This window comes from Melopsittacus undulatus, chromosome 3 (assembly GCF_012275295.1).
Source record: "Melopsittacus undulatus isolate bMelUnd1 chromosome 3, bMelUnd1.mat.Z, whole genome shotgun sequence".
Taxonomy (NCBI): Eukaryota; Metazoa; Chordata; class Aves; order Psittaciformes; family Psittaculidae; genus Melopsittacus; species Melopsittacus undulatus.
In genome coordinates, this window is record NC_047529.1 from 16,218,029 (window position 1) to 16,271,356 (window position 53,328).

General features: G+C 46.8%; 1 protein-coding gene across 1 annotated transcript; it reads left to right on the forward strand.

The window, feature by feature from the left end:
- Positions 1-1,585: 1,585 nt before the first annotated feature.
- Positions 1,586-35,966, forward strand: BLK (BLK proto-oncogene, Src family tyrosine kinase). Its single transcript, XM_005146403.4, has 13 exons — positions 1,586-1,665; positions 9,680-9,779; positions 11,868-11,916; positions 17,971-18,064; positions 19,003-19,101; positions 20,279-20,382; positions 26,195-26,344; positions 26,821-26,973; positions 27,877-28,056; positions 28,634-28,710; positions 32,285-32,435; positions 35,229-35,360; positions 35,710-35,966. Exons 1-13 carry the CDS (start codon positions 1,586-1,588, stop codon positions 35,916-35,918), a joined length of 1,578 nt encoding a protein of 525 aa, XP_005146460.3. The 3' UTR covers positions 35,919-35,966.
- Positions 35,967-53,328: the final 17,362 nt, after the last annotated feature.

Here is a 53,328-nt window from a genome sequence, read left to right on the forward strand (position 1 = left end):
CAGGTACCTCAGATGTGCTCTTCACCAATGGATGAGCCACTGCTCTAAAGCTCAAAGCACTCAGCTAACCTCTCCTTCCCCAGCCCCAACCTGACCACCTACATGCCTCTCCACTGCCCTTCGCTGGAGGACAGCTGAGCAGGTGAAATGCAAGTTTGATGAATCTTCAAGGGCTTCCTCATTTCTGTATCTCTCTGGTATGCAAAAGGAGGCCAGCACACCTGGCTGAGGGGTGATGGGGTGGGTGTCTGCCCTGGTTGTCTTCACAGTCACCCTCTGCTGACCCACTGGGGTAAGAGGCATGGTGTGACCCCCAGCACTTGCAGACCCCTGCTTATGGCCCAGAGAATCTTTCATCCCTCCGTGGAGCTTTCTTCCTTTGCCTGGAGCACAGCTGCAGAGCCAAGGCTGATTTCCATGCCATGTGTATGGTAGCAGTTTACCAGGGAAGACACTTCATGGCCCCATGAGCAGCACTGAGGCACTAGGCACATACACCCTGGTGCTCCCATCCCACACAGCATCATGGCCTCAGCCAACCTCATCTCGTCCTTTGTAAAGGTCCTCTGCCTTGACCTCAGCTTAGATGTGCTCTGCAAAGCCTTTCTTCCTGTAAACAACATGACCAGCGTGTGGGCAAACTTTAGGCTGTGCATGCATCACACTCTGTGGATGATGGTTTGTGTTTGTCCTCCTCAGTGCGAGGTCACTGCAGCCTGGAGCTGGCTGGGACCAGGCATCCCTTCCCTCCTGCTACCACATATAATGCAAATATGATGTCATGTAGTTACCCACAGATGTTTATACCGTGTTTTTTTGGGGCCTCGTCTCTGCAGCAGCCAAAGGAAATACATTGAAAACACCCAAGAGAAGACAGCTTTTCATGCACCCTATGGGAAACCTCAGGAATCTATAGAATCAAATCCCACTTCTTTTACAATATTCATCTCCTAAGACAGAGGCATTTCAGTTTTCCTATTGAACACACTGAGGCAGAGTGAGAAAGTGACTTCCTCAGAGTCACCCACAAGTCCCTATCCAGGCCTTCATTCATTAGACCACACTGCTTTGGTTGAATAGAGGGTTGGGGCTCACTAGAATGAGATGCATTTAATCTGAAAAGGGTCTTTTTCTAATAACAGAAAGGAAGGAGCATTGCAAAGCCAGTTTGTTCAGCTGTTCCCTAAAATTTGGTGGTTTGCATAGTGGAAACACAATCCATTCACAGTCATTGTAGCTGTTTTTAATGACGGCTGTTAATAGCTTGTGGGTTTTGCTGGTTTTCATGTCTGGGTGCTCTTTGGGTTTCTCTCTTTCCTCACTGCTATTTTCATTGGCGAGGTTGTCTGGGAAGTGCAATTCCCACCCCCTCCTGCATGATCAGTTTTATATTCAAAATAGAGCAAGGAATCCTTGGGGGGGGAGAAAAGAGCCGGTTCTGACACAAAGACCTGATTAAAAAAAGAAAGCCCATTAAACGCATTGGCAAAATCAGGCTGCTCCTGCAGTCATTCCCATGGATGGTGTGGATGTGGTGGGAGCCAGAGGTCTTTAACTGGGAAATACTGCAAGGGCCCTCAGCCCCATGGAGCATCTGTCATGGGTCGGACCGGTGGCTCGTCCATCCTTGGATCGCGTCTCCCGGAGCAGCAGCGTAGGAAGCAGGCAAGTAGGGAACATCCCACCCAGATCCACATCCCCCTGAGGGTGGGGAGAAGCCCAGGAGGTTTTTCTCTGTCCTCCTCCCTTCTCTTATGCCTCCTTCACATAATGTCCTCCTTCTGCTTCCTTTCCATAAGATCTGTGGGGTAGAGAGATAATGGGGGCACTACCCAATGGCTGCTAAGATCCAGCCCCGAGGGATGGTTTGCAAGAATGACATTCCCTTGGTTTACTGAGAATGGAGAGTAGGACAAGTAAGTGCCAGGCATGAACACCCTGATACCTCCATCCTCTCCCGTCCCCCCAGGGCCTTGGGGAAAGAGAAGGCATATGTGTGGGGAAGGCTGGCTGGAGCTGGGCACAGTGATGAGTAGGGGAAGCGCTCTGGCATCCAGCAGCTATTTCTGACATGTATTTGGAGGTGCTCAGGTGGGGAATTGGAGATGTACATCTTTCCTTACAGCCCTTTGCCTCATATGAGGATGGTGGGAGGGAACATCATTCCCTCTGAGACCTGATCCAAGGAGGAGGTCCCTGACAGCACCGAATGCCTGACCACAAGCCTGCTGCCAGCTTGACTGCTCCTCTTGGGACATGGCTAATGTGTCCAATGAAATGATGTCCTCTTGCTATGAAGAGGCAGCCTCTGGGAATCAGGGCCTTCAGGAAGGGCCTTTACCAGGGGCAGAGATGTGTAGAGATGTGGAGGAACATCCCATCCACCTCCTCAATGTCGCCAGGGCTGTGAGGGCCAGGACCTTCCCACACCCCTACAGAGCCCTCGAAGTGCCATGAAACAAAGCATCGGGGATTCAGGCCAAGCAAACACGGCCTGTGCCCACTTCCATAGGACTTAGATGTCATGTAGGGGTGGCCTGCAGAGGGGATTTTTCCCTACTGTGCTTCAACTCACCCATAGCCTGCTCTACAAGTGTGGTCCACAGTGCCACGTCTGGCAGCAGGTAGGTTTGAGGTCAAATTTGGGTTGAAATTCCAGCCACTGCAGACATTTCTGTTGATCAATGCAGTTTTGTGATAAAACCTCTCACACCTGAAGAACCCCAGAGATGCTCCATGTACACTAATAGATATGCCTGCTCCTCTTGGCCCCATCCTTCTCTTTCCCTGCTTCCCAGGTCATCCTGCCTCCCTGCAGAACCATCCCCATCAGACATCCCACCAGACTGATGCATCACCTGGGGTGAGCTCATGAGGAAAGCATGTTAAAGGGGGGTGGGATAAGCAGTCTTCCCCCCTGCTCTTCCTCCCTCTGGGACCCTGAGCTCTTCTTCTGCTTCCTGGCCAGTATCCTGTAGCTCAGTAGAGCATCTGCCAGGTTCCAGCAGGGCGAAGTGCTCAATGTAAGCAGCCATTTTTCCTCCAGACAGATGTTTTGGTTAGTGAACGACCATTCTGGCAACAGGAAGCTGTATTCTGCTTCTGGAGAGAGCAAGAAGCTTTTACTATCTTTTATTTCTTCTTTTTTTTTCCCCTCTTGTCAATAAACCTTTTGCATCTGCTTAAATTCAGGATCTTGTAAATCTGTGCGCTTCCACCCCCCAGCCTCACACACAGCCTTCTCCCATGGGGTGTCCCAGCTCTTTAGAAAGTCCTGAAAGAGGCAGATGTTCTGCTTAGTTTGTGTGGGCCAGGTTCACCTGCAAAGCATGGTCTAAGACAGGTGGTGCTTCAGGGCAGAAAGGGCAAGCTGGCTAGAGCTGCAGGAAAAGATCCCAAAATAAGCCAATGGGCTCCAATCTCATTTGCCAAGGAGAAGGGGGTAGATTTGTTCTCCATCTGCCTTTGATTGACAGAGAACAGATCCATTTGGCCACACTGGCTGTGCTAAAGGCTGCAGCAGGACAGCACTGACATTAACACCTCACCATCATTAGCTGAGGAGCCAGGATGATCCTGGGATTGCCCTTTATGCTCCCTTAGTGATGATTTAGACAGGCTAGTGTGTTTTAATGAGGCTTCAATGCAAGCACAAATACAACTTGATGTATTTATCCAATGAGGACCAAGACTGGATGGGATCTGAATGTTGCCTGTAGGGTATTGCCCATTCTCCAGCAAGGATGCAACATGCAAAGCAGATATCTGCTTCACTCCTCAGCATAAACCATGACATTTCTTGCTCTGGGCTCTCCAGCTCTTCACAGGGACTTTCTGCATTGCTATAATTGCTCCTCCACAGCCTGGTCCTAATGAGCAGCACCTTTTAGCTATGAAAACCACCCTGACATTAGCTGCAGACCCAGTGCTGTGTGTACAGTCACAGGAGGTCCGCTGTTCTCCTGCATGAAGGGAGAGATCCTCAACAAGACTTTGGCCAATGTGTCCTAGAGGATGGTAGCTGTAGCCTCTGCAGAAGACCTTCTGCATGGTCAGTGCTGTTTATGGAATAGCACACTTGTTTTAGCTGTCTTCTAACAACCTCCTACCAACAAAGCGGCTAAACACTAAAAAGATTTAAAAGAACTTGACCAGAACCCAGCAAAAGCAGAAAACAGCCACAATAGAAAATACTTTGGTAGCAAATCTTCTTTCCTATGTAAGTAGTTGATCTCACCAAGATCTTCAGTAATTCTCCTCTTCTGTATCTTGCAAAGTAATCCAAAGTTTCCAGGCCAGGAGATGTATTGAAGAGCTATTTTGTTGAGGAAAAAGAGAATTAAATGCATCTGGAATGTGCCTAGAACTGGGGGTTTCTTTTTCTATTGAATTTGTTTGCTCCTCATTGATGCAGAAATGTAAATCTGGAATAGTTTTATTATTGTATCCAAAGTGAGTTGATTTCAGCAATTCTTTCTGGAAGGGGGCAGATTTACAAAGAAAAATCCAGCAATTAAAACTCTTCATAATTGGCTATATCTGCATTTTCAAAGTATTTCCTTTAGGGTTTTTAATGCCACTTCCTTCTAAAAAAGATTTTTCTTAAAAAAATGTCATTCTGAAGTTTTATGATGAAGTGAGATATCTAATCTTGGTGAACTATGAAAATGCTTTATTGGACCCACCCTGAAATCTGAATGGAAAGGGGGCTCATTTCGTGATTTCGGTGGGCTTGGGGGTGGTTTTGGAGAGGCCCTCACAGTGAAATACTATTGGCTTGCTTGGGTCTTAACCTATTTTTCCATGGCACAGTTTCATGAGGGTGAGGCAAATGATGAGCCGAGACTTCTGCTTTTCTGCTAGGTTCTGTCTTGTTTTTCCCCCACATCCGCCCATGCAATCCCAAGGCTGTTTGTCCATGTCATCCACGTCCTTTTTGCAGAAGATGGTGCCGCATGCACATCAGAAACACCTTTTGAGCTCTCTTGCTCTGGCAGTGGAAACCAGCCAGCCACAGGAGATGGTGCGCTTATGATGCAGGGCTGCTTACTGTAAAGATGCGATTGCAAATGCTTGCAGTGCTTGGCTTAGTCCAAGTACCTACACCCTAATCTCTGATGTGCTGCAACAAAAAAGAGTAAGTGCAATTTGACACTGCCCTGTTGGTTTAGACCACCCTGGCATTCAAAACATGCCAAGCACAGGGGCAAGTCAGGTCTCCAAACTCTGGTCAACAAAGACTTGTGTCTGCCTCTCTTGACCTTGGTCCCCTGGAGTTCCAAGTTAAGCTTGATGGGTTGCTCCTGTAGGGTATGTTCTCCAGCTCTCTTTGAAGGCAGCTGTGTGATAGGACATTTAGTCATATCCTCTCCTATTCACTATGAAGATGCTGCCCAAATACCAGTGGAAGTGTTTCTGGAGCAGGGCATTGTGGTGGGATCTTCAGAAAACCTCCCTTGGGGCTGTTGCTGCAGCAACATCTGTACCCGCATCCAGCTCTCTCTAGCTGAAATGTCCCTCAAACTGCCCCTCTGAAGGTTACTGAGATTAACGTGCTTTCATCTTGTGACATGGAGCACACAGCTTGTGTTAGAGGTCCTATGCAAGCATTCAGTGTTGCTGTGACATGCATGTCTGTCCCGCACACGTTCAGAGCTGGATTATACACTGAGCTCACTGTCCTGGTGCTTATTGCCTTCTTCACAGAGGCTTGCTTGAGTCTCCCAGGAAGACTTCTGCATAAAATACCTTTAAGCAAAACTTAATGGCCATAAACTAAAACAAGAAGTTTCACCTCAACATACGGAAGAACATCTTTTCATTGAGGCTGACAGCACTGGAACAGGAGGTTGTGGAGTCTCCCTCTCTGGAGATACTCAAAACCTTCCTGAACACATTCCTGTGTAACCTGCTCTAGGCAGTCCTGCTTTGACAGGGCGGTTGGACTTGATGATCTCCAGAGGTTTCTTCCAACCCTGATGATTCTGTGGCTCTGTAACTTACCAGCAGCTAAGCTGGACTGTTTTTTGCTAAAACATTTTAAGTGTATGGAAAAACTTTGTGTTGCCTTGAATCCTTTTTTGTTCTATTTTGTTTTTTTTTTAACCTGAGTAAAGTTGAGGACACAAGCTTCCCCACTCCCCGTTATTACGTATAAACCAACATTTTTAGATGTGAAGAACTGCAAGCTCGCAACAGCAAATTTTAATGCTTTTCTGAGTTACTTTTCTTCCCTCAGTGCTCTTTTCCACTGGAAAAAAGAAAACGACAAAAGCTGGGAGAACTACTATCAGCTTTCTCTTTTTTATTGTGAAGCTAATTTTAAAAAGCATTAATCAGAAGCAGAAACACCGTGGAACAATTTACTCTCAACTCAACCATATACATTCAACTCAGCCATATACATTCAACTCAGCAATATACATTCAACTCAGCCACATACGTTCAACTGAGCCACCTTTTTTGGGAAGAAAAATATTACTTTAAAAGAAAACAGAAAGCTCCATTGGCTGCAGGCTGGGAGCTCGGCAGCAGCTCTCCACATCTGACAACGTTTGTCTGCAGTACTGTTTGGGGAGTTTGTAAACCAGCTGCCGGCATGAAGGATAGATGCGTTGGCTGGCAAAGGCTGCAGAGGCAACCTGGAGAGTGTGACCAGCAGATTTCACAGGGACTGTGAATAGCCAGAGCTGTGCTAACAACTTCTGTGTGTGTGTGGGAGCAAGTGACCTCTGTGGGAACCAGAGAACTGGTTCCATTTCCCACCCATGCTGGGACTTGTCGTTCATGTTTCTGTGCTGCTTTGTACGGATGTGTCTTAGACACAAGTGTGTGGGGTGAAAGCTCAGCTTGTGTAAGCATGCAGAGAGGTGTTTCCAGCCTCAGCACAGTGCAGAAAGGGTTGCAGTGTCCTCATGAACACAGGAGCGCTGCAGGGACAGTGGTGAAGCAGGGACAGTGGTGAAGCACTGGAACAGGTTGCCCAAGGAAGTTACGAATGCCCCATTCCTGGCAGTGTTCAAGGCCAGGTTGGACAGGGCTTGGAGCAACCTGGTCCAGTGGAAGGTGTCCCTGCCTGTGGCAGGGGTTGGAACTGGATGATCTCGAAGTCCTTGCCAACCTAACAGTTCTATGATTCTATGAGATGCCTAGGTTAGGGCATGGTCCCCACTCCTCTCAAACCCTGTCAGGGGAGTTGGGATGGCCACAGACCCCTGGTGGGACTTGCTGAGGTTGACCTTCCTCCATGTCCTTTTCCATTCTGCTCCACCAGGGCTGTCACTGGGAGCAACACAAAACCCCAAAACATGCATCCACCATCATGTAGGTGGTCCATCTGTCCTCTCATAAAATCATCCTCATGACATGACTGACGATCAAAACATATTACTGACTCGTGCTATATGTCATATCTTCTAACTCTGCCAAAAAGACAGCAATTGCCAAATCTGTATCTCTTTTGCCTTGACTTAAAATGATACCTTTCAGTTCCCTGGATGAAAAAGGAACTCCAAATACTATCACTATCCTGGCAAATAACAACATTCAGAATCAGAAATCCTGGCACAAGGATATCTTCTACCAATTTGCAAGTGGAAGAGTGGGAAAAGCTCACTTACTTAATAAATCACATATCATCGCATGACAACCAGGTTTTCTAAGCAAAGCAAACGCTGGTTGAACCTGTAAGGCACGCTGCCAAATTAAAATGAACTTGCTGCAGGAAACGCTGTGGCTGATTCAGTGGGGGAAACTTCCTCTCTGACTGTTAGTGCCCAGAGTGGTGCTGAAACCTGGGTATACAGGGATGGGTCATCCATAAAATCAGTTTAAAGAAAAGCTCAGAAAAGTTTGGATGCTGAAAACATTTTTACTGGGAGTGGGGGAAACGTGTACTGGGTTATCCTGAAATATTTCATGGAATCACAGAATCAGAATACTTAGGGTTGGAAAGGACCTTACGATCATCCAGTACCACCCCCCCGCCATAGGCACTGACACCTCACACTAAACCATATCACCCAATGCTCTGTCCATTCCAGCCTTGAACACCGCCAGGGGTGGAGCATTCACAACTTCCCTGGGCAGAAATATTTCACCAATTCCTTCCAGTTTGCTCACTTTGCCAGTGAAAGTGAAAACAAGACAGAAGGGAGAAGATAATTTAAAAAAAAAACCTCTAATATATATATATATAGAAACCTAATTTCAGAGTCCCAGTTTTTGAAATATTAGATAATGTGCTAGAAAGGAAAAAAGTTGCTTTTATGGGAATATTTTTTCCCACAAGTCTGGTTTGCTGGAAGCTTTTCTGAACACATCTGTTGGAGTTTGACTATCACAACACAGTGCCAGGCTGACTTTTGGGGGAACTGACTAACCATATTGATCCCTGGACCTCCAGTCCTGGATTCTCCATGTTCATTGCAGACCTCCAGGTAATTTGGCAAGAATAGGAGCCAACATGTCTTTGTTCAGCTACAAGTACTCAGGTTTCAGACATGTAGCCCACACCTTTCAATGCCTTTGGTTCAAAGAAGGGTCTGATGCAGACTTTGCTGCTCGATGGTGTAGATAACTCATATACTCATGGCAACAGCACTTAAGTAGTGCTGGCTTCAACTGTTCCCTGCTTTTTCAGGGGGCAGAGTAGGCTGGTTTGCCATGGTTTGGCTGTCTATCTTGACTATCCAGAGCCAGTATTATGTTAGAATTATTGACCAGAGCTGAAATTACATTTCTGAGCTGCAATTTAAATGATCCCTCAAGCATGAGTGTGGAAACCTTAGTGCAGACCAGAGGATCATCCATGGAAAGGGTTTGATACATCTGTGCCTGGTGATCCTTGAAGTGTCCAGCAGGCCTGAAACACTCACATAGGGTTGGGAAACATAATCCATGATGTATGGAGACCTACACGTTATGAGAACCCAGGGCACATCAAAAGGTACTAGAACGTTGCGTGTGGATGACTGAGTCAAGCCCTAGGCCCACACTTTGCAGGCGGGATGGATGCAAGTTACACCACATTTGACTCCCTAAGCTTCTTGCAGTCCTCCAAAGTATTGCATAAAGTCCCATGCCTTCATAGACAAGTTGAGTATGCATCTGTGCTGCTTAAGCATGAGGAACGGTAGATGCAGATAGCTACCACATCTGCATGCTGCTCTTGCTGTATGGGAAGGACATGACCCAGGGAATGCACTGAGCAGCATGAGTATGACTTGTTCCAGGGTCTGTGTGACTCTCCTGAAGAACTGGTACACATGAAGTGCACAGGGATATGCTCCAGGTTCTCCAGCACCACCTCTTCAACCCTCCAGCAGGGCCTGTATGTGGCATCACCCAGCTGCTCAATGACAGCTGGAGATCTCTGCATTGGAGAGGGGCCATACCCAAAGCAGTCATTTGCTCCAGTTTCTTTCTGGTGACCTGTAGTGTCTGTCTGAGTCTTACCTGCGAAGTGTGAAACACCAGAGTTGCACAGGAACACAAACGCAAGTTCCAAGGTAGTAGGAGGACTGTAGAACAGGATGATTTTAGACTCTTCTCTGCCTGATTTCCTGAATTCTCATCTCCAACTTGTTCTTCATGAATGAGAATACAGTTTTGCCCCTTAATGCCTGCCTCTTTCCCAGAAACAGTCTAATTGAAAAGCATTTTCTGGTCTTCCTTCCAGGATGGGGTTGCTTGGGAGCAAAAGTCAGTTGATGTCCAATGAAAAACATGCCTCTGGAAGCAACCCCAAAAGCAAGAGTAAACTTTCTGCGCCACTCAAGGTAAGCCTGCAGTTTTGTGTCCTTTTTGATCCTCTACAGGTTCACTTAGTGTCTGGAGTGATGCAGGCAGTATTTGTGTGTGCCAGCAGGAACTTGAGTATTTCTACATCCTAAAATTTGGTCACCAATTGGGAAATACTGTCCAAAGGGCAGAAAACAGATATTCATTCGTGGTTTCCTCCTAAGAGCTTCTTAATATGGGGTGAACTATCCAGCCGAGCCTTTCTCATTCTGAGCTTTTACTCTGTCAAAGAGGATGCCATTTTCTCTTTGGGGATATGCTGTTGCTGTGAGTTGTCTGCATGAGCTAGGGATGGTGGTGGTCTGAAAGAGCATGTCATGTTGAACCTGGCACGACTCTTTGTGTGGGCTGGACAGGGGTGCAGGGCAGGACACAGGGAGAGAAGGTGCAGTGTGTTCTGCATCTCTTGGTCACAAGCCCATCAAGTTGAGCCCATATCTTTTAGACAGTGCCCTCAGCAGTCTGCAGCCCTAGCTGATGTTGCTGACTTGCAAACGGCACAAAGATAGGTCAGATTCAGGCTGAGATACAAAGCTGCAAACCATGATGGAGACTTTACCATCAGGGGGACAACAGGTGCTCTAAAGAGGTTCTACAGCTAACCTGTGTTAGGGTGGGCTGAGAATGAGGAATGCTAAGGATCTGCTGCTCCCTTTGAATTCATGTGACCTGTGCTTGCATGGACACAGATCAGGAAGACAGTGGGTCAGTATTTAGGAGATTTCAAACTCTTTGTTTAAACTTCAGAAATCATTTTATCTATGTGTGTTGCTGTACAGAAGACATTAAGTTGTTCTCAGTTGCCCTTGTCAGCAGTGCATCCAGCAGCCAGCATAAAAGGTGATAGTGTCATGTGAAAACGTTCTTGGGTCTTGAGCTCTGAGAGGCGGAGGAATTGCCTATAATTTCTTTTGAAGGCAGGTGGAGATGTTTTTCACTCCTTTAGCTTAGTTCCCAAGTTCTCCCATGGTTATGAAGTCCAGTTTTCATGGATGTTGGATTGAACAAGATTGAACAAGAAGATGTTCTTTTCCTTCATTTCCTTCTCTCCAGCTCACTGGAGAGAGGAGCTGCTCTCAGTGTAGATACAGTATCATCAATCACCTTCTGACACTCATTTTTTTTTGCCACAGGCACTAAGTTCTCACATGTCAGGGGAAGTCCATATTTCTTTCAGTTAAATTAGAAAGGGCAGTGGGTGAGAAGCTCTCCCCACACACTGCTGTTAAATAGGAGTCCAGCAGTGGTGTGGACAGGAAATACTTGATGCTTCTAACTCAGCATCTGTAGTTCACTCCTTTGCAAGTGTATAAAAATACTGTTAGTGGTCAAACACCCACTCTAGTCACTAGGTCCTGTTCCCAGGACTGGTGTTTGAAGCTGAGTAGAGAGGCAAATGGAGCTCAGCGAGTCATTTACACAATAAATCTCTTAGCCCATGAAACAAGGTGGTTGTATCCCAACTGTTGATTAGGAGTGGTTTATGGTCAACTGGCCACTATCAGGTTCTAAGGCAAGCCAGACTAAGGATCATGTCAGCATTTTAAGGGTGTGCCTAGGTGAGTTGCAGTACCTTGCTGCTGTTTAATTTGCCAATATGGTCACTGCCTCCATTTTCTGAACATATTCCTGAGCAAAGGATATTCCACAATCCCAGGGATAATTATGGCAAAGAATATCCCTGGTTTTCTGCTTCAAATAATATTACAATTGTAATTTCTCAACAAGATCACTCATGTCTCATGGCACATCAATCTGAAATCTGGCATGAGGGAATAAGAAGAGTTAGATAGACCATGGTCCAAATGAGTGTATAGCAGATTCATTCCTTTATTTGGAGGGAAGCCAAGGATTATTCAAGCTGACAGTCAAGACATCAAAGAATATGTCAAGGTAAAATATGCTAAAGCCATCACGACACGTACACAGCCAGGAGCAGGAGCTGTTAATTGACTACAGAATGCTCAGTTCAGACTCCTGCTCATCTCTGAAGCAGAGAGCAGGTCCCCCTGCAAACACAGCAAAGTAACAAATGTCTTCTTTTTTTCTTTCTATTTCTACCTAAGGGCAGACAATTTGTCAGCATCTCCCATCTAAGCCAAGCATCTGTACAAGGTAAGACTCTTAGCTCTGTTACTGTTTTCTTTGCCTTCCCGTGGGGGTTTGCAAGGTGGTGGTCCCCCAGCAGCAAGTCTTGAGAGCAAGCCGTCATGTCTCAGGCGTGTGGTTTCTGTATCTGTAGCACTGGCAGGCGGGGAGTTTATCAGTGTGCCTTGGAAGGTTTAGTTTACATCACTGACTGTAGCTGCCAGTTTCCCCTGCTCATCAAAGAAATTAAGAGGGAAAAGCACTCCTTCACTGGTTGAGCAAAGTGAGATCTGAGACATCAACTGTGTGAGATTTCTCTGTCTGCTGCCCTGTCTGTAGCGCGACAACTTCTGGATGATGTATCCAGCCAGCTGAAAATTTCAGAGGAAATAGCAGGCATCAGAAAACCCAGAGAGACAACAGAGAGAGCAAGAAGAAAGGAAAGAGTATAAAATAAGGATGCGCAGAGCCCCTGCTTGGAGACTGTTTGCTGGCTTCATCTACCTCTGCAATTATCTGCAGGTCGCAGATGGTGGTTGGTAAATTATTTCCTTTTAGCAGGAAAACCTCGGCTACCTCTGCCCAGCTCCTGACAACAACTTGTATATGTTTCTGTTTAAAGACATTTTGCAGATTAAGGACAGAAAGAGAGAATTAGAAGAAGGCAAAAAATAGTGGAAGCTTGGAAGAAAGCAGTTAGCAACACACAGAAGTTCCCAATGTGACAAAAGTGTAGTTTAGTGGAGACAGGGTATGAGTAAAGGATGATGAGGGAGTTTCTGCCATGGGGCAGACATAGGAACTCCTGCAAAGTCGGAATGCTTTTCAGAACTGACATTTGTTACGGGCCAAATTTCTGGGACGTGTAGCTCCTCAACCATGTGAATCAGGTGTGTTTCCATGGGAATTCCTTCTTTTTCAAGAAACCATGTTTTCTTTGGCAAAATTGTTTTCACGACATGCCGACACATTCCTAAGCGGCTGTGCTCTCCTGCCTCCACAACTGAGCCCGCACTGCCAGTTTCACAGGGTTTTTATCAACCTCCTCACTGTGGTGGGAAGCACAACAGAAGGTGGCTTTTACTTCTGCTTCATGCCAGAAGGCAGAAGTGGAAAGATGCTATAAAACACATAAAGCACCGTGTTAGCCATTTTCAGCTCTCAAAAATACTTTGGCTTGTAAGGTTCAGTTCCAGTTTTGGAGGAATATTCACACTGACAGGCTGGGGCACTTCTTATTTTTCTCTGCCAATGCCTGAGCTTACAGAAATGATGCTTGCTATATCTGATTCTGTCCTCTGTGGCAAAATGGGCTGATAGGAGCCATGCAAGATATTTGAGATATCTACTGTATTGTCAAGAAAGAAGGAAATCCAATTGAGTAGATAGAGAAAGCACAAAATCCAGACAATTCAATCATACAAAAAAGTCAAAAAGCTGAATTAAATTTTGTGGGAGCAGTTCAAATTCAATGAGGCAAAATTATTGACTACGGAAGTGTGGCATGGAATCTAAAATGAATACCTTCTTTTTCCCTTGTTTTCTTGTGTTGTTAGGCGGTGGTGGGTTGCTTTTCTTTTTTCTCTGAATTCTTGGCATTTTGATTTTTTTTGTCTGATCTCAGTGTCACGGAACTTGTTTCACAGTTTCAAGTTTTCACACCACTGTATCAGAAATCATGTATTTCTTTTATATTAGCCCAACAAAAGCCTAATTCTTCCTGATGTTATTTATCTTAATAGAAATAACACAAAGGCAAGCAAGGAGTGCCAAGCTCTGGACTCAACTGAAGTGCTGGCAGCATTGCCAATTAACTTTCCACTTGGGGTGGGTTCTTCCATCCTGTGAGTCTCTCATTCATCTTAACATGGTTCCCTAAGCACTTGTGATGTGTTTACAGTCAGTTCTATATCTGTATAGCGTCAAAACTTATGTTTAATTCTGCACCTCTAAGGCCCCCAGTACAGCAAAATCCTGTCCCAGGATGGTGGTCCCCAAACCCAACAGCTCCAGTGCTACAGCTGCTGCTGTTCGATTGCATTGGGTAGATAAGACGTAGCAGATAGGAAGAATAACCCTGCCCTTGCTCTGCAACTGCTCACAGCTGGATTTCAGTACTGCTGATAGAGGGAGTTGGCTGGTTTGGGTGCTTGTCCTCAGGTATTATAATAAGCTGTAACAGCAAAAAGAGTTGGTCTCTTTGCAATGTCATTTCTTCTAATTGAGAAACTGCAGCTTCTACCTCTTCCCTTGATTTTGGCTAACCATAATATGAATAGGACTGATTTTCAGGGGGTGGGAGCTTAGCATGCTCTTGAAATTGAAGTCTTTTGAGACATCTGAAGATTATCATCGAATCTCTTAGTCTTTTCTATTGCTGCTCTCTGAATATGGATTTGAGTTTGAAAGGAATGTTGTCAGAAATGTGGCCTTGAGCTTCATTGGGAAAAGGAGGGATTGTTTCTACTGAAAAGGCTGATTTATCAGCAAGAAATTAAAACTTCATTAAAAATGGGCACTTCTAATCAAAAACAAGAAAGGGAAGAAAATAAGAGGGAATTACCCAAAATATTCAGATTTTCTAACAAAATGTTATGAGTTTTGGTCTGATACAATCGGCTGTTGGCATAATCTACCCCAGGGAATTGGTGGACTCTCCAGCATTGGACACTGTTAAGATTCAGCTGGACAGGGTGCTGGGACATCTAGTCTAGGTCATGCATTGCCCAGAAAGGTTGGACCAGATGATCCTTGAAGTTCCCTCCAACTTGGGATTCTGGGATTCAGTGATTTTATATCAAAACTAGAAATTATCTACAAAAAAAAAAAAATCAGTGTCAAAACACAAGGCAGAAGAACCTTCTGCAGTGCAAGTCTGGATGTCCCAGGAGACATCTCCTATGCTGTCACCCCTGGGCTTGTAGACCATCTGGGAGATGCAACATTTGTTGTCATTTACCCCATGACCATCATAGCATGCCTATAAACCAGCTAGTGGCCCTTTGGGGAACTCCAGCACAGTCTCAGCCTGCTCCATAGCCATGAGACATTGCAAAGACCCTCCATTCACAACAGGGCAGAAGACTGGTTGAATCATTTCTATTAAGCCATCAAACTGGCACTCAGCCTATGCAAACCGGGCTAGTATCTAACTTTCTTGACAGCAGCTCTGAGCCAAGAGGTATTTGGCTCACAATCAAAGCCTCTGGGCTGCTAGCATTATCTGCAAAGCAGTCACTCCTTGCAGCCCCGACGGCTTCTCTACTGTAGAGTCACTCATGACCTAACTTGATCAAATAGGCCAAGAAAGTATTATCGATGCTGTTTCTTAGCAGGGTGACAGGCTCTGAGACAGGAAGAGTTACTTTCATCATGAGACGGCAAATCTTGCTGGCTTGAGCAGAGAGAGCTTTTCTTCTGGCTCACTTAAGTGCACACTGTTTCTCAGCATGCATTTTGAGTAGGGGATAAGAGGTGATCACAGTATGTTTTCAACATATAAAACCTTTTCATCCTTAGTGTATTTGCTTTGTTTTTTTACATGTACTTTTGTCAGTTGCTTCAAGATCAAACCTACATTTTTCATTTCATCTCTTGGGATACGCAGCCATTCTGTGCTTGAAGATATTTACCCATTTGCTTCTGTTTTTCAAAGCAAAAGTGTGACCACTGCATTAGGTTACTTCCAAGAGGAGCAGGAAGGTGCACATGGATGAGCATGTTTGTTGTGGACGCTTTGCAGAAGGCACATGTCCAAAACCCGTTCACGTCAGAGAAGCTGTGTGATAAGAACTTTCTCCAGGAAGCAACTAGAGTTTGGGTCCATCACTAATGTCAAACTCTCTGAGATCCCTTAAAGGGAAACCCCCAGCTGTGCAACCTATTTTAAGGCTGCAAAGCACTCTCCCTTGTGACTGATCATCCTATTCCCCGTACACAGGGGAGAGTGAGGCTCTGCTCACGGGGAGAGTGAGGCTCTGCTCAAACCTCTCAAGGATCTCCAAGTTCATACTAAAGGGAACCGCTCAGAGCTTCAGTTTACAAAGCTACATCTCCTCTCACACTGACCCTTTCTCCTCCCTCCCAGTGGAGGCCTTGCACAGACACAAACCCCAAGCTGCCCCAGAGACATGTTATCTCGCAATGACAAAGGGCCAGTCTGGCGCTCTTGCTGGTGGCATTATTTGTAAAGGTCACACAGAGACTGTGGCTTGACAGTCGGTTTTGAAAAATGCTAATAATTCATTGCTCTCACTGCATTAATCAGGCTCTGTAAGAGCTAAAGCCTTTCTGCAGCAAATGGCCTCCTTTTCTTACCTTTTTACTTTTCTTTCTACTTTTTCTTTTCCTTTTGTTTTTTTTTTCCTCTTTTCACCTTTTTTCTTTTTTTTTTCTTTTTTCTCTAGTTCTATTTTTTTAATTTTATATTTATATCTTTTTTCCTCCTTTTTCTTTTTTCTTTGCCTTTTTCTTTTTCCTTTTCTTTCCTTTTTCCTGTTTTCCTTTTTCTTTTTCTTATTCTTTTTCTTCTTTCTTTTTCTTTCTCCTTTTTCTTTTTTTTGTTTTTTCTTTTTCATTTTTCTTTTTCTTTTCTTTTCCTTTTTCTTTTTTGTTTTTCTTTTTCCTTTTCCTTTTTATTTTCCCTTTCTTTTTCTTTTTTCTTTTTCTTTTTCTTTTTCTTTTTCTTTTTCTTTTTCTTTTTCTTTTTCTTTTTCTTTTTCTTTTTCTTTTTCTTTTTCTTTTTCTTTTTCTTTTTCTTTTTCTTTTTCTTTTTCTTTTTCTTTTTCTTTTTCTTTTTCTTTTTCTTTTTCTTTTTCTTTTTCTTTTTCTTTTTCTTTTTCTTTTTCTTTTTCTTTTTCTTTTTCTTTCTTTTCCTTTTCCTTTTCCTTTTTCTTTTATTTTTCTTTTAATCTTCCTTTTCTCCTTTTTCTCCTCTTCCTCCTTCTTTTTTACCATTGCTTTTGGCTTGATTTCTGTGCTCATGTGCACGTGCCGATCCTCTTATAAAGTCTGATCTGTCCCAAAATAGCTGCTCATTTCTGCTTCAGTAGCTGTGAGCATGCAGAGCACATGTGAACAGTTGCACAACGTCTCCAAGAGCAGCACTGGCACAACCCTGGCATGCAAATGCCGCGATGCAGCTCCATCCCACAGAGATCTGCCCTGGGGTGGGTTTGCACATACCAGGCAGCAGCTTTGCCACACACAGCAAGGCTCACATGCACCAGAGAGACAAAATCCATTTTGCTATGCCCAGATCACCCAGTATGGCTGGAATAAAAGCAACATGATAGGGCAGGGGATGGAGATGCACACTTGCTCACAAGCCTCGGTCCAGGTGGGTTACAAGTGAAATGGGAGACACAGAGCACTGGTTTTGTGGTCTGGAGCACCTCAAGCGCTTTGGGGCCAGGGAGGGGGAAAGGGATCCTGGAGTATCCGCCACCCCTGTGGGAATTTCAGCTGAGCAGAATGGCTACGTGTGATAGAGGTGCTGGGTCAAAAGCAGCAGCATGACTTAAATGTGGTGGCACACCTGCAAGGGATGTAAAGGGATGGCAGGATACTGGCATAGTCTAGAGTAGCTGAAAGGAGAGTTAAATCCCAGCAATGGGCTCAAATAACAGAGGTTGAGATGACTTTATACCTTTTTCAATCAAGAAAGCCTCATCTTTTTGAGTCAAATCCCAGAGCCACTCTGGGGAATGCTACTACAGCAGTTTTCATTTACAGCCATGTAAAACTCAAGCCAAACACTGACAGGTTATTTATGATCCTTCTTATTCTACAAAAACCTTTTTTTCTTGTTGACACACTGGGTTCTGTGGATAGGGGTATCTGGAGTGCTTTAAAAACACATGCACAGGAAACACTTCAGTGAATCAGTGTTAGTCCCTGGGCAGAGGTTGTGGCTGGCAGGAAAGGTGGGCTGGTGGAAAGCTTGGCTTTTGAGGGGACAGGGCAGGGGACAGCCCCTGTGTGTGTGTGGGTGAAATGCTCTTCCATACACCTGGGTGTGCATCACCCATCTGGCAGGGAATTCAATAGTGCTAGGTTTGAGGATGCTTCTGCTTCTTTCAGATAACGTGATTGTGATCGCACTGTATGATTTTCCTGCCTCAAGTGACCGTGACCTGCAGCTGGTCAAAGGGGAGAAACTCCAAGTCCTGTCTAAGTAAGTGATCTACTGCCAGAGGGAGGTTCAAACATGGGCATGGTGAGGCTAGGGAAGGGGGTATCTTGGGGTCAGACATCAGTTTGAGCTCACCAAAGCTGAGCATGAGTCATATCTTTGCTCCAGAGTGTGACTATGGGTACCCTTTTCTCCCTGCAAAGTGGGGAAGGTGACACTTCCATGGGTTACAGATACTATGGGGTTGGGCAGTGTCCCTGGCTGGGACTTTGGGACCTTCTTCACTGCTGGTGTCCATGAGCGCAGAAGTAGCGTAAATTACAACAATAACCGAGCTCCTGTTTCATGTTTCGTGCTGATGGTGCTTTTGCAAAGGATGTGGGTTGGGTGTAGTCAGAGGAAAGGACAGAATTGAGCCAGAGAGGCGTGTGGTTTCATTTCAGCTTCTTCTCGACTGAGAAGGGGGACAGACAGTCTATCTGGCTGGAATATAACAGGGCAGAGGTGGGCTTGGGTCTCCCCGTCAACAGATCCTGTAGGGCTGCTCCATCCTTGACTGCTTTGCGAGGTGGCCTCCAGAGGGATAGCTCTCAAACAGATGCTGTATGCAGCACAGTATCCAGCAGAAAAAGGAAGAAGCAAAAAAACAATCCCCCTATGCAAGAGACAAAATAACCCCATGGTGACCCAGATTTCTCTCCTCTCACATGGGGCACGTAGCAGAGGTTTGAATCTGTGATCACACTTCGTTCACTCTGCATTCATGGAAAGAGTCTCTCACCTCCAGAAGTCCCTGAGAGACCAACAGTCTTCAGCCTGGTGTTGGTCATAGGAAATTGAGGGAGACCTGTACTGTGGATTAAGGAGCCCTAGTCTGTTTGTAGTGCTCGAAACCCCATAAACCATGCTGTCACCACAGCCTTAGCTTGTCGTGAAACCTCCTCTGGGCACTCAAGCTTTTTCTCCTGCTTGCTTTGCAGGGAAGGGGACTGGTGGCTGGCAAAATCCCTCAGCAGCGGCAGGAAAGGCTACATCCCCAGTAACTTCGTTGCACAAGTGGACAGCTTAGAAGAGGAAAAGTAAGTGCAAAAGCTTGTGAATGGCTAACAGTGGTGCAGTGCCCTGTCTCTCAGCAAGAAATGGGAACAGCTTTATTTGATGTTGGGAAGGTGTCACTCCTGAGCTGGATTGCAGGATGCTGCTCAGGAGAAGCTTTAAGCACCATATGGGTGCAGGGCAGGAGGGAAATGAAGTCACTATGGGGGAAGTGAGCAAAGACTCCTGTCCCATTAATTGCACCCACCACAGAAAACAAGGGTTTGGAGGAAGAACATAAAGGTATGTTTGCACTGTCAAATTAGCAGTGTCAGGAAACATCCTCTGGTCCCATACACAGTGTTAAACTTCTCAGCCTCTAAAAGGGCATCTGCATGTAAATTAGAAATCCCTTGTGAGAAGGTGCATTGTTCCAGGTCTTGGATATGCCAGGGAGCACGCCAACTGTTTAACAGGGCAGACAGCTAAGTGCCAGTGCCCAGACTCATAGCCTGGTGCTATTTGTTTCACTAGCCCAGATGCAGCCTGCCTGTTTGGCTTCCTGCAAGGAGGATGGTAAGAAAGACTGAACCAGAAGGGTTTATTATGCCTATAACACAAGCAGCAGAAGAAATTGTTTCCATGACTTATTCTCCTCTGTGGCATTCAGCTATAAATGATCAGTCCTACTTACAAGCTCTGCTTGGAGGGACCCAACTACCACTGAATTCAGCATTTAGCAGCACATAGAAATGTGGTTGGGACATAAATGCTCTTTGTACCCAAAGGGTATATTTAAACGGCTGTGGGCACCCTGTGCTCAGCCTACAGCACATGTGTCTGCTTTATACATAGCCTGCCAGGGCACAGCTCAAGGTTCACCCACTTTCCAGATGAGCTCTGGGCCCTTGTGTGCCTCAGAGCTGTTCTCTGGATTAGCTTGCACCGCTCTCACATATGGGGCACTGCATGTACAATCTACTCTCTGCTCTGGCTGAATTGCTAGGCTATGAAACAAGCCCAGAGTCACCAAAATCGGACATTAATCTACTGAAAACAGCCTATTGCTGCCACTTTCCAGCAGATAAAAAACTATTTGCTGATAAAAATAACCCTCAGAGTGTAATGGTAAAAAAAGAAAAATGAAGTAACTAGAAAGAATTTTATTAAGATCTTTTCCTCTTCAAGCAATGATTTTGCCTTTGTTTTTCTGTTTCCCAGGTGGTATTTTAAAGCTCTGAGCAGAAAAGATGCTGAACGGCTGTTGTTGTCTTCTGGTAACAAAGTTGGCTCTTTCCTTGTCCGAGAGAGTGAAACCAGCAAAGGTGAGATCTGCAGAGCAAGGATAACTCCTCATTATTGCTATGGCTGGGAAGATCCTTCAGACCTGAGCTGTGAGTTCAGCTGTGTCAGTGGTTCTTAGATCTGGCTCAGCAGAACATTGCTTGCAAGGCTCAGGAGGGCTGGAGAAGTGTGCTGAGGGTTTGGAGGACAAAGATTTGCTCATGGTGCCACTTGTGTGTGTAGTTCAGGCTGTGGTAAGGGTGGCTCTTGCCACCACAGGTTGTGGGACAGATGCAGTAGCACAGATAAGCAGGAAACTGAAGAAATTGTAGTTTTTGGCAAATAGAGATACTTTAATGCACTCTGGAAGAAGCTTTTTTCCTGTTTGCAGTGGAAGCTTGCAGGATTTTGGAAAAGCTCTTTTGGTAGAACATTTTCCCAGTGGAAACATATTTTTCCTGATAGTCTGTAGCCAGGAGAATTGATGCAAACCAGAACTTTCAGAAGCAGACTGGCTGAAGCAGAAAAGGTGGAATTCATCCACTTTCCTTCCATACGAAGACATAACTCAATGAGGATGGAGAGGACAGAGCATTGTGGTCACTTCTCTTGGACAGTGGACATAGCTATTAACCATAATAATTAACTGTGTAACTGCAATTACTTTGTTCTGTGCTGTTAATCTGAGGACAGTCTGGAAGCTAGTTTAGGTTGTCCGTCCAGTGCATGCAGCACTGCCAAGTCCACCACTAAGCCATGTCCCTAAATGCCACATCTACATGTCTTTTAAATAACCCTATGGATGGTGACTCAACCACCATGCTTAGAAACAAGCCTCTTCAATGTTTCCTGACTGAATGTTCCCTAAAAATTTTGAAAGCTGCAAATCCTCATGGAAAGCATCCCTCCTACTTGGCAGCAGTGTTAGGTTTACAGTTGGACTTGATGATCTTAAAGGTCTTTCACAACTTAAATGTAACACATGCTATGCACAATCCCAGCAGACACTCATGCACACTATCTGAGGGTCTGGGAAGGAGTGAGGCCCTCTTGTCCGCACATGATCCATGTCTTTGTGGCATCTCTAGAGGCCACACATCAATGGGATCTGACTGTTCCCTTTCACCCCTACACTTGCTCAGGACAATTGTCCCCTACTTCTGCTGGCCCCAAGCTGCACACAGAGGATGAAATCATTCCCTGCAGTTCTCTGGAGTGTGGATAGGTCTAGGGCACACAGGGCTTGGACAGAGGTGGTGGAGTCTGGAGATTCAAGGAGAAACAACCAAGCTGGACCCAATCTTTAATTCCTGATCTCTGCTGTCCAGAAGCAGACTTGGCTGGAGGTGTGTGATACTCTGCATTAGCAGATGTGGCCTGTTCCACTCCATGAAAATCCAGTGTTAGTCCTAAATGTTCAGAGATCATCTCTGCTCTGAAATGTGAGTCTCACCTGTGTCTTGTCTGATATTTAGTATTCTGTCTTAAAATACAGCTGTTATTCCTTCAAACACCTCATCCTTTGAATCCTCCTATGTGACTAGCTATTACCTGAATACCCTGTGCTTTAGACTGCCTGAATGGCCGTGGTGACATCATTTGATCTGCCTTAACCACAGCTTCCTCCTTTCTAAAGAGAAGGGGCAAAAGAGACACCCCTCTTTTCCAAACGCGCCATGAAGTTGAGGTCACTAATGATGCATCTGTGACCCACCATGAGATGTCCAGAGCAATGCTATGCCTGCCCTTCCAGCTCCACAGGTTCTTCCTGTTTTCATGCTCCACCATCTATATTTTCATTCACTTTGCACCAGCAACACTTGACCTTCAAGGCTGAGCACCGAGTTGAGCTAAGGGCATTACCCCTACAGCTGTATGCATCGCAGGGTGGTTGCCTCATATTGGTTTGTCTCAGCCACCATGGGATGCATTCTGCACCCTGCCTAAGAGCAGCACCTATTCATAACCCATCCCAAGCAATGTCTCATTTTGCTAAAGATTAAAGACACACAAATTCTGCAACCCAGGGGCATTGTAATCATGGGTGGGAAGCTAGCCTTGCTGAAGGAAAGGCTTGTGAAGGAAATACACAAATCTTCCCCTCAAGTAATACTCGTTCTGAAACCTGCAGGAGTACAGTCCTGGCTTGCAGCAAGACTGCTGTGTCCATGCTCCCAGCAGGAGAGATCTCAGAGCTCAGCTGCTGTATTCAGCTGAGCTCCTGTGTTTCCCATAGGGAAGGAGTTAAGACCCTGATGAGACCTATACGAGCAGGACATACCCCATGTGCTGAGACTTGGCCTGAGATGCAGACATCAAAATGCAGATACTTCACATGGCAGTTGCCTGAACTCCCGCCATAGCCAGTGGGGCTTGATTTGGTTGCCAAAACCTGAACATCTTAGGGTCATCTTCAGCTTCTCCACCACGAGATGTGGTTTTGCACCATATCTGCCAAGCCCATGCAGATGTCCCAGAATACAGTGCCTGACTCACATGTTTAGGTGACTGAGTCAACCCTCAGTAGGATGCAAAGCTGAATCTCACCCTTTACATCTTCTGTTGCTCTATTCCACACAAAACCTGCCATGCTTTGAAAGCAAAGAACCTGAGACCCCTTGCAGGATGGTTCAGGGATCCCAGACCCGGAAGAGGAGGGTCTGACACCGAGAACTGCCCAGGGCAAGATTTGTTTGTGCTCTGAGCTGGTGTGGAGCCCAGGTCTGTGTCAGGATGCGATGCAGGGCTGTGGGACACATGAATGACCCTTGTGGCTGAGGAGCTAGAGCTCCTTCTGGCTATCACTGGGGGATATTAGTCCTGCCATGTGTCTGGCTCCACTTAACATCATTCTTTTGCAGCTGCTCCTGGGAGAAGAGAGAATTGAAGCTTTTCAGCCACAGTGCTTTGGCTTTAGATTGCAGCTCCCAAGGGAACTGTAGCGGTCCATGGTGAATGACAAGGAAAGCTTTACCACACTCACTCCAGCAAACTAAACTCTGACTTGGGGTAAAATACAGTCATTAACTCTAATGACAGAATAAGTATTCACTTTGAGAGTAGACAGCTGATAGATTGGGCTGGAAGGTGTCTGGAGCTCCTGTCACTGCTGCATGCTGTGCATCACTGGGGTCTGAAAAGGAGGAGAGCAAGCGTTTGGGTGCAACCACACTACCAGACAGACCAGGTCTCATCTTCTCCTGACTCTCAGCCCACATGCACTCCCTTGTACATGTGTTAGTGCTTAATTCCTGCCCTCCCTTCTGCAGTGCTGTCTGGTGTCAGCGCAGCTGGGTTCACACCACGTTTGTCTCTTTCCTCTACCAGACCTTGCCTTGTAAAAATCAAACACATACCCTAAGCCACATCCCAGTCATGCAAATCACCCTCCTGGGCTTGGGCCATAGAAGCTCAGATCTGATGGGCTGCGCATTATTTCAATCATTTTGAAATCAAAATAATGTCAGCATCCTCAGCAACAATCTTCTCCAGGCTGTTCAGCTGTCCAGCCTGGAGAAGAGAAGGCTGCATGGAGACCTCATAGCAGTCTTTCATTATCTGAAGAGGGCCTATAGGGATGCTGAGGAGGGACTATTCATTAGGGACTGTAGTGATAGGACAAGAGGTAAGAGGTGAAAACTTAAACAGGGGAAGTTTAGATTGGACCAAAGGAGGAAGTTCTTTACTGTTAGGGTGGTGAGGCACTGGAATGGGTTGCCCAGGGAAGTTGTGAATGCTCCATCCCTGGCAGTGTTCAATGCCAGGTTGGATGAAGCCTTGGGTGATATGGTTTAGTGTGAGGTGTCCCTGCCCATGGCAGGGGGGTTGGAACTAGATGATCTTTCCAACCCTAACTATTCTATGATTCTATGAATAATAAACATTAATAACAAAAATAGTTTTGCACACATAGGTACCACAGATGAGCCGGAGGGGCTCTGGGACCTAGTGCTAGGGAGTGTGAATGTGGCTGATCAACTCTAGCAGGACTTGTGCTGAGCACTGTGGACAGAAGCCCTAGCAGCATCTCTCTGCACCCACCAGGGACCAACGATCACTCCTCGGGAAAGATATCCTTAGCTCAGTAGTGAACTTTGGTCACTGAGACATAGGCTGCAAAAATGAGCCATACTTTTACCCTTCCCTTGAATTTGTTCTTTCCCATTGAAGATTCTTCAGGGCTGCATCTGGGACATCGAGCTACAGGACTGATAGAGCCAACTGGGTTTGTCTTCTGCCTGACACTCATGGTGAAAGAAAGAATTTCATCCTCTGCTGAGAAGGCCCCCACCACACTGAGGCTGTGTGCTTCCAGTCTTCAGGTTCCCTGGATCTGCATTTAATCCAGCAGATCTTCCTTGAACATTATGCCACCTTATCTCCCAGTCTGGTATCTGTCCTCCAAAATGACTCCTAGTGCTTGGAAAAATTTTAGACCATCCCAAATTCTGCTTGTAAAGATTTTTAATCATAGAATCTTAGAATAGTTAGGGTTGGAAAGGACCCTAAGATCATCTAGTCCCACCCCCCCTGCCATGGGCAGGGACACCTCACACATGTCACCCAAGGTTCTGTCCGACCTGGCCTTGAACACAACCAGGGATGGAGCATTCACAACCTCCCTGGGCAGCCCATTCCAGGGACTCACCACTGCAACAAAGCAAATATCCACAGAGGTGATTTTCTTCTGTTACATTTAAAACAGAGGTTTGCAGCCCCAGTGTAAGGAACTGCTGGTGCTGCTATGGAGAAACAGCAGCAAGTGAGAGTTATGTCTTAGTAGATTTTCTCCTCAAGGTCAGGATTATGGTTTCAGAGTCCCTGTGGAAGGCCCCGCTTCTGCTTATGATCCTACATGACAGATACATACTTTTTAACATAAAAAGCCTTGCCTTTTCAAGCATTAGAAAGGCAGCCTATCTACCCGGGTGACGTATTAGACTTCTAATAGCCCAGCAGGCTTGTAACAGCTTACTCCGGAAATATGATCCAGACAAAGGGAAAAAAAAGAATCTCTGCTAAACTGCACTGAAATTGACACTGACATAGGCTGGAAGTTGCTGCTCTGTAGCAACACCTAGTGATGTTTTTGTGTACAAAAACCCCAATCTTATGGTTCAGATTATAAACCCATTACAAGGAGAGAACAGCAGGTTGCAGTTGCAGATCATTAAGCAGCTCCCTTGAGGTCAAAAGGCACATAAATCTAGATGTGAATCTCTGTATGTGGTTTACCCACAGTCACAAGTTTATGGCTGAGCAAGACAATTCTCCTGAGTCTCCCTTCTGTACTTCCCAGGTAAACCCCTGACCTTGGCATAAGGGTTACAGTGGATAATAGGATTACAGGGACCTTGGATGATGCTGAGAGGGAACACATATCTCTTGACCTTACCTCTCCCACCAACTGAAACCCTGTTTGTGCTGGCAGGGTGGTTCAGCTCCTCGTTTCTACAGGCTGGTGAGACTACAGTCACTTGTTTCACCCAGATGAGGTGATGCTGTTGACAGAGCTCAGATGGGAGATACGGAGCTGTGGCAGAACTATCACAACCGAAGAAATATCTGATTGCTCTGGCTGGAGATGTGCTGTTGATCGATATTGATTCCTTGGGGCTGCTGGCCAAGGATTAGGCAGGTTTTATGCAATGAAGCCTCTACAGGACCAGTTAAGCTCTGATGAACCTTTATCTTCCCCACCTGTCTTGGAGAGAGGGAAGATTGTTGCTTTGCAGCCTGGGAAGGCAACAGCAAGGGCTGAAAGAGGTATCTGTAGCTGTAGGCTGGGAGGTAGCTGGTCCCTGGGTAGGGTTCTGCGTGTCCTTACAGTTCTTTCTTCTGCTTATTCTCCAGGTGCTTATTCCTTGTCTGTGAGAGATAGCGACTCTGCTCATGGGGACATCATCAAACACTACAGGATCCGCTCCTTAGATGGTGGGGGGTATTATATCTCCCCCAGGACAACTTTCTCCAGCCTGCCAGAGCTAATCCATCATTACAGCCGTAAGTTGGGTTTGTCTCTTAGCAGAACATGGCCATGTGGGTAGAGGGAGAACAGGCTTAGTAGCCAGCACCACCACTCCATTGACTCCCATGGGACAGGTGTCTTTCTGCAGCAGAACTTGGGCTCCCATGTCTTGTTTTTCATCCTAGAGCATTGTGAGGGTGAGCTCTATCCCCAGACCTATAGCCAGAGAGTGTTTTCCATCAGGAAAGAGATGAATGCTGAAGGGATATGCAGGAGGGATATGCAGGAGGGATGCTTGGAAAGTAGGGTTTGGAGAATTTACCCCTCTGAGGCTCCCTTTGAGCTTTCTCCTTTCTCTGGGTCCATTCTGCATCCCTTGATCCCTGTGGCTGAAACATTTGTGTGTTTGTGGAGATTTCCCATGGGTTGACTTCTTCCTGGCATGTGTAGATGGAGGAGGAGGTTAGCTCTGCCTTCCCATTGAAATACCCTCTGCTTTGTCCTCACACAGAGAAAGGGGATGGCCTGTGCCAGCGCCTCACAACTCCCTGCATATCCCTGGTTCCCCAGAGACCCTGGGCACAGGATGAATGGGAGATCCCACGGGAGTCTCTGAAGCTTGTGAAGAAACTTGGCAGTGGGCAGTTTGGGGAAGTATGGATGGGTAAGTATAATTCCCCCCATTCTAGGAAAAAAAATATATAAACAGAGAAGGTGGGAAGCCCTCTTTCCCTAAGACAAAACTAGTTTGGGCATGGGGATCCTAAAGTACGAACACAATTTTATGGGTACACACACAACAACAGATGCTGTATCCATGGGAAGGAACAGAGAGACTGTGTTTGCATGGATCAGTGGTCGAGCAAGGGTCTTTCAGGCTAGATACATGTGATTGGTGTTGAAATAACTATATACTCATCTCCTGAGACATGATCTCATTATTCCTGGGAATCCTGGGCTCGGCTGTAGCATCCTCAGTTACACACAGCAGGGTAGCTTGGTGACATTATCCCACTTTTTCTGCTTCCCTGTCCCACTTTATAACCTAGATCTGAATCCCTTATGCCTTCCTGCCCACTGCTAATCAGTGGCAGAGGAAGTGGGGTGAGGTCAGCTTCCTTTGCTGTTCTCTTTGTGGTTGTCTGTCACCGTGGCAATTGAGATTTTGGACAGGGCGAGGCTAAGTCTACTGGTGGACTGCAAAGTCCTGGCTTTTCTATGGCATTTGGATTATGAGAACACAGATAGTGGGGAGCCCCAGGGGTTTTGTCCAGAGTCTTGCAAGGCTGGGAGGACTGTGTGAGGATGGGCTCATTGCATGGGTGTCTGCAACCCAGAGCAGGGATGGTCCCCAATGAAGCCACACAGATCGATGGTTGTGCTGTGTTTGTCCATTCTCCTTTCATGCCTGCTGTCTGAGCCCACTGGCACTGAGTTTTACCATGTGTTTCTTTATGAGAGATTGAATGCTGTTGCTGTGTTTTTCTGCTGCCTGTTCCTTGTTGCGCAGCCTGATAGAGCCAGTAGAGAGGCCAAAATTCCTCAATGCATCATTATCTCTCTGCAGGCTATTACAAGAACAACATCAAGGTGGCTGTGAAGACCATGAAGGAGGGTAGCATGGATCCTGATGCCTTCTTGGCAGAGGCAAACTTGATGAAGAGGCTCCAGCATAACAAACTGGTCCGGCTATATGCGGTAGTCACGAAGCAGCCAATCTACATTGTGACAGAGTACATGGCCAATGGTAAAGAGGCTCATTGAGGTTTCTGTTGGGTTTCTGTAAAATCAGGTCAACGAGTTAGCTGATACCCTCATGCATAATAGGGGTGGGAGGAGGGCATTGTACCCTGTCTGTAAGCAAAAGGACTAAGTGATCCATAAGTCTGCTTCTAGTGCTGGAAGGGACTTTCTGGGTAATGAAATCCTGCTTCTTGAGGTCTTATATTTCAAAAGCTACTTCACAAGATGATGATGCTCCATTTGAAGAGGAAAGTTCTCCTCTCCACTGCTCCTCCAGGGAGTTTGTTTCGTATTTTCACTCCCCTCATGGTGAAATTGTCCTTTCTTTTGCTACTCTTTTCTATAAGGCTTTGAGTGATGAATGCCCAGCAGTCTGCAAAAAGTCTGTGCAAAATAAAGGGGGAAAATCACCTGTGTTTGCGAACTTTCCTAATGGAAGTTGTTCCAGCGACACCACTGTGATTCCTTGTATTTTCTCTAGGATGCAGGCAGATTTGCTGCATATATTCTGAGAAGCACCAGAGAAAGCAAATGTATAGGCTTAACTCTGAAGAGTTACAGCAGCCTCTCCTCTTTTGCAGGGTGTTTGCTGGATTACTTGAAGACGGAAGAAGGAAGCCAACTGAACCTCCCCAAACTCATTGATATGTCTGCTCAGGTCAGTGAACAGTCTCTGGGAAACAGGCTCAAGGCCACGATTTGTTATTGAAATGCTCCCAAGTCTGACAGAACGTCTATTTCACGGAGGAAAACAGCACCTCCTGGTGTGCTCTCTTAGGGTTTCTCTCTCAGCCCTCTTGTGTTGATGTGCGTGTCAGCTCAGCAATGCTCTGCTGGTCCTTAGGACAGACTCAGGGGAACTTAATGCAGTGCTACACAACTGGGGCTTGGTTTTTAGGTTTTGGGTTTGGTTTTGGTTTGTTTTTCTGGTTTGCTGAGCAGGAACTAAGTTTGCTTCTCTTTTTACCGAAAAGAGAGAAAAAGCTCAAGGGAGAGACTTTCAGGGTAGAGACATGATGGCTTTCATCAGTTTTTCCCTCCTGATGATTAGGCATAAGGGATGTTCTGATGCTCTGATCTGTGGATATTGCTTCTTATGAGAACAAACTTTGACTTTGTAGGGTTTATTCACTCTGAGCATACCCAGCCTGTAAATGTTAAAAGCTGCACCTGTGCTGTAACATTTTAGTCTAAAAGTGCATCTGAACTCAAACAGGTCAAAATCAGAGAAACCACAGAATGGCAGCATCTTGGCAACAAGTTGTACATGAAGGCTGAGATGGGCAAAATCACTCCACTTTGGTCCTAGTGGACAGAGTTTGGCTCCCCTCCTGTTGACAGAGTTTGGTTCACCCAAAGCAGAGATAGGCTAATTTTGGAAATACTGGAAAAAGGCCATGAAGCATCAGCATCACGGTTGAATGCAGCTATTCTGATGTGCAGGTCTGGCAGCAAACAATGTGTAAAGGCTGGCCACTTGGCTCCAGCAATCATACAGACCTATTTCATAGTGTATTAAAAAATGGAGAGTCTTAAGATTTGAGCGAACATTATATGGCAGCAAAAGATTTCACTTCTTGCTTTAACCCAGATGAAAATAATTAAATGCATTAAAGCAATGGCCCCATCTGCCATTTTTGTTTTCCTCTGCACCCATATGAAGTGAGCACAGGAAGATGTTTCAGTACCTTATCTGTACTGATAAATCTTCCTTATCTGCAGCTTTATCTTTGTGAGAGATTATGGGGCCAGCTGCATCCTCACTCTTTAGTATCTTTCCCTTAATTATTTCCTTCCTTCCTCTTTCTTTCTTTACCTCCCTACTTCCCTTCTCCCTTTTTCACTCTTTCATTCCTACTCTTTGTTTTAAACTCCTGATGCTAAGCAGAATGGTTCAAATCCATTTGTATTACAGACCCCTTGGTTTTAGTGAGATCATTACCACAGAGATTGGTTTGATGCATTTTGATGCAACGGGAAAGCGCCATAGCCAGAGCAACCTGCGCTCAGCTGTGGTCACAGGGGTGATGCAGAGCAAAGCTGTTGGCCAACATTATACCAAGCTTTGAGGCAGCGGCAGCAGAAGTTTGAGTACCCATGCTTTTGTATAACTCAACACTGAGAGTTGCATTGAGCATGTGGAGTAATGAAGCATTTCCAGGTAGGAGTGTGGAAGTGTCTGGGGAGAGGTCAGTGATCTTCCGTGTATCAGGCATGAGGTAGTAGAAGTCTGGTAACACACTGGCTGCAGGAACCCCTGGGAGAAACCTGTCCCAGGGCAAACTTGTGCACCCAAACCTCCTCTCTTAATTCAGGGCTGAAGCCTTGGATGTGACTACATGGCATGGCTTGAGCTGGCCAGAAACCCACTACAGTTGCCAAATAGTCCCCACAGGGGGCATCATCACTAGGGTTGAGCAGTTGCACATGTTCATCACCCCTCCATGGTCACCTGGGTACACTCACCCTGCACACCCCTTTCACATCCCTCTGTGCTCTTTGCAGCACCCTGGCCTGTGGTAGCTGAATGAGGACCAAACCCACACACCCCAGCAATGCAATAACCCACAGATCAGTCACAGATCATGGGATAGGAAGGATTTTGCCCATCCCTCAAGGCATGGGTGTCCATCAGAAGGACATCTTTCACCATTCCCCCTCCCACCAGCACCAACTCTGCAGGGCAGGGATTCCAACACTCACTGAGTAACTCCCAGGGGAGGAAGAGGAAAAGGGCAAGTTTGGGGCTATTTTGCAATCAGTTCATCTGTGGTGCTGGGCTGACATCACAGCCCAACAGACACGCAACCCTCTTGAGTGCAGTTTTGGATCCAATAGCATCTATCAGAGTTAAAATTAGACATCTCTGGGCTGATGCACTAGATCCTGTGGCCAGTCTCAAGGGTGCATACTCAAAAGCATCCTGGGCTGGAACGGGCCCATTGAAGGGTACTATCTCATTAACATCAGGACAGGAAATTACATCAATTCTTCCATTTTCCACTGAAGCAAACAGCACTGCACTGAAGGGGTGTTGACACAGGTTAGAAACACAGCACTGGAAAGTATGTGTTAGTATCCTGTTTAAAACCACATGTAAGTCTAGATGCTGATGTGAATCTGTATGGAGCGGAAAATAGCACTGCCCTCACCCACAGACACATAAAATCTTCAATAAGTATTAACTATTTTAGGAGAGGTTGCAAACATCCACTCACATAACCCAAATCTGAGACTCGACTGATAGAGCAACTTTGCAATCTCTGTTTTCTATATGTCCCAGCACCCAGCAATAAAGGATTGCTGTCATCATTTACAGAGGCCCATCACACGCCAGGCACCTCACCAGGGCTGCTCCCTGCTCCAAGGAGCTAAACACTGCAAGATGAGTTTGGGAGCAAGAATACCCCAAAGCAAAGTTTGGAGATGGTTAAAGAAGGCAGCGCATGCCCAAGACAGCAGATTTGTATTGGAATACTGTCTATCCGAGTCAGATTTTGATGGATATCTGGGTGTTCTGCTCTAATGTAGATCATGTAGGTATCAGTGGGGGGAATTGTTTTGTGTTCTGCGTCCTAGTCTGGATCCAGCACAGGAAAGAAAAACATCAGTTTCAGTTTTATTGTGGAGGAATCCCCAGGGGTTTCCTCCCCATCCCAAAGCAGAACAGTGAGGAAGAACAGAGAAGGCTACTGAAAAGCATCTAGTTGTCCTCCTAGACCTGGACTTTGCTGCTGTAGCTGAGGGATGGATGAGTTCTTTGAGAGTTTTTTTTTTAATTGGCATATTTAATCTGGGCTGTTTGTGATGAAAATACCAACTGGAGAGGAGAGTATTGTGGCAGAAACCAGGAATCCAGTGATGTGGTTTCAGATTTGCTTCAACTTTCTGTGTCTCATTGCAGACACAACTCAGGGCCATAACTTCTGAGCAAAAGAGGGAGTGATGCTTCTGTTCTGCTTGGCTTGTCTGCTTAAAGCTTTTGGTTGCCAGGTGTATGCTGGTAGAGCTGAGCATATTCACACATACATGGGTATACCTATTTATGTATGAATGTATCTGTCTGCCTGTTTATCTATCTGTCTGCTGATCCATCCATCCATCCATCCATGGAGCATGTATGTCTATGCCCATGGAGGCATATGAGCAACCCTACACACATGCTCTGCTTTTGTAAAGGTGGGTACCTTATCATGGGGAGGTGACTGATTAAGGCAGCCTCTTTCTTCTAGGTGGCAGAGGGAATGGCGTACATCGAACGCATGAACTCCATCCACCGTGACTTGAGAGCCGCCAACATCCTTGTCTCAGAAACACTTTGCTGCAAAATTGCTGATTTTGGCCTTGCCAGGATCATTGAGAATGAATACTTGGCACAAGAAGGTGGGTGTCGTTCCCAGCATTGCTTCACCAGCACATTGCCCCTATCTCTAATCCTGCTGCCATTAACACATGCCAGGATACAGGGTATCCAAGGGCTGGAACTAGGCACAGGGCACCCATCACTGCCAGTGAATGGCATGAGACCCAAGCCCCCATTGTTGCCATTGTCAGCACCCAGGCAGCAGGAACAGCAAGATAGAGAGCCAAATAATTGAGCCCTAGGAGAGGCAGCAGTACTTAGGGACAATAAAGAGCAAGTGAGGTTTGCAGATGGAAATGGGAAAAAAACCTTTTGGCAGTGTTTGGGGGAGTCCTGTTGAATCTCAGGTTGTGTCACTGCAGAAATTTGACCTCCACTAATGAAACCTGCTGCGTGTGCCTATGTGTTCTCAGTGAGTCAGTCCAAAGGGAAGGAAATAGCAGTGTAACTCAGTCACTGCACTGCAGAGGGAAGCTGGAGCCACAAGTCGGGACCTAATGGCAACTTCCAGATGTTCCAGGCAAACCCAGCCCAGACCAGTCCCTTCCATAACAGAGGGACAACTTACAAAACAGAGGAGAAGGTTGGCAGCTGGGCAAGTATTTCTCATCAGAACAAATACCTTGAGCATCTAAAGCAAACCGAACAAAAGGCACACAAAACCAGGCGTTCCCCATGTTAATGTGAAATCTCCTTATGACTCCACCTGTGAGGCCAAGCCACTTGCTTGGGAGGTGGACAGGAGAGCATGGCCATGATAAATGGCAGCTGGTTTGGCTGGTGCAGAGGTCCCGCTACAGCCATTTGACAACAGGGTTAAGTCTAATTCTTCTGCAGCAGCTTTTTCTCGGTGCTTACCTCTGATTCTAAGGTCAGTTAGGAGATCACGTAATTCAGACTGCAAAGAGATGTTATAGATCACCAGGGAAACAAGCAGAAATGACTGTAATAAAACGATTCAGGCTGGCTTAAGTGGCAGCTACTAGAAGATTTTCAACTTTTGGAAATCTGTCCTCCTCTAGAGTCGGGATGAAGATAAATCTTCCTATAAAAAAATACTCTGGGGTAAGGAAATTGAATAGATTATTTTTTCTTATAAGATAGGAAACTTTCCATTTGCTGTCCCAAAATACTTTATGATACGTGCATTTCAACATGTAAAACTATTTCAAAGTGGCAAAAGCTTGAAAATGTAACCTGTGTAATGGCATGAAGGAGTACTGTGAGATTACTGTGATGTTTTTAAGGCAGTTTTTATCCTTCAGAGGAGTTTTGGTGAAATCAGTACAATTCTGTTAACATACCCAAAGGAACTACATTTCCAGTGGAAAACATTCCTATCAGCATTTTTCCAGCTAGCTTTAATCTGAAAAAACAACTGCCCCTCTATCTACTTTGAACAATTTTCACTTCCTAGATTGCATTTCCGAGCCTCGTCAGTCTACTTGTCAGAGAATGATGTGCAAGAACAAAGGCACTCATTTCACACACTGCATTTAGGCCTGCAGTCCTGAAAGGGTATATACAAATAAAAATGTGATTTCCCCTGCAGCCTTTAACACATTCAGTTCCTACTTATCAAAGGCATTTGGGTTTTGGGGATTCTTTGGCCTTAGCTGAACTGAAATAGCTATTGCAAAATGGTCATTGGTGTCCGCAGTGTGCATAACAAGAACTTAGTGGACGAAACAAAATGGGGCTTCTTTTGTTTTTGATAGATGCATGCAGCTTTAAGAATTGGAGAATTTATATTTGTTGTATTGTTTATGCACTTTTCCTAAAAGCAGACTCCTTCCTTTATACAGAGTAAAGTCCTGTCATCCTTCTAATAAAGCTGCTTGAGGCACTGGCTTTGAATAGCACAGACAAATAGTTAGGGCTACAGAAACCGACTGATTCCTCATGGCATCATTTTACATAAAGAATGATGGGTCTGTCATAAATGCTGATGGATGCTCAAGGGCTGTTGCAAGCCTGGCTCCCTCCAGCATCATACCCTCAGTAAGCATGAGCCGGCCATCCTTCCATGCTACCATTCCTGGCTCTATTCCTGAGATCTTATAACATCTTTACATCCACAAGAGATGTAAAGTTGTTATAAGAATGCAGATTCCTCTAACATCATAAGCAAAATAGTATACCTGGAGTTTTTTAGTATTCACATTATCAGTTACCTAAGGCACTAAGTTTTTTCATTATTTGGCCTCTGTGTATTGGTATTGAGGAATGTTTATAAGCATATACATGTGAAAAAGTATTTTAAGATTAAATACCCTTGATTACAATGGAAAAAGAAACAAGAAAGGCAAAGAGATGCTAAGTAGAAATGACATCTTAGTAAAAACAGGAGACAGGCAACAATTACCTCCTTCTGGCCCTAACATAGAATCGTAGAACCACAGAATGGTTTGGTTTGGAAGGGACCTTAAAGCTCCACAGGCAGGGACACCTTCCACTAGACCAGGTTGCTCCAACCTGGACCAGGCCCCGTCCAACCTGGCCTTGAACACTGCCAGGGATGGGGCAGCCACAGCTTCTCTGGGCACCCTGTGCCAGGGCCTCAGCACCCTCACAGGGAACAGCTTCTGCCTAAGAGCTCACCTAAATACTAGAAGGAAAATAAACAGAAGGAACTGTGATGTTATCTCCATAATGCCACAGTTCCTTCAGTAAGTCCCACCACAGCCCCCAGATGCAGTCAACAACCTGCAGGACCCAGGGCTCAGTTTTGGGGAACAGCTTGCCCATGCCTGTGGGAGCAGAAGGAGATGCTGTACCTCCACTTGCTATTTCCCTTTGCTTCCCCTGGACAGGTGCGAAATTCCCAATCAAATGGACAGCACCAGAAGCCATTAACTTTGGAGTTTTCACCATCAAATCTGACGTGTGGTCCTTCGGGATCCTTCTGACAGAAATCATAACCTACGGCAGGATCCCTTACCCAGGTATAGTGCATGGCAAACATGGGAGGAGTGTGCGTTGTCTTCAAAGTATCTACCACTGCCTTATGCTTGAAGGCACACACCCAAGTGTAGACATGTGTGCCTCTTCATGATGGGATTCCTTTCCTAAGCTCCATCAACCTATGGTAGGTACTACTTAGAGAAGGGAGTCAGGGAGGGGACTGGGGTATGGAGGGGGAATTGCAGCCCTGAAGAAGAGATGGTTCCCAACTATGGCCCAACATCACAGTCCCTCATACCCCCCATCTCTGCCTGGATGTGAGCCTCTGGGAGCACTGAGCTTCACCCTCAGGGTGATGAATAACTCCTATTCGGCTGTGTTCTTCTCCAGGGATGACCAACCCCGAGGTGATTCGTAACTTGGAACGGGGCTACCGCATGCCCTGCCCAGACATGTGCCCCGGGGAGCTCTACAACATCATCCTGAAGTGCTGGCGAAACAAGCCTGAGGAGCGCCCAACCTTCGAGTACCTGCAGTCGGTCCTTGAGGACTTTTATACCTCCACAGAGCAGCAATACGAAGCAGAGCCTCAGCAGTAACCCACTGTCCTGCCAGCACCAGGAGGAAAGCCAGCACCCTGCAATGGCTCAGTTCAGGCTTTTCCCTTTCTCCTGTGTGCAACCACAATGCATTTGGAGATAGGGAATGAGGAGGGACATGAGGGAGGTGGATGCTGTGGTTATCATGGGGACGAAAGAGGAGGCTGAGAGCTGTCACAGCTCCTTCTTCATCCGCCCTGGAGGCCTCTACTCACTTTTCAGACACTGCTTCTGTCACAGAAGGCAGCAAACTCCTTTGTGACACACCTGGATACAGAAAAGACCCTCAGCCCTGCAGCTGCAGCCCTGGGAAGAGGGAAACAAGGCTGGGGTGGTGGTACAGGGGGTGCACAACCTCTCCCCTCCTTCTGATGCCACTGGTGGCAATTCTACAGCCTATTTCACACCATGGGCAGGGATGGGATCATGTCCTGTCTGCACCTCCTTGGGCCACACCAGGTCCTCAAGCTCTGGAGCAATCTCTCCAGCTGGTGCCACCCCTCTGCCCTAAGTCAATAATAAACAACTGGATACGACCATTTCCCATTTCTTCATTCAGGCTGCAGGGTGCTCCCCGTGCCCATCCCAGCCCATGGATGAGAAGGGGAGAGGCCATGGGGCTCCACCAGCAGCGCTGGAGGATGCTGGGAGTGGTACCCTGGGGCGGGAGCGGGGGATGCCCGGGTGCGTGGCCCTGGAGGCCGGAGGCAGGAGGCAGGAGAGATGTTCGTGGTGTGGCCACGAGATGTCCCTCCTTCCCCGCAATCCGGATGGCAGCTGCACCCAACTGCTGCGAGGGAATGCAAAATACACCTATTCAAATACATCGAAACAGAAAAACACCCTCCTCGGTTCGCCGAGCTCTTCACTGCACAGGCTTCCGATGCATCATGCCAGCCCCATGCCGTGTCCTGCTCTGCACCCAGCACCAGGAGGGTTCCAATGCCACTTTCACAGTTTCTGGTGCATCTCTGACCCACATCTCCAGTGGGAATGCCCACATCAGGCTGCAGGGTGGCCTCCAGTCAGCAGTTGCACTGGTCCATGGAGTGGAGGATGAAGAAAGAAGGTACAGATGGCACACTTGAAGGGGTGTTAGGACCACAAGAGTGAGCATCAGGCTGTGATCCAGGTGGGCTATCATTCAGGTATCATATGGTGCTGAGCAGCATCTCCCCAGGATGCTTGGTGTGCCGATTTTTACCCCATAAACCAGGTCTTGAGTCCTTCTGTAAAGGGTGCTTGCCACAGTGTGACAAGGATGCTATGAGAAAGAAACAGTAGAGATGACTTGTGTGCCAGAAAAAGCACCTGACCATCACCAACACATGACACGGAGTACACCAGTGCTGACTAGGAAGAAAAAGGAGTGACAATGATAGAGTCATAGAATCACAGAATGGTTTGGGTTGGAAGACACCTTAAAGCTCATTCAGTTCCAACCCCCTGCCATGGGCAGGGACACCTTCCATTAGAGCAGATTGCTCCAAGCCACATCAACCTGGCCTTGGGAAGATTCATAACAAATCTGTAAGGACAGCTGGGCTATTGGCAGCTATATTCAGTCCAAAGACTTGATCTTCAGTGCTGTAATGCCCCTGTCTGTCACCTTTGATGAGACAAAATTCCCCAGCATGATGCCAGTGTCACTTCTCAAGTGTTCCAGATGGGATAATGTACTTGTGCCAGTGTGAACAGCATTTTGACTGGCTTCAAATGCTGTTTATCCCTCCTTTGCAGACCCACAGCTGGGAGAAAGAGCATGTAGGGAACTGGTTTAGCATTAACAGGAGACCGAAGTCTCTGGAGATGGCTGGTTTGCACAGCTTGGAAATGTCACTCTTTGCTTCCTGAGGGGAGAAAGAGGTTTTAATAGCAGCAAACAAGTATCCCAGACATGGGAGAAATGGAACTGGGTGAGATGATCCAGCCTCAGAAATCCTAGATCCAGTGGAGACACCCTGGACTATCCAGGATGTTTTCACAGGGCTGGTGGGTGGGGGTCTGTTGGAGACCTGCATCCCTCTAGGACTGCACTGCAGCTGGATGGGAAACCTCAGGATGTGGAAAAGCATTAGACTCCTGTGTTCAGGCAGTGGGATTTCAGCCTCATGAAGCATCCCAACCTGAAGGCAAATCAACCCCAAGTGTCTCAGAGCTCTTTTCTTATCCCACCTGTAACACACCTGATCTGCACCTGCCTTCCACAGCAGACCAAGGGGCAGCTTTGCTCCTCATGGAAGCAGATGAAGGTTCCATCACAGCATGTCTGTGAGCCATCAGAAATCACCCTCACGTGTACCAGGAACTCCATGCAGGACTTGCAGTTAATGAGATGAGTTGAAGATATTTGACTCCTTGGCTTCTGTTGTAAGATACGTGATTGAACTGAAAACGGGATCATTTGTGCTGGAACAAACCAAGAGGAAGAGTCACAGGATGTCTGCAAAGCACTTGTGCATTGCATTATCACCCAAGGCCAAAGAGTCAAGTATTGCAGCCCAATTTAGAAAGGAAATGGGTATTTTTATAGCCAATAAGGGGCCAAGCCCTGGGTGAACATAACAAAGAGTCTTCAAGCTGTGCACACTCAGCACTGGCCACCATAGCCTTTTCTATGCATGCTGCACAAACATCTGTTGGGTGTTGTTCACTGGCATTGCAGGGGTTGGAGAGGTACCATGAGCTCCTTGAGCAGCCATGGTTTTACGTAACAGCCACCAAACCCACTGGGAAACAGATCCCATGGCTCTGCTACAGCCGAGTTTGAACAGAAATAGACCTGTAGTCCAGTGTCCACCATTGACATGTACATCAGGGACTTCAGTCAGAAACCCAGGTGAGAAGTGAGATGCTACCTCCTGTGACCTCCAGCACAGGGTGCAGCTGTAGTTGAGGGTGTATCTGGCCCCAGCAAGCTCTGCAAGAGCCCCTTCATCCCCATACCTCTGGCAGCCCAAGAGGTGTCTCTTCACTATGGGTGAGCTCCAACCAGAGATCACAAGTGAGTCTTAGAGCAGGGGAAAGGTGGTAAAAGTGATGCAGGCTCTCAAATTCAGTTCGTGGTTTGTGATCTATCTGTAGCAGGGACCCTATCACTCATGCAAACAGCTCAGCTACAAGGACACTGTGAAGCTACCCAAAAAGAGCATGATGTTTATTTTGTGCAGGCATTGGGCTGGGCAAGGTGTTTTACACAGTAAGAGGCAATTCCTGCCGTAGAGTATGAACTCGCTGAATGGCCCAGACAGGTATTAAAAGTGATACCTAATGATACAGATCTTGCATAACAACCATGACAGTCCGTTCGTTTCATCCCCAGGTGCCAGGTGGTCTTTCCAAAGACCACTGGAATGGTCTTTCCAACTCTCATATAGAAAGACAGAGGCCTCTGTTATCAGTCTTTCATACAGATTTCGCATGCAGACTTGGTCTTGATACTTCATCCCCATCCTCTTTCAGCTGTGCAGCTAATGCCTGGTGTTCTGTTGGTGCTGAGTTCATCTGCAGTAACACCCTGTTTGCAAGTGGTTTGAGGCTCTGGAGGGAAGGTTTCTATGGTATTTTTTAGTTCCTCACATTGCAGATGTAGAAATACCCCCATGGCTGCAGCACAAAACCTTCTCCGGGCATAAGCTGCGCACTGTGACACCTTAGCAAAGCAGAGAGTGCATCTGGAAAACTGGAGCCAGGGCCAGGGGATGAGACAGGCGTGGAAAAATCAGCAGGTGCTCAGGGATGAGAGGTGGGAGCGAGAGGGAAAGCAAAGGAAAACCAGTGAGAGGGCAAGGGTGCAGGGAGCAGCAGCACTGTGGAAATCAGGAGGCTTCTCTGATGTCTCGTAGGATGTGAGCTTCAGCTGAGGCTTTGCCCATAACCCAGGTAGTCATAGCAAAGTGGATTTTCTCATGTCTAATAGAATATTAAGCATAGCATACACTGTAGTCTTTCTGTATGTCTTTCAGCATCTGGGTTCAAATCAGAGCAGAACAAGTTTAGCTCAGATGGAAGAGCAGAGGAGGGAGAAGAAGTGGTCCTACCCATGGGATAAAGACCTAGGGCTTCTCAAGTAAGGCTCTTCTACCCTGTTCTTTCTCCCCATGCTCTTTTAACACCCAGTGACTGTGACTTTGGCTGACACTGCAGCCCTGTGTGTGCAGGACTCATCCAGGGCAGGGGTAAAGATGAAAAGTCCATTACACTCCCAGATCTCTGGCTAACTGGGGAGCTGCTGTCCTTTCTGGGAAGGAGGCTGCCCATCAGAGAGAGGTCTGCATACTTTAGCAGGCTGCAGCAATGGTATAAAGCAAAGTGGCAATGTATCAAATACATGGCCTGGGAAATATGCTTTTTTTCAAAGCCATCCCATGCTAGGCTATTGTTTGGTCCTGAGCAGACCAGGCACAGCCTCACCAACAGTGCATGCTGGCACTGCCAGGACCTCAGCACCTCCCCCAGGGTGATAAGTTAGGATCCCAGTGTCCCCACTGCTCCTTACAGAACAGGGTGGCTGGAGCTTGCCACGCTGTCACCAAAGAGTGAGGCAGGGCCCCAGGGAAGGGAGGTGGTGAGGAGCCCTTACCTTGCTCTTTTACCTCCACCCACATACAGCAGAGCAAATATCCCCTGGCAAATACTGCAGAGCAAACAAGGGCATCAGTGTCCTGCCAGGCTGAGCTCTGGTCTCCGAGCTGCCCCATCGAAGGGAACAGTCACCACTTCTGCACCAGCAGGACCCCATCCCTGGCCAGGCAGTTGGCTTGCAGCCGAGGGAGACTACATCTGACTTGCCCCTCCAAACAGAAGGCTTGGTTCAGAGCATCCCCAAGGGCTGGTGAAGCTCCAAGCTGGGTCTGGAAAGGGTGGATGGACATCCTTGTGCACCCCCTTACTGAAGGAGAGGCCGTGTGTCACAGCCAGGCTAGGTGGGTACCAGAGAGCAGAGATGTGAAGCAGAGACAGAGCCCCCGCAAATCTGCCCAAGGAAAGGTTTCTAGATCCCAACCAGCCACTCAGTGAAATATCCAATCTCTGCCAGCAGCCAGGAAATCCCTCCATGGATAATGAGGCTCAAGGGGATCGTTTTCTTTATGTGCTTAGGGCCCATGGCTGCTCCAGAGAGGTTTGTGGGATGTGTCCCTTTGGTCCTGCTGGGCTGCAGGCATCAGGACTGCAGCCATCTGGATGATTGCTCACCCCTCAGTGATTTGAGTCAGGTATTACGACAACATCCCTGCTGAGTTCCTTGTTCTGCTCTCCCAGGACTCTTGCTACCTCCACCCCCTGTTTCTGCCCATGACTTTTGCAATTGCCCATCACTGGAGATGAGCTGTGACCTGCCACGGGTGCTCCTTTTCTAGGCTGCTTCCAGGCCTTTTTTCTCCAGAGTTCCCTTCCCCGCCGATATGTTCAAGGTCACTCCCAGTTAAAATTAGCAGCTTATTCAGCATTAGAGAGAAGGGACGGCCAATTTCTCTGGCCTGCTCACGATCCTGGGAGATGGCGTCAGGGAATCCAGCTCCAGCTCCCTTTGGAAGTAAGGGATCCTGTGCTTGATATCCTCACAGGAATAAGCAAAGGGATTGCAGCCAGCTCACCCTTTCTGCCTTAAATTTCAGCTCCAGCTCTATGCCTGAAAAGCGGGAAAGAGCAGCATACCCTGGAGCCCCCAGTTCCCACCACCAGCCTCTGAATGCCGCACTGTACCCAAGCCAGATATTTTGCTGGTCATAATTGTGATAGCAAGACAGTTCACCCAGCCCTTCAAATCTATATTAAACACGTCCTCACCTGATCCCTCCTCTTGGTCTTTTTATCTTTCTTTTCTCTTTTCCCAGGGCTGGCTAAAGCCACAGGGTGGAGATAGCAGAAAGCCAGCCATAGCAGAGAGATGGGAGCTTTGTTGTGGTCAGTCCTTTATCATTGCTTGGGGATGCTCAGGTCTGTCCACCAGGAAGGGGAATCAGGGCCTCAATCCCAGTCTGATGCATAGCCCAGGAAAGCATCCCCTGTCCTATGCAGCACTGATGATCATGTAGCTTGTCCCTTTGTAGCATATGAATCAAAATTTGGTCCCAAGGGGACATCCTTGTTTCCCTGATATACCAGTCATCTTCACAGTAAATATGCTCACTTGAAGCTGTCAGACATTCAACAAACAGCCAAAAAGAGGAGTAGGACAGACTCATAACACAAAATCTACACGTTTGGTGGCCTTCCTGGGGCAAACCCTGGACAACTGGAATGCTAAATACCCAGCCTAGTGGTTACTGCCTCAGAAAATAGCCACTGGAGTGAAACTCCCGTGCTACAGCTCTCGTACACAAAGGGGAAGGGCTGGAAAGGATGAGTCTGAGAGAAGATGGCTTCAGGCCACCGCATAGGGGAGGAAAATGTCTCTTGCTGTAGTCCCAATTCTCTGCCCAAAAGGGTGAAGTTTGCAGATGTATTACGTTCCTTTGAACTTCAAGGAAATGGGCAGCTGAGAAGGAAGCCATGGATGTCTTTCCTCAGGGAGAATCTGTAACACGAACACAGACCTTATTACAGGAGCTGAAGGAGATGCTACTAATGCCCCAGATGCAGAAAATGCTTCAGATTGGAGGACACATTAGACAATAAATAATCAAACTGCAAGGACCCACCACATTGAGAAAACAGTTCATTCACTCACATTTCCCAAAACACCTGATTTGGATGGATGGTTTGCCCTTCCTTCTGGCTTTTGCTTCCCAAAGATGTCACTCTTGAGGAGATTCTTCAGGGTGATGTGCAAAAGAAAAATCCCTGGAAGTAAGTCAAGGGGATGAGCCTTTTTGGAAGCCAAGTCTGCCAAATGTGCACAGCAGGATGGGGTACCTTGCTTAGCTCTCATGTTGATGCTCAACTCAGGTATTAACAATACACCTCTCTTGGCCTCATGAGGGCCTGAAACATTATTGCTTCTGGATTTAGACACTGTGATGGTCACCAGTTCTCCATTAATGCTCAGCAGGCAGTAACAGGAAAGTGGGATGCCATTACCAGCTCATAGTGAAGTCTTCGAAGGATAAAAACAATAAATATGATAAGAGGGTCACACTCTGAAGAAGGTTCAGTGCATCTAAGTATGGGACCATTCATGTGGACCCTCATCTTGGTGTCTGGGAATGAGTGCACCCAGTTTGGACCTATCTGCTTCTGCTGGCATTTGATGCTTACATATCTGCACCCCTCTGTGCATGATGTTAATAGAGACTGCAGTTAGGTTTTGTGGAATTTGGGTTCGTGATAGGGAGCTCTGAGCAAATAGAGGAACTCCAGAGCAGGAATTTCAGTGTATTTTCAAGTTGAGAGTGGCATGTAGGAACCCAGCCCAGAGCTGAGCTCACGTGTTTTATTTGGGAAGAAACCCTGAAATAAGATCTGGCCTGGCCTACAGGTTCCCCTCTACTAATACCAATGATATATGAGCAACAACAGACCTTCTTCCCAATCATCCCTACACGTATGGTATGCTGCTCTCCTCTGCTCCACAAGCTAGGGACCCCTAGGTCACTCATAGAGATGTATGAGGAAGGGTGAAGACCAGAGCTATGACAGCAGTGTCCATTGCTAAGAGGACATCACCCTTGCAAAGAAGAAAGGAAGAACACAGAGAACCTCCAAACCATAGGGATAAACCTTGACTGGATCATGTGCTCTTGCAAGCAGAGGGATGTTCAGCTGATAGTTACTCAGAACAGGCAAATGTGAGAGCCTTTCCCTGGCTTTCTTGTCCAGATCAAACCTTCAGAATGACCAGCCTGTCCCATTCAGGAGGTCAGAAATTAATATCACAACAAGCCCTTCTGCATTTCCAATTGAACTCTGCCCTACAGCAAGGGTGTGTTCTGACCATCCTTCTCTACCAGCACCGTGCTTTTCCCATCTTCATCTAACGACCTTTGCCATATTCAACCAAGGACCTCGAGAGCCTCCCTTCTGCAAGACTAATACTGGTAGAGTTGTTCTGGATGGTGTTGGCTCTTCAGTACCTTAAACTATTGAGCTTACTCATTACAGCTGTGCTGGTAAGTTAAAAGAAGTACCTGACCTGTTCTCTGACCCTGAGGCCAGCTGGCCTGCTCTGGCCACATCCACACTATTAAGCTCTCTCAGCTTCCAGAACAGGGTGGACAGATCCAAAATAGGTTTTAGGAAAGGGTCCCTGGTGTGTGCTGTCTCCACTCTCATGTCCAGGGAGTGTTTAGGTCTGTGATGGTTGAGCTGGGCCAAGCTGATGCTGGGAGCATGTTAACAAGTTAGCAGTGCCAATGATGAAATTCCTGGCTGTGCTGAGTTTACTAGTACAGATATATCCACTAAGCCAAGTTTTGCCTGAAATCACCAGCACTGGTTTTCATCTGGCAGACAGAGCCACCTCACTCCATGGGCCAACATCAGAGAGGGGGTTCATCAGCCCAAGTGGATAGACTGGCAAAAAGCACTTCTGCCCTATGGACTGGTAATGTTTCAGATCATGTTTAGTTACTCATACTGGTTCCCACCCCTGGATCTATACGGGCCAGGAGCCCCCAGTGCAGACTGTATCTCTAGATCTCCTCTTTCTGAGCTGTGCAGGATCGCCATACAGCTCACGTCGCACTGTAGGTGGTCCTCCAGCCCCACCGCATGGCCGCTTCCCTCTGATAACTCTGAGGTCTTACAGGTCAACCCAAGGGCAGTGGGTGGACATGTATCACCCAGCTCCGACATGCTGCACTCCAGGAGTAGCTGTGTTTAGACCCAGCGACTCTCTGATCTTCAATAACCTGGCAGCAGCTTGTAAACAGTGGGCTTGACATGATAGCATCCTCAGTGAGCAATTTACACCCTTCCCCCCGATCCCCCTACTCAGAATTGGCAGCCTGAAGAAGAGGCATGCTCGGAGCCAAAATTGCTGAGAGGGCCAGCTTGTAGCTGAATGTCAGCTATGGTGGGTTGGGTAAGGCTGAAAGGGTGGAAGCACTAATGCTTGTGCTCTACATGCACAGGTTTCCGTGTGTGGTGCTAGAGAAGAACTTATAGGTGCTTCTAAACCATTGCCTTGGTTCCTCTCTTTTGCATTTGGTCTGAGCCCTGGGAATGGGTTGTATTTTACTCAGAGGGTTTCTCACAGTCTTGCCCCCATTGGATGCAAAAGGATGGGATGGTTCAGCACAGGGGGAATGCCCAACCAATGTCCCCCATGAAGAAGGAGGAGGTCACAAAGGTGAATGGAGGGAGAGCAAACCACCACATTTCTCTCTCTCACATTGCAACATGGAAAATCCCTTTGGAACCTCCATCTCAAAACAGTTCATCCTGAGTAGTCCAGCACAGGTCTGGTTTGGTCTGGGTAGCACTGACTTAAATGCATCCCAGGCATGGTTTGGGAATTACCACGGGCCAGAGACCATTCCCAATAGTATGGGATTTTTTTTCTGAAGGTGAAGAGAGCTTTAATATGAGGGATCCAATCCATCATGATCTGCTTGCCTGCGGGATCAGAGAGACCTTCCACCTGGGAAGAAACCAAAGTATAAAGGCAGGAGAAATCAAAGGGCTCCCCAGCCAAGTCTCCCCCTTTCCTTTTTCCCCTAGCAAAGCAGCAAGGTGAAGGCCATGGGACAGAGCCCAGCTGTGCTGGCTATTTCCAATGCAGACTCCCATGCAATCCCTGCCAGAGGCTCCACTCCTCCTCCTCCTCTTGCTTGGAGTAGGCAAAACAAGCCTAGCACAAAACAACCATATCCCTGCTCACTACGGAACTGTTCCCGGAGCTCAAGGTAACAGGCAGCTCTCATCTGCACCATGGCCCCTCTGCTACACTTCGCCTCCCATGGGAATGTTCTGTACCCAGGCACAGGAGCATCATGGGGAGAGCTGCCTGCGTCAGACTCTCCTGCCAAGGGACCTTGACTTCTGCCTGGGAACAGGAGAGACAGGCAAGGGCTGCAATGGCAGACAAGTGGGCAGTAATAGGCTTGGGTCAGGATGTTCTGCTCCAGAGTCCCCTCTCCAAGCTGATGGCTCCAGGGTGGTGTTTCACCAGGGACTGGAGCAAACCCACTTAAAGAAGGTGACAGATACCCTTAGCAGCAGGATGAGCAGCTCTCATGGGATACTTCTTCTAGACCACATTTCTCTCCTCCCCTCAGACATAAGGGATTGTATCCCTTACAAAGCCTTGGTGCACTTTTTAAGGTCTTGCTGTTGTAAAATTGGGTCTCTTTCTAGCCATATAAACATTCACTCTGTTTTCATATGGATTGTAAACCCACTGGTCCACAGGCCCAGTCACCTATTAATGCTAATGGCCTGCACCCAAAGGAGGACAAGGAAACATTAAGGCCTTGCAATGCTTGCAGTTCAGATGCAGAAGTACACTTAAACCTGTACACACCATGCACAGGACAATGTCTCAGCCTTTGCTGCAGTCCAGCCAGTGCATCCTTCATCAGTATCAATGGGGGTAAAACAAAAAAGGACTTTTCCATCCTGAAGAGAAAGCTGGTTCTTAGCCTGAGCCTCTCCTCCCCTGGTCATCCACTGACCACAGCCAGCCCAGAGAAACTCTTCTTCTTCAGCCTTTCTTCTGGGATGCAACACCTGCAAGGTCCTGAGAGCTCAGCAAGGCAGGACCTTGGTGGTGACCAACACCATGAGCCCATACAAACACCTTGCTGCCCCGTGGCTTTCCAAACAGCATGGTTTCCACCTAAGCCCATGCCCTGAGCTCCTCACCACCTGTCTTCAGGTAGCTCCCACCTCACCAAGTTCCCCTCTGCCTTTCCTCAGAGGCACCATGGAGAAGGCTAGATATTAGATTCCCCTATATCTACCCATAATAGCCCCAACACAGTGAAGCTTCAAACTCACAGCCCCCAGTACACTGCAACTAAACAGCCAGTCCTCTAAAGCTCTTCACACAGCACTGGGTCCACACTCAGCAGGGAAACCACAGTGTTTCAGTGAAATGCAGTGACCAGTGTGCCCAGCAATGCTTCTTTCTGTTTGCTGACACCTCCTCCCATAGTTTCAGGGGATGTCTATGTATTTATCATCTGGCTTGTGAGCTGCCTTTTCCTAGCACAAGTCAAGAGCAAGAGAGGTTGGCTGCCACACTGCTGAACGGATATGGGTAGGCAAGGAATGGTTTGGCAGGGAGAGCTGACATTAACTACTCAGGCTATTTAAAAAGGGTGATTTAATCAGATGAAGTATTTCTGCCCAGCTCTGTGCACAGTACTTTCGGCTCTTGGCTGGAATCAAACCAGGGTCTTTTATCAAGAGGAGTGAGGAAGGGAAGGGCAAAGCAGATGCGGGTGCAGATGAAAAAAAAAATACAAGGGATTCCAAGGCTCTTCCACAAAGAAAAGCGAGGATGAGAAAACAGAGTTAAAAATACTATCATGGCATGTTCTGGGCAGAGATACCAGTGTCCTAGGAAAAATATACGCATGTACTTTTTGCCAAGAAGCAAATAAAAGGGAGGATGAGGGAGGATGCTGAGGCTGTTCTTTGATTTGAAAATGAAGCAAGGCCAAAGAGCAGAGCTGGTCACTGGGGTTTTTCAACAGAATCTTCATTTTACAGCTAGAGCTGGGCTTGAAACCTGCCAGGTGCAGAAATGTGCTCCCAGGGAGCAGGGCAGATCCCTTAGCATTGCCACCAAATGCTGCTCAAATAGCACTATAAAAGAGTCTGTGAAAATCCTTGTGCGAGGGGGACTAGAGCAAGTGTGAACTCTTTGCTTTCAGTGGCCATTGGTTCAGTCTTTTCTGCCATCTAAAACAGTCGTCACCATATAAGCATGAAGGGCCAATGTCATCCAAGAATGAAGCACTAACTCTCCGTCATTTGAGAGGGAGTTAGGTACATGCATTCCTTTAAGAAGTTAACCATAAAGGCTTGTCTGGAAGACTTTTGCACCATTTTAACTTTATCTCTTCAAAACAGCTCTGGGTTTTGTCTCAGCCGGCGGAAATTTTTCATGACAATCATTAATTCACTGAAAAATGCAGGTTTTGGCAGATCAAGTCTCCTTGCAAGTTCAGGCCAAATTTGGCAAGCTGTTTCAGCCAAAAGAAAAAGAAAAATTGAGAAAACTGTGAAGCATTTTGCCCTCTGTTTCAAAATGAAATTTCTTGCTTTTTGTTCCTTACACAATGGTTTTGCCTTGAAATGAATCAACAATTCCCTTGTTCGACTTCTTGTGAGATTAAGTAATAAAACAAATGGAATATCTGGGTATAATTTCATTTGCCTGAAAAGAACGACCTGCATTCTTTGTGGAAGGAGGAAGGGATTTGTCCCCAGGCCAGAAGCCCATTCTCTCCTCACCGTTGTGCCATCAAGTTTACCTGGATGGGGATGTCAGGTTTCCCAACACTGGGAAACAGGCACTGCAAAACATCAAATATCAGCTAAGGTACATCTTAAACCTTTGAACAAAACAGGCTGAGCAAGAGAGAGTCAAGCTGTGCCAGTATAAATAGCAGCTACCAGCAATTACTCCTACCAGCACAGATTTTCTAGGGACCACAGCTCTTCCCCTCCAGCTTCTGTAGATATTGTGTGGACACAGCCACTATTAAACCAAAGAATTCTCCACTGGGAGATATAGTTATGTCCAAGTGAAGTAGCTCATACACCATAGCTTGCTTCTTTGTGTGTCTCTGTTGTCCTCTCCTTCAGTCCCCTGCCTGCCTGGTACTCTGACACCAGGTCCCTTCTGCCTTCAAGAGCTGCATGAATAATATACAATATCCATGGTATCTGCTAAAACTACTGGTTATCTTTCAAGAAAACTCATGCACCCTGAGGTCCTAAATAGTTCTATATATGAGCAAAAGGGCAGTAGGAGGGCTCTATAGGGAATTCTGGGTCTTTTTCAGCCTGTGATACCTGTACTGGAAATCCTCACATCAGTTCTTTGGTAGATAAATGCTGATTATGGTCCATTGTCATGCATCTCTTGATGCTGAGACACAAAAGCTGCCACACCAACACATGGTATTATAGTAATTTTCAGAGTTCTCCTCCAAAAGATGGCCAGACAGTCTGGGTTGCATGAATGGGATTGTGGGACTGCACTTCACAGAATCACAGAATCCAAAGGGTTGGAAGGGACCTCCAAAGATCATCTAGTCCAACCCCCCTGCAAGAGCAGGGTAACCTACAGTACATCACACAGGAACTTGTTCAGGCAGGCCTTGAATATCTCCAACGTAGGAGACTCCACAACCTCCCTGGGCAACCTGTTCTAGTGCTCTGTCACTCTCACAGTAAAGAAGTTCTTCCTGATGTTAACATGGAACCTCCTATGCTCCAGTTTACACCCATTGCCCCTTGTCCTATCACTGGATATCACTCAAAAAAGCCTAGCTCCATCATCCTGACACCCACCCTTTACATATTTGTAAACACTGATGAGGTCACCCCTCAGTCTCCTCTTCTCCAAGCTAAAGAGACCCGGCTCCCTCAGCCTCTCCTCATAAGGGAGGTGTTCCACTCCCTTCATCATCTTTGTGGCTCTCAAATACCATTGCACATCTCCCCTTCCCAGATAAATTACTACATCAGGATGTGACTCTCAGCATTACATCCAAAGAAACTCACAAAATGCTAAACACGTGTTTAGGCATCTGAATTCATCACGATCAATACAGTCAGTGGAGCCTGCAGAGCAATTTAGCTGGATGAAGGTGTCAGCCTTAGCATGAGCTGAACCCCTCCAGGCTCTGCTGGCTGTCTGGACAACATCTCCAGTGACTGTCACAGGACACATTAAACAGCCATCGTGAGCAAAGGGGAGCTGAGAAACTGCTTTGTTCCAATATGTTTTAATGCAAAGGCAATAAATGATTAAATCTTATCCTTAGTCTGGAGTCTAATCCAGAGGAGGTGTTGAAATGTGTAGGAGGAAGCCCAGTGTCTTAACATTTGGGAGGCTCCTCGTAGCACTGGGTTTTGCTTGGAGGAAGTGGAAAATCCCCGTGGCAGATGGAAGCTGCCGTGTTCATTACACTGCTGTGGCACAGAGCAGCTGAGCAACTAGTGACAATGCAAGGACTAAAAGCCAGACTTCCTGTGGTGGGTATTCATTTATGGATCACAGACCATTCTGCTCCTTTTCCTTGTGTTTGTAGCAAAGGTAGAGAGCACAACACCACTCCCAACTTATTCCCCTAAGCACCACCATGAGCAGCACCTCACAACACCAGACATGCTTCACCAGTTCCTAAACCCTAAACCTGAATAGGTTTGAGAAGAAACTATAGCTATCATCTCATCACTTGAGGACTAACAACTTCTGAAGCTGAACGTGTAGGCTCAGCAGCTTGGGATGCGGTAAGGGGGCTTCCACCAGCAGTGGATTTGCAGCAAATCTGTGACGGACAACATCACTTCAGGGCAGCTCCTGAGGCTGCTGGATAGGAAGAGCACAAACAGCTGGGTTTGTGACCATGTCTCTAGCAGAAACCAGGCCCTGATTCCTTTTGTGGTACCTTCATTGCTTGTTCCTTCCACCCAGCAAGCTCTGTTTCTAGTTTTCACAGGTGCTTTTGGAGTATTTCTTTCTTTGGATGAGTTTGTTTCCAGGAGGGTTAAAGGGACAATCAGCTCCTGATTTGTTCTTGAGGAATAATGTTCACTGGAATCAGCCCTTGGTCACAAGACACAGGAAGAGCAGTGAACGCTGGAGTAAATGAACAAAACGATGAAGTTAAAAATGCAGATGGACTGCCAGGAAACACTTGGAGGATATCTGAAACACAGCAGGGGAAATGAGATGGAAGCAAGGCCTAATTTAGGGATGAGCTATCCAATCTGCATTTATTATACTCACACACCCCCCTCATTTTCCCTTTTGGTCATTTTTAGATCCAGAACCTTTTTCTAAGTTCTCAGATATTGAGGATTTTGTTCATATTTACTCCAGCCACCCACAGGAAAATGATCCTGCATCATGTACTGCATGGCCAGAAACCAGAGGTGGATGAAATCTGCACAACACCAAAACATTCAGAAGACCATGGCAAAAGGGAGCCTGTGCCTATAAATCAGACACCAGCTTCCATCCCCACAGTGCATTGATGCCAATGCACAGACAGCAGCAGAGTCCACCTGTGCAGGGGAGCACACTAAAGATGAAACACACAGACAGCCTTCCCTCCCCTCCATTACCTTCACGGTCTATGAGTCACTTATTTCTTGATATAGAGTTGGCCCAATTCAGCAAAAAGGCTGGAGAGGAGGTCATGGCTCTTTCCTGGGAAACAGATGATTTCAGTCTCCATGAGCCTGAGAGGGGCTATGGACTGAAATATCTTCTTTCCCAAACAGCCCATCCTTTACCTTTCCTGCCATGGCACACAGAGGGTATCCACTCTGGAACATTATTTGGGAACACAGTGAGGCCAGAGGCTGAACCCCCCCTTGCTAGAAAATCCCTCAGTAGCATTTCAAGAAGGAATTTGTCTATTTTTAGCCAAAATATGAAGATTTTACAGTTTTCAGTGTTCCTTCTGGTGATAACAGAACAACTTCTACCACAAGGGAGAGCAAAAGAAGAACCCCTCAGAAAAATTAAGAATCAAAACCAAATTCTTGGTCTTGTATCCCCTTTTCCTTTCCGAAAACATTTCAAGTTAATAACACCTGACTGCTGCAGTGCCATGGGTAGGGTGAATGGAAGCAGCTGAGACCAGCCAACTCAGTGCACATAGGGCCATGACTTGCAGCTAGGAAGAACTATGAGGCACTGGGTCCCCTTTGCATTGCTCTCAGATCCCCAGTCACTCAGCAGCAGCATGAAAAAAGGTGCAAGTCACTGCAAAGAGTCTCACTGATTTGGAGGCAGGGGATGGGGTGAAATCAGTGTTTTCTCATAAATCTGGACAACGTGTATATCACTTTAATTGATGTCCAACTTTCAGCCTGACATGCTTTATAAACCCCGGGCAGCTTTGATCTCCTTGTCTTTGCCTATAAATGCAAGGATTACGAAAACATTCCAAAAAACGTCACCAAAAAATGTCTTTCACCAAGGTACTTTGCTCCAGCAGATAAGGTTAATAAGCAAAGAAACTCCAGGTATTAGGAAATGAGGCTTTTCAGGAACATACTCTGGGACAGGGAGAGGGGGCTGAAGCAGCTGAAGGATATTGATGCTTATGCTCCCCCTGTCATTATTGCATGATATTGTTTATATCCCCGGGATGTGGATAAAGGTAGCTGTCACTTCTGGCACCACTCTCCCCACAGGGAGATTACAGCGAACTGTGGCTGACACTGCCCAACATTGCATTGACTGACAGCCCCCTGTGGCATGGTTACTGTCAGAGCCCTCGGGGGCTGGGGGTGCCCAGCTCTACAAAGCATGGGGAAGGGGAGGGGGTTTCCAGGGAGTGGTGGGCTCTGCTCGGCCTCCAGCACATCCCCAAGCAGGAGGAGGCAGCCCTTCTTCACAAAGGGCTCAACAGTGCTAGTGGAGTTGAGGGAAAGTGTTTTGCCACCCCTTTCATCTCTGCTCAAGTGCCAAATGTTGGGGTCCCTCTTAGGTGTTTCAGTGCCTGCTCCCAGAGGATGCTCAGGGATGCAGATGGGATGGGGTCATGAGATGCCTCCACCAAGCAGGGCAAGAGGAGTCTCTTTGCATGTGGAGAAGAGATGGAAATTGAGAAGGTTGATGTGAAAGCAGAGCAAGGAAGGCTGTAAAACTTGTCACGCCGAGTCAGGACTCAGTTATGGATTAAACTAATACATTTCTCCAGGCCAGTGTCCCCTGCAAGCTGGATGTCCAAATTCCCTTTATATTCCCTTTATTCCCCATGGTACATTCAGTTGGCCAAACAGAGGCACTGGGAATGCCTGGAAGCACCTGAGATATCAACACAGGGTCAGAAGATCTGGCACAAGACTCACACAAGTCTAAATGGCAGCAGGATCTCTGGCCAAAAGGACCTTAGACGCCCATGTGATGACCAAATACCACCTCAGTATTGACAGGAGCCACCACAGCCACTTGCTTCACTCAGCAACGGAGATCTAGGCTTGGCTAGCTGGATTTGTGGACATCAAATATGGATGTCTTATATCTGCAGACCAAGAGCATTCCCTAAGGTCTGAGCTGGAGCACTGGGCCCTTCCTGTACCCTGGGCTTTAAGGGAAAAAGGGGTCAGACTGGGGACAGCCCAAAAAAATGCAAAGAGAATAACTAAAGGAAAAGAAATGTCAGATTAAGGGGGAAACACTGAAGTTGGTTTGTCTGCAGAGACACTCAAGGAGTGACCTTCCTTCATGACAGGAAGAAGGGAGGGAAGGGACTTCCGATGGCAAGAACAGGGAAGCCTAGGAAGGAGAAACTGCCTGGGAAACTCAGCATCCTTCACAACAACCTCC

Bases quoted from the DNA above. Each gene is read 5' to 3' on its own strand.
- BLK (XM_005146403.4), top strand. From the start codon at position 1,586: ATGGAGCATCTGTCATGGGTCGGACCGGTGGCTCGTCCATCCTTGGAT. The intron at 26,345-26,820 runs GTAAGTTGGGTT...GTCCTCACACAG, and splicing joins GCTAATCCATCATTACAGCC to AGAAAGGGGATGGCCTGTGC. The intron at 28,057-28,633 runs GTAAAGAGGCTC...CCTCTTTTGCAG, and splicing joins GACAGAGTACATGGCCAATG to GGTGTTTGCTGGATTACTTG.